Source organism: Coregonus lavaretus (assembly GCF_964263955.1).
Source record: "Coregonus lavaretus genome assembly, chromosome: 1".
NCBI classification, from domain to species: Eukaryota; Metazoa; Chordata; class Actinopteri; order Salmoniformes; family Salmonidae; genus Coregonus; species Coregonus lavaretus.
This window is the reverse complement of record NC_139988.1, coordinates 56,476,774-56,548,862: the sequence shown is the minus strand read 5'-3', so window position 1 is coordinate 56,548,862 and position 72,089 is coordinate 56,476,774. Positions and strand designations below refer to the sequence as shown.

At 41.7% G+C, this 72,089-nt stretch overlaps 1 protein-coding gene across 1 annotated transcript; it reads left to right on the top strand.

Annotated features, from left to right (window-relative positions):
• Positions 1-47,656: 47,656 nt before the first annotated feature.
• Positions 47,657-71,167, top strand: cyp1b1 (cytochrome P450, family 1, subfamily B, polypeptide 1; the record flags this gene model as incomplete). Its single annotated transcript, XM_084167020.1, has 2 exons — positions 47,657-48,639; positions 69,595-71,167. 2 exons carry the CDS (start codon positions 47,657-47,659, stop codon positions 70,190-70,192), a joined length of 1,581 nt encoding a protein of 526 aa, XP_084023146.1. The 3' UTR covers positions 70,193-71,167.
• Positions 71,168-72,089: the final 922 nt, after the last annotated feature.

Here is a 72,089-nt window from a genome sequence, read left to right as displayed (position 1 = left end):
CACTAAAACTTGTAAGGGGCTAAACCAATCAGAACTGGGAGTGGTGAGGTCATCCAATATGAGATGACTCCATTACATTACTGTAAAGCAAGATCTAGCCTGAGGTACCATAAGGTGTATGAGTGTTTGTTGAAATGGTTTTCGGCTTGGGTAAAATTTTCCATGAGTCAGGATGACAATGGTGACTAACCCTGTAATGATGTGTTGGATTCTGCTCACAGGTACAGTATGCAGGTGAGCTAATGATGATCCACATCTTAGAGGAAGATTTCCAGGATACAAATTATGTGAGTGACTCAATTAGGGTCATAGATGGAAACAGTGTGTTTGAGGCACAGGTAATTGCTGGGTCTACTCTAGTCACCCCCCGCTGCATATTCTTTATGAAATATTGACTCCTGGAAGACTTGCTGAGTCCTCCACATCAGTAAAGTACTCAGAAAGCCCTGAGTCCAAATAAATGAGAGTTTTGAATAGTGACTCACTGTAAGTATAATAAAAACAATATGCATGAATCTCAAGCCACTTCCTCTCAAATGAAAGCAAGAATTCCTATAGAGGAAGTTTGATAAATATCTCTTTTTTAATTATCCTATTTTTAGGGCCATGTCTACCAATGTCTGCTGTGCATATGTGCCCCAGAGAAGAGAGAACAATTAAATGAGGCAAGTGGGCAAATAGAAACGCAATGGATCTCCTTGTCTACTGTGAGTTTCACCTCATTGCTGCTCTTAATGACTAACAGTCAATAATAATCATAAATGTATTACATTTGTAAAGTGCTTTTCATTATAAAATAATAATCTCAAAGTGCATAGAATAAGATAGAAAATAGAAAAATACAAAACAAATCTATAACCATATCATAACAGCAACAGTCAGGTGTCTAGGAAGGGTAGGCCAGCCGATATGTCACAGTTCCCTTTTAGCAGATTAAGGGACAAATACTTTCTCTACAGAAACAACAACTGCCAGATTTCCTGTTTATGTCCTATTTGTGGACAATCGTCATGCTCTATGCTAGGGGTCCCCAATTACATTTAGTCGTGGGGCCGATTTGTCCATCAGTGAATGGTTGGGGGGCTGGAACATACTTATAAATAATTTGTACACTGCAAATTGAGTGCAATAATCTCAAACAGATATAGTATCTGACAAAAACAGAATCATTTCAAACCTTGATTACATTGGGATATGATCACATATGCCTCTCTATTTATGCGTGGGAATACTTGGAAATAGATTTTCTAAATTGAAATCACTTTGAGCTGATTTCCTGGTGAATTTACAGTCTATTTCCAACAACAAAAATACATTTAATCAGAAGACTTGGGGGGGGGGGCAAATAAAATCACTAATTTGGCCCGCAGGTCGCCTATTGGGGAACCATTCTCTACGCAGTAGCTCTGAAGAGGCATGCATTCTAGTCTATTAATAGGAAAACTGAAATCAGTCTTTTTAGTCAAGGTAAAATGTGTATTTGTTTATTTGGATCCCCATGAGTTTTTGCAGAAGCAGCAGCCACTTTACCTGGGGTCCACAAAAAACACAAAACATGACAAGTAACAAAACACTGATACACAAGGAAAGTCACAAATGTAAAATACAACGATATACAAACAATGCAACAAAAAAATTATACAAACGATACAACTAAAAAATAGTGTGTGTTTGTGTGTGTACCCATCACAGTCCCTGCGGTCAATTAGTTGTTTGTTAAACTGTTTAAGGTAATTTAGCTGTTTCCTTGAGTAATTGGAGATGGAAGGGAGTTCCATGTGAATTCATTTTGGACTTGGGGACTCTGAAGAGACCTCTGGTGGCATGTCTTGTGGGGTATGTATGGGTGTCTGAGCTGAATGTTATTTGATTATGCAGACAATCTGGAATTTTTGTCACAGTAATATTTCTCATAAAAACTAGAAGAGAAGCAATTAATCTCTCGTCAACCCTCAACCAGGAAACTGCCATGCATGTTGTTGATGTTAGTTCTGTATGTGCAGTTAAGGGCAAGGCGTGCTGCTCTGTTTTGAGCCAGCTGCAGCTTTGCTAGGTCTTTCTTTGCTGCACTTTACCATATTACCGGACTGTAATAAAGATGGGACAAGACCAGAGCATGAACAACTAGTTCAGTTAATGTGTCAAAAACGCAGAACATCTTTTTATAAAACAGACATACCCCATCTTCACAACAACTTTGTCAATATGACTTGACCATGATAATTGACCATCCAATGTTATACCTAGGAGTTTAGCTTCCTCAACTTGCTCAATGGTCACACCCTTTATGTACAACTCCAGTTGAAGTTTAGGTCTTAGAGAATGTTTTGAACCTAATAGAATGCTTTTAGTTTTAGATGTATTTAAGACCAGTTTATTATTAATCACCCATTCTGATACTGAGTGTAACAATTTCAGTGAGCTCACTGGCTTTGGGTGCTGACATGAAGAGTGTGGAATCATCCGCATACATACAGTGCATAGGAAATTATTCAGAACTCTTGACTTTTTCCACATTTTGTTACATTACAGCCTTATTCTAAAATGGATTTAAAAAATAAAAAATAACATAAATCTACACACAATACCCAATAATGACAAAGCAAAAACAGGTTATAATTATTTTCAAATGTATTCAAAATAAAAAACAGAAATATCACATTTACATAAGTATTCAGACCCTGTACCTTTGGCAGCGATTACAGCCTCAAGTCTTACATTGACATTTTAGTAGACGCTCTTATCCAGAGCGACTTACAGGAGCAATTAGGGTTAAGTGCCTTGCTCAAGGGCACATCGACAGATTATTCACCTAGTCTGCTCGGGGATTAGAACCAGCGACCTTTCGGTTACAGGCACAACGCTCTTAACCACTAAGCTACCTGCCGCCCCTCTTCTTGGGTATGACGCTACAAGCTTGGCACACCTGTATTTGGGGAGTTTCTCCCATTCTTCTCTGCAGATCCTCTCAAGCTCGGTCAGGATGGATGGGGAGCGAAGCTGCACAGCTATTTTCAGGTCTCTCCAGAGATGTTCGATCGGGTTCAAGTACGGGCTTTGGCTGGGCCACTCAAGGACATTCAAGCCACTCCTGCGCTGTCTTGGCTGTGTGCTTAGGGTCGTTGTCCTGTTGGAAGGTGAACCTTTGTCCCAGTCTGAGGTCCTGAGCACCCTGGAGTAGGTTTTCATCAAGGATCTCTGTACTTTGCTCCGTTCATCTTTCCTTCAATCCTGACTAGTGTCCCAGTCCCTGCCGCTGAAAAACATCCCCACAGCATGGTGGTGCCAGGTTTCCTCCAGACGTGACACTTGGCATTCAGGCCAAAGAGTTCAATCTTGGTTTCATCAGACCAGAGAATCTTGTTTCTCATTGTCCGAGAGTCCTTTAGGTGCCTTTTGGAAAACTCCAAGCGGGCTGTCATGTGCCTTTTACTGAGGAGTGGCTTCCGTCTGGCCACTCTACCATAAAGGCCTGATTGGTGGAGTGGTGCAGAGATGGTTGTCCTTCTGGAAGGTTCTCCCATCTCCACAGAGGAACTCTAGAGCTCTGTCAGAGTGACCATCGGGTCCTTGGTCACCTCCCTGACCAAGGCCCTTCTCCCCAGATTGCTCACTTTGGCCGGTGCGGCCAGCTCTGGGAAGAGTCTTTGTGGTTCCAAACTTCTTCCATTTAAGAATGATGGAGGCCACTGTGTTCTTGGGGAACTTCAATGCTTCAGAAATGTTTTGGTACCTTTCCCCAGATCTGTGCCTCGACACAATCCTGTCTTGGAGGTCTACGGACAATTCATTTGACCTCATGACTTTTTTTGCTCTAACATACACTGTCAACTGTGGAACCTTATAGAGCCAGGTGTGTGCCTTTCCAAATCATGTCCAATCAATTGAATTTACCACAGGTGGACTCCAATCAAGTTGTAGAAACATCTCAAGGATGATCAATGGAAACAGGATACACCTGAGCTCAATTTCGAGTCTTGGTCTGAATACTTACAGTACCAGTCAAAAGTTTGGACACACCTACTCATTCAAAGGTTTTTCTTTATTTTTACTATTTTCTACATTGTAGAATAATAGTGAAGACATCAAAACTATGAAATAACACATGGAATCATGCAGTAACCAAATAAGTGTTAAACAAATCAAAATATATTTTATATGATGACAGCTTTGCACACTCCTGGCATTCTTTCAACCAGCTTCATGAGGAATGCTTTTCCAACAGTCTTGAAGGAGTTCCCACATATGCGGAGCACTTGTTGGCTGCTTTTCCTTCACTCTGCGGTCCGACTCATCCCAAACCATCTCAATTGGTTTGAGGTCAGGTAATTGTGGAGGCCAGGTCATCTGATGCAGCACTCCATCACTCTACTTGGTCAAATAGCCCTTACACAGCCTGGAGGTGTGTTTTGGGTCATTGTCCTGTTGAAAAACAAATGATAGTCCCACTAAGCGCAAACCAGATGGGATGGTGTATCGTTGCAGAATGCTGTGGTAGCCATGCTGGTTAAGTGTGCCTTGAATTCTAAATAAATGACAGACAGTGTCACCAGCAAAGCACCCCCACACCATCACACCTCCTCGTTCATGCTTCACGGTGGGAAACATACCCGCGGAGATCATCCGTTCACCTACTCTGCATCTCACAAAGACACGGCGGTTGGAACCAAAAATCTCAAATTTGGACTCATCAGACCAAAGGACAGATTTCCACCGGTCTAATGTCCATTGCTCGTGTTTCTTGGCCCAAGGAAGTCTCTTCTTCTTATTGGTGTCCTTTAGTAGTGGTTTCTTTGCAGCAATTTGACCATGAGGGCCTGATTCACGCAGTCTCCTCTGAACAGTTGATGTTGAGATATGTCTGTTACTTGAACTCTGTGAAGCATTTATTTGGGCTGCAATCTGAGGTTCAGTTAACTCTAATGAACGTATCCTCTGCAGCAGAGGTAGCTCTGGGTCTTCCTTTCCTGTGGCGGTCCTCATGAGAGTCAGTTTCATCATTGCGCTTGATGGTTTTTGCGACTGCACTGTGGTCCTCTGTAGCTCAATTGGTAGAGCATGGCGCTTGTAACGCCAGGGTATTGGGTTCGATCCCTGGGACCACCCATACATAAAAATGTATGCACACATGACTGTAAGTCGCTTTGGATAAAAGCGTCTGCTAAATTGCATATTATTATTATAATAAACTTTCAAAGTTCTTGACATTTTCCGGATTGACTGACCTTCATGTCTTAAAGTAATGATGAACTGTCGTTTCTCTTTGCTTATTTCAGCTGTTCTTGCCATAATATGGACTTGGTCTTTTACCAAATACGGCTATCTTCTGTATACCTCCCCCCACCTTGTCACAATACAACTGATTGGCTGAAACTCATTAAGAAGGAAAGAAATTCCACAAATTAACTTTTAAGAAGGCACACCTGTTAATTGAAATGCATTCCCGGTGACTACCTCATGAAGCTGGTTGAGAGAATGCCAAGAGTGTGCAAAGCTGTCGTCAAGGCAAAGATTTGTTTAACACGTTTTTGGTTACTACATTATTTCATATGTGTTATTTCATAGTTTTTATGTTTTCACTATTATTCTACAATGTAGAAAATAGTAAAAATAACCTGGAATGAGTAGGTGTGTCCAAACTTTTGACTGGTACTGTATGTACATTTGGTATGTTTGTTATTTGTAATACATTTGCTAAAAATTTATAAAAACCTGTTTTCGCTTTGTCATTATGGGGTATTGTGTGTATTTTATTTAATCCATTTTAGAATAAGGCTGTAACGTAACAAAATGTGTAAAAAGGAAGGGGGTCGGAATACTTTCCGAATATACTGAAGTCACTCTAGCTTCATGTAAGACCAGTGGAAAATCATTTGTAAAAATAGAGAAGAGTAACGGCCCAAGGCAACTTCCCTGAGATACACTGCACTGTACATATCTGATTTTAGAGAAGCTTCCATTGAAGAACCCACTCTGGGTTTCTATTGGATGTGATTGCATGTGATGTAAAGCCATAGCCAGTTAGTTTTTTCAATAACAACTTATGATCAATAACAAAGGCTGCACTGAAATCTAACAATACAGCTCCAACTATCATTGTATTATCCATTTATTTTAACCAATCATCAGTCATCTGAGTCAGTGCAGTAAGGGTTGAGTGCCCTTTTCTATATGCATGCTGAAAGTCAGTAGTTAACTTGTTCTCTGAAAAATAGCATTATATTTGGACAAACACAATCCTCTCCATCAATTTACTAATAACAGGCAGCAGACTGATTAGGTGGCTGTTAGAGACAGAAAAGGGTGCTTTACTTTTTTGGGGTATTGGAATTACTTTATCTTCCTTCCATGTCCGTGGATACACACACTCTTTTAGGCTTTGGTTAAAGATATAGCAAATAGGGGTGGCAATACAGTCTGCTACCATTCTTAATAGTTTCCCATCAAGGTTGGTCTATACCTGGTGGTTGATCATTATTTATGGGTAACAATCGTTTTTCCACTTCTCCCACACTAACTTGACCAAATTAAAATCCTTCTCTTTCATTCAAATATGATGGTTCACTATTCAATGTTGTCATTTCACGTCTGAGTTTTTCCACTTTACTAGTGAAATAGTCATTGAAATGATTGGCCATATCGAAAGGTTTTGTTATAAATTACAATGAATAATGAAGATGAATTGGGTATTTTGCCAAAGATATCATTTAAGATACTCCAAAGTATTTTTCCATTGTGTTTTATGTCATTTATCTTTGTTTGGTAATATAATTAATTATTCTTTTTGTAAAAAAAATGTTTTACAGTATGTCAACCAATCAGCTGAGCAGCGTGACTGGTTTGCAACCTCCTTTGCATCATTTATTTGAATCATACAATTTTTCAATTCATCATCAATCCAGTGGGCTCTAACAGTTCTCACAGTTAGTTTCTTAATAATAATATGCCATTTAGCAGACGCTTTTATCCAAAGCCACTTACAGTCATGTGTGCATACATTTTTACATATGGGTGGTCCCGGGGATCGAACCCACTACCCTGGCGTTACAAGTGCCATGCTCTAGCAATTGAGCTACAGAGCACCACAAACATTTACATTTTAAGTCATTTAGCAGACGCTCTTATCCAGAGCGACTTACAGTTAGTGAGTGCATACATTATTTCCCCCTTTTTTTTTTTTCATACTGGTCCCCGGTGGGAATCAAACCCACAACCCTGGCATTGCAAGCACCATGCTCTACCAACTGAGCTACACGTTTAGCAGGTGCGTGCTTGTCAACAATTGTCATGAATCATTTTACAAATACTTAGAATGCTGCATCTGGATTCACTTCCGAATACACATCAGACCATCATACATTTTTTACATCTTCAACAAAAGAATCCTGAGAAAACATTTTGTATGATCTCTTATAAATTACTTTAGGCCCAACCTTTGGCACTTTGGCTTTCCTTGTTATTGCCAGAATGTTATGGTCACTACAGCCAATGGAAACTGATATTGGAGCAAAGCTATGCAGCATTAGTGAAGATATGATCAATACACGGGGGGCCAGTATGGAAAAAAAAAATTATAATTAAAAAATGATAATGTATGCACTCACTAATTGTAAGTCGCTCTGGATAAGAGCGTCTGTTAAATGACTAAAAATGTCAAATGTAAATGTAAGTAGATGTCACAGATCCAACACTATTGGTATGCACTCTAGTTGGTTAAGTGATAACCTGGGTCATTTTACAGGCATTAGTCACAGTTAGAAGCTTCCTCTTGAGAGGACAGCTAATTGCTAACCAGTTAGTGTTCAGGTCACCCAGAAAATAGACCTCTCTGTTAACATCACACATATTATCCAAAGACTGACTGTTAGCACTTGGTGTCCTATAGCAACACCCCAAAATAAGAGGCTTTAGATGAGGCAGGTGAACTTGCAACCACAACACTTCAACAACATTTGACATGAGATCCTCTCTAAGCTTTTTTTTCACACAGCTAAACCAAATACCAGGAAGTTGTAAATCATTTGATGAAAGGGACAGACAAAATGGCACCAGTGTTCTTTACCTGCCTAGATGGCTGGTCATGTTTTTTTAAAACTCTGTCCCAAACACTAAGGCAACAAAAACAAAACAAGCACTCCCAGCTCTCTCCCATTACAAAGGGCTCTATTCAATCTGTAAAGATTCCATGATAGAAATGTAAAGGTAATACAGTGTTGACCGTGAATGCAATCTCTGCTAAAGTGGGAACATTGCCTCTAAATTTCAATCATGCTGTAAAGCTAAACTTATGCTATGCGGATTGAATAGAGCCCTTAAAGCTTACTACAAGCTCTACGCAGACACAAGATTCGGAGTGTTGCAATGTCGTTTTTTGACACAAAAGGGGCGGCTCCTTGTAATACGCTCCGGCATTCAACATACTTTTTTACTACCTGAAAATGGAGACACGCCTTATCCTTATTCCTTCCGCAGCCATGGGGACAGTGTTGTCTCTTGGTTCCTTGATCTGATCTGTAGGCTACATAGGCTATTCATCAAAGTAGTATATTTTGCATTTATAACCAAATACAATCTCAGTGACTGTTCAAACAGTAAACTAAACAACAACAATCCAACCCCAAAATAATTTTGTTTAGAAGTAATAACTAATGATTAAAGGCTATTGAGAAATGGTAGAACCTGCTGTTGCCAACTAGCTAGCCATGGGCTTTCTTTCTCCGTGACCAAAACATTGACTTTTTTAAAGAGAAGGTTACAGACGAACAAATATCATACCCCAAGACATGCTAACCTCTCACCATTACAATAACAGGGGAGGTTAGCATTTTTTGGGGGGGGGTATGATATTTATGCCTCTAACTTTCTAATTTATCATTATTCACGATTCATTCAGGATTATCCGTAATCATGGTAGCATCCACATTAATGTAGAAGTGTTTTGAAACATATTTTCTATTTTTATTTACAATAAAAGTGACTCCATAATGACACAATACATTATTTACCATTCATTTTTATTGGGCACAAAATAATCTGAAACACAACCAAAACAAACAGCAAATGCATCCAACAAGTTTGTAGAGTCACAAGCTTGATGTAATCATTGCGTGCTAGGAATATGTGAACAAATACTAAACTTTTGACTACTTTAATACACATAAGTGAATTTGTCCCAATACTTTTGGTCCCCTAAAATGGGGGGACTATGTACAAAAGGTGCTGTAATTTTTAAATGGTTCACCCGATATGGATGAAAAGCCCCTCAAATTAAAGCTAAAGGTCTGCACTTTAACAGCATAGTCATTGTATCATTTCAAATCGAAAGTGCTGGTGTAGAGACAAAAAATTTATCACTGGTCCAATACCTTTGGAGCCCACTACATATCTGCAAAAATGTCAGATAGAAACTTATAGTCCCAAAGTCTTGATTTGTAGTTGAACAAGTCATTGAATGTATCCATTTTTTTTTTTACTTGACTTGAGACTTGAAAAAAACTTGACTCGACTCGACTTACTCTTAGAATGCATGACTTGGACTTGACTCAAGACTCGACCCGTTCTACTTGGGACTCGACTTGAGACTCGGACCATGTGACTTGAGACATGCTTGTGAGTCGAATAATCCCTCTCTCCCTCCTTTCCTCCTCTCTCCCTCTATATTCTCTAATCCCCCTCTCTCCATCTCTCTCTTCTCCCTCCCTCCCTCTATTTGCCTCACTCTCTCTCTCCCTCCTCTTTATCCCCCTTCTCTTCCCTCTCCCTCCCCCTTGTTTACCCCTCCCGCTATCTCTCTCTCTCTTCTATTGATTATTTCTCTCCCTCTCTCTCTTCTATTGATTATTTAGCTCTCTCTCTCTCTCTTCTATTGATTATCTCTCTCTTTCTCACCTCCACAGACTCAATACTTAGAACTCAATACATTGCTTTCAATGATCCCTTATTGATGTGAAGTCCAAATCCCTATCTCCATCCATGGCTAATTTAGGAAAGGGACGATTTTAGATTTTAGCTAGCTAGCTAGCTAGCCACCGGAGGACAACGACACAACAAGATGCAACAATTCAAGTTCTGTCAATGACGTTTGACTTTTAATGTGATGTGATTGATGTGAAGCCAAATCCAAACTGGCTTCCCTTGACACTTTTATTTGGTGCGCCAGGACCATTCACAGCTAAACTCACTCAGTTTAGCTCAACGCTGATTGGCTCTTTTTTAAAATTATGTTTTTATCAAGGGAGGCCAAATGCTCGCTGACTTCCCTTGCATTCAATGCTACAGGCTGCAACAATGTCATACTCTTTTTGACCAGACAGCATGGATGCGCTACACATACAGAGACAGAGGGGCGCTGTTTCGTTCGTTTGGATACTTTCTCCGGTGAGATACATTCAGCTTCTTGCGAATTTAAGAACATTTATGAAACACAGAGACAAAAGATTTAAAAAGAACGTGACGCTTGGCTTCTCTTGGCATCCATGAATACACACCACTGTGCAACACCTTGCCAGGGACTGGAAGCACTGCCGGAAAATGTTCAAAACACTTTTATGGTGTTTCAATTCCTGTCTAGTGCAGAATTAGATAACTTCTTCTGGAGTATTTTAATGTTTAACATTGATATATATACTAAACAAAAATATGAACTCAACATGCAACAATTTCGAAGAGTTACAGTTCATATAAGGAAATCAGTCAATTGAAATGAATTCATTTGGCCCTAATCTATGGATTTCACATGACTGGGAATACAGATATGCATCTGTTGGTCACAGATACACGAAATATACACACAAACGTATGTTGACACCCCTTCAAATTAGTGGATTCGGCTATTTCAGCCACACCCGTTGCTGACAGGTGTATAAAATCAAGCACACAGCTATGCAATCTCCATAGACAAACATTGACAGTAGAATGGCCTTACTGAAGAGCTCAGTGACTTTCAATGTGGCACCGTCATAGGATGCCACCTTTTCAACAAGTCAGTTGGTCAAATTTCTGCCTTGCTAGAGCTGCCCCAGTCAACTATAAGTGCTGATATTGTGAAGTGGAAACATCTAGGAGCAACGGCCGCGAGGTGGTAGAGCACACAAGCTCACAGAATGGGACCGGCGAGTGCTGAAGCGCGTAGCGCGTAAAAATAATCTGTCCTCGGTTGCAACACTCACTACAGAGTTCCAAACTGCCTCTGGAAGCAACGTCAGCACAATAACTGTTCGTCAGGAACTTCATGAAATGGGTTTCCATGGCCGAGCAGCCACACACAAGCCTAAGATCGCCATGCGCAATGCCAAGCGTTGGCTGGAGTGGTGTATGTGTTGATAATGGCACCGGAGAGGATGGCTGGCGTTTTACGGGCTCCTAACCAATTGTGCTATTTTGTGTGTTTTTTCACATTGTTTGTAACTCATTTTGTACATAATGGTTCTGCTACCGTCTCTTATGACCGAAAAGAGCTTCTGGATATCAGAACAGCGATTACTGACCTCGAACTGAATGAAGATTTTTTCTTGAATGAGTCTTACGCGAATGACATACTGTTTCTCCCGACACCAGGCCCAATTCCCCGTCATTCGCATGAAGAAAAGACAGAGATACAGGGGGTGCAGATCCGGGTGCCTTGTGAGAATTCATCGGCGAGTGGGTAACCCGCCTCTACCATCCGTTCTATTGGCCAACGTGCAATCACCGGAGAATAAACTGGATGAGTTCCATTCGAGACTATCCTACCAACGGGACATTAAAAACTGTAATATCTTATGTTTCACCGAGTCGTGGCTGAACGACGACATGGAGAATATACAGTTGGCTGAGTTTTTCGTGCATCGGCAGGACAGAACAGCTACGTCCGGTAAGACGAAGGGTGGTGGTGTGTGTCTATTTGTCAATAACAGCTGGTGCGCAATGTCTAATATTAAGGAAGTCTCAAGGTAGAGTACCTCAAGATAAGCTGTAGACCACACTATCTACCAAGAGAGTTTTCATCTATATTTTTTGTAGCAGTCTATTTACCACCACAAACCGATGCTGGCACTAAGACCGCACTCAACAAGCTGTATAAGGCCATAAGCAAACAAGAAAATGGTCATCCAAAAGCGGCGCTCCTAGTGGTCAGGGACTTTAATGCAGGCTAACTTAAATCAGTTTTTACTTAATTTCTACCAGCATGTCACATGTGCAACCAGAGGGAAAAAAAATTGACCACCTTTACTCCACACACAGAGATGCATACAAAGCTCTCCCTCGCCCTCCATTTGGCAAATCTGACCAAAATTCTATCCTCCTGATTCCTGCTTACAAGCAAAACCTAAAGCAGGAAGTACCAGTGACTCGCTCAATATGGAAGTGGTCAGATGACGCAGATGCTACGCTACAGGACGGTTTTGTCTAACAGTTTTGATCCGTTCATCATGATCCATTACACCTCATGGCACAAAAAGTTGCTTGATACTAATATGCATAGAACATTGTGTAAAATAAGAATAAAATCTAACAATGTTGAATTACCCACAATCCTCTAAAAACTGAGCCACATGGCAAGATAGGAAGTGCAAGGAGAGTAAAACCAAAGTACCAATGCGTTCAATCACTCAAATGTTCTTGATCTTTGGATATCCTCATAATTTTTTAAAAATAAAAACGACTTGCATTGAATTTGTATTAAGTATGTTTTTTTTTTTTCTTCAATTTCAATTCACCCCAGCATAAAAAAAATTACAGTGTGTCTGTGTGTTGACTGTGTAAAATTACAATTAAATGTACCATCTTACTGCCCCAGAAGTCGGGGGTTCAATTCCCGCTTCTGCCTGTACCACTTTCACTACTTCTCTGTCTCCTCCCTTTTCTAATCTGTCTAAATAAAGCATTCAAAAAATGAAGGTGGAATTCCACAAAAAATATTCTCCACAGGCCCTTATCAATCAATCAATATATAAACTATAAATGATTAGCATTTCGTAATCATTTGAATATATGAGAGATACAGTCTGCAAAAAATAATTGTGGGTGTTTTAATTCTGCCTTTTACATGCACTGTACCCCCAAAAAGTGTTTTGACAACACTTTCTTAAAAACACCAATATTCAGATTTAATAACAACTTTAGGTGTTTCAGAGTACTTCTATTCTATTTTAAAACACGTTCTGTGTATCATAACACTTACATTGGGTTTACATTCAATCAGCCTCCAAACACCAGATCTCAGGTTAGGTGCACTACTTTTCATGGTTTCATTACACAAATCATGGAGTCTTTCTATTTTTATGGTGTAGTATTTTCCCAGGGTGGGACACACAGTGCAGTGAATGCACCCAGTATGCATACATCTGTAAATAGAACCTGTTATTTTTTCTGTCCATGATGATTACATCACTCTCAGAGGCGCAGTCACACGATGTAGAGATTCACACAAACAAGCTGTTAGGTAATGTAGCGATTTTAGTGAAAAGGGGGTTAAATGCTTTTCAAAACAAAAGTTTTATTCAAATGTGTGCGGATCTGTAAAGCAGAGGTAAGATCCCATGCCTGTCCTATAAAAGTGAACCCTATACTGTATTTTGTTGTTGGTGGCCTCTGGTCATGGGTACTAAAATGTAATGAAACGCTCTCACAGTCATAAAAATAACAGTAAAATGGGGTGGAAATTCACAGATGAATGTAGGATATTGACATCAATTAGCAACGAACTAACAAATGAAAACAGTGGTCTGTCACCAAGTCCTGTTCGAAAGTGTTAAATTCAGCACACTCCTCCGAAAGTGAGGAAGGAATGGTCGGAGCTTACGCATCACAATGTGAAAGCTGTCAATGCCACTTTCAGCAAGCCAGTAATTAATGAATGCCTTAGTCAGACTTCCAACCCCGTTGGGAGGAGGATCTCTGAGTCTCAGTGAAAAAGCTAGATCCAAAAAGATTACAGATGATAAAACTCAATATAACAGCACAAACTAAGTTTTAGAGAAATGCCTTTGACAGGATTACGGTCAGCTGTGATCCAAACACAATGTGACATGGGAGAGTGAACAAAGTTTAGCACATGAAAAGCTCAGCTTGTAAGGGAAAGTATTGGAAGTGAATGGAATATTCTGCATAGCCTCTTTACAGTCAGGTGTTCCTGTCTTGTGTTGTGGTAACCAGCCACTGTTTGTACTGCTGCACAGTTATTTCTCCACACATTTCCATGAACGCACATCACAGGGAAGGAAGAAGATTCACTGACTCCTAATAGGTTCTAAACAATTTCCTCCATTAATCAGAGGGTTTGGTTTAGATGTTTTGGCTCTTATAACACTATTGTACTATGTATTTGTAAAGCAGGTCCCATACAGAAGTTATAGAACAGCCAACAGGCATCAATGTTGAAGTGACATATTAGTCAGACCTTCAGAATTTAGGACAATTTGGCCAGTAGGCAAGTGTCCTAGGAAGACGAGGGACAGGTAGGATACCCAGTGACCCAGCTGGCCATCTCAAAAACTGCTCAACTCTATGTCTATACAATTACAAAGCAATTACTAAACTAATTATTATTGTTTTTATGATGATAAAACAAATGTTCTTACTGTTGTAATGACAGTGTTATTACACAGGCATATGAGCAATTTAAGTCTTAACACTGTTCCTGTGCAGTACTTGCTGAACTAGTCACACCACTTGAAAAATATTTAAAGGTGAAAGCACTGCTTACATTCTGTCATCATAAAGATTAAGCCACAACTTTGCTTTATTTTATTTTATTTTATTTAAGCCTTATTTAACCAGGTTAAAGCTCAGACACACCGGTAGGATTGTCAAATGTTTTCCCACTGACATTACTTAGCACCTCTAAACAGTGTCGGCAGTCAATCTCTTTTGTGTTCACACAGCAAAGACCTTGAAGTCGTCAGCCACTCAGCCTTGTTAAAATAATCCAAACCAGAAGGTGGCAGTAGCGTTGTTTGGCAATGCATGTCCATGTGTGTTGCTTAGTTTATGGTCTAGATTCCAATGTTAACTAGCTGGCTGAACTAATGTTGTTATTTTGTAGAAAGCCCTTGTTGATACTAGCCAGATGGCCACAACTAGATAAGTGTCTAGCAAGATGACAAAGAAACAATTTAAATCACTCTCCATAATCCCATACTGCCAGTGCCAGCCCATAGCCAAATGTTTAGCTAGCTAGCTAACGCTAGCATATTCACTAACTAGTACAACATTGTATCAGTACCAATGGTATCTAAAGATGAGCACGTCCCTGCTTGGCTTCCAGCATGCCTGGAAATGACCCAGAGGATCTTTGACCAGTTTGATAGAAGTTTGGGGGAGACCATCGATAGGATCTTGGACCGGTCGAATTTTGATTTAATTTTTTTAGCAAAATCTGTTAAATCAAAAACATTCTATTGAGGCCTGTCTGTGCCTCTGCAACAACTACTCATCTATTTGTCCTTTGAACTCCTCTAGGGACACCAGGTCCTGGAGTTTTAGTTTGGCTTGGAGGGAATTCCAAGACCAGGGGGCTGAGTAATGAAAATACTTTTTTCCATGCGCTGTTCTAATATTCGGGACTGTTAGCATAAAACAGGATTAGGATCTGAGCCTGTATGTGTTTATGTCGTGCTAGAAAAGAGGATAGATACAATGGGAGTTTTCCTAAAATTGCCTTAGAAATAAAAAATGTACCAGTGTTTGAGTCTGTGTGTCGCTAGCAATGTCCACCTGACAGCACTGTAGAAATCACAGCGGTGAGTTAGACGTCTTTGGTTAGTGACAAAAAAAAGGGCTGCATGATATACAGAGTCAAGAGCCTTCAGTGTAGAGCTTAAGGCTTGCACATAAATAGTATCACCATAGTCTAACACAAAGAAAAATACAATGAATCAACTCCTTTCTGGCAGCAAAGGAAAAACAAGCTACAGTATCTGCCGGTAATAAAACTCAACATGCAGCTTGAGTGTCCTGACAAGATTCTCTACATGGTTGGTAAAGCTCTACTTCTCATCAACCTAAACTCCCAGATATTTGTATGCTTTGACTTGCTCTATGGAATGATCTCTAAGGTAGTAATGACATGGTTTTTAGTGTTTCATTTTGGAAAATACCATGCATTGGCATAGGACAGAAAAAAAGCTCTGAAGTCGACACTTGTGTGCTGCTTGTTTACAGCACAGCTACCTCCATGAGGGATGAACTATGAAAAGATATCCTGTCCTAGGTCTAACAAGAATTACTGCTGGTTAGTCTTCAGATTACATGCATTTGTTTTCATTTGTTTTTCATAATGAGCATACAGTCATTTAGCTGTGACAAAGGCCCCAGACATGGAGAAGAAGTCAACATTCAGGGACAATTGTTACATTAAAAATGTTTATCACAATCTAAACTGCAATTAGGAATATTACAGTTTGACTTGTTATACTTTTATGTGATATGCTGTCAGAGGCAATGAAATCTCGTCGCCAGCCCAAATTAAACTCATGCTCTGTCAAACTCAGTTCCCTATACAATGCAGAAATTCAGTATACACACACACACCGGTATCTTAATAAGAGTGAAATATTTCACTACATACAGTACAACAAATGATGTGTAATCATTGAAAGTGAAGAAAGAAAATACTGAATAGGCTATGATAGGACCCCATATACATAACAGTTTCCTTTACAGCTGTAATAAATGGATTCAGATCATATTTCTGTGGGACTGAACAAATAACTGTAGAGGTTGTGCGAGTTCTCCTTCTAGTAAAACTGTCTGACTTCCTTAAACTGTCCATGGCAGGCTGAAGAAAGTATCATGTTGATGAAGATGTCAGATTAGAGTTTGATGAGTTCTTAGAAAAGGACAAAAGAAAGTTATAACGTTATACATTCCATGTCATATTTCAGAGCATGAGAGATCCTTCTCTACACGTCCTGCTCAGCTTTTCCTTGAGCGCGTTGTCCCCTCCCTCTCTGTAGGTGTTCGTGAGAAGACGTTGCAACAGAAAGTTGTCAGGACAGAGCTGCCACACGTGATACCATTCTGTAACAATAACACTATGGCAGCTCCTCTTACCTCTGTAAACCATCATGTCTGACAGACAGAGAAACATGCAGCCAAGAGGCACACATTCAAACACAACAACATATCACAGTATTCTATGACATAGTGAACAGAGCATACAGACATTATAATTTGACACATTTACTTTAGCTTTTTCCCTAATGCTATTTCCCCCCCACTAAAATATGCAACACAAAAAATGCTTCATTTTGAATCACTTTATATGTTGATACATAAAGAGACGTAACATCAAATCAAATTGTATTTGTCACATGCGCCGAATACAACAGGTGTAGACCTTACAATGAAATGCTTACTTACAAGCCCTTAACCAACAATGCAGTTTTAAGAAAAATAAGTGTTAAGTAAAAAATAGATATCTAAAAAATAACAGTAGCGAGGCTATATACAGGGGGTACCCGTACAGGGTCAATGTGCGGGGGCACAGGTTAGTCGAGGTAATTGTGGTAATATGTACATGTAGGTGGAGTTAAGGTGACTATGCATAGATAATAAACAGAGTAGCAGCAGCGTAAAAGAGGGTGTGGGGGGAACAATAGTCCGGAAAGCCATTTGATTAGCTGTTCATGAGTCTTATGGCTTGGGTGTGCAAGCTGTTAAGACTTTTGGACCTAGACTTGGTGCTCTGGCACTTCTTGCCGTGCGGTAGCAGAGAGAACAGTCTATGACTAGGGTGGCTGGAGTCTGACAATTTGTAGGGCCTTCCTCTGACACCGCCTGGTATAGAGGTCCTGGATGATAGGAAGCTTGGCCCCAGTGATGTACTGGGCCGTACGCACTACCCTCTGTAGTGCGTTGCGGTCGGAGGCTGAGCAGTTGCCATACCAGGCTGTGATGAAACCAGTCAGGATGCTCTCGATGGTGCAGCTGTAGAACTTAGAGGATCTGAGGACCCATGCCAAATCTTTTCAGTCTCCTGAGGGGGAATAGGCTTTGTCGTGCCTTCTTCACGACTGTCTTGGTGTGTTTGGACCATGATAGTTTGTTGGTGATGTGGACACCAAGGAACTTGAAGCTCTCAACCAGCTCCGTCGATGAGAATGGGGGCGTGCTCTGTCCTCTTTTTCTTGTAGTCCACAATCATCTCCTTTGTCTTGATCACGTTGAGGGAGAGGTTGTTATCTTGGCACCACACGGCCAGGTCACTGACCTCCTGCCTATAGGCTGTCTCATCATTGTCAGTGATCAGGCCGACCACTGTTGTGTCGTCTGCAAATTTAATGATGGTGTTGGAGTCGTGCTCGGCCATGAAGTCATGGGTGAACAGGGAGTACAGGAAGGGACTAAGCACGCACCCCTTAGGGGCCCCCGTGTTGAGGATCAGCGTGATCGGCAGTGTGGAGTGTAATAGAGATTGCATCATCTGTGGATCTGTTGGGGCAGTATGCAAATTGGAGTGAGTCTAGGGTTTCTGGGATGATGGTGTTGATGCGAGCACTTAATGACTACAGACGTGAGTGCCATGGGTCGGTAGTCATTTAAGCAGGTTACCTTAGTGTTCTTGGAGACAGGGACTATGGTGGTCTGCTTGAAACGTTGGTATTACAGACTCAGTCAAGGACAGGTTGAAAATGTCAGTGAAGACACTTGCCAGTTGGTCAGCGCATGCTCGGAGTACACGCCCTGGTAATCCGTCTGGCACTGTGGCCTTGTGAATGTTGACCTGTTTAAAGGTCTTACTCACGTCGGCTACGGAGAGCGTGATCACACAGTCGTCCGGAACAGCTGATGCTCATGCGTGCTTCAGTGTTGCTTGCCGCAAGCATAGAAGTAATTTAGCTCGTCTGGTAGGCTCGTGTCACTGGGCAGCTCGCGGCTGTGCTTCCCTTTGTAGTCTGTAATAGTTTGCAAGCCCTGCCACATCCGACGAGAGTCAGAGCCAGTGTAGTACGATTCAATCTTAGTCCTGTATTGACGCTTTGCCTGTTGATGGTTCGTCAGAGGGCATAGCGGGATTTCTTATAAGCATCCGGGTTAGAGTCCCGCTCCTTGAAAGAGGCAGCTCTACCCTTTAGCTCAGAGCGGATGTTGCCTGTAATCCATGGCTTCTGGTTGGGGTATGTACGTACGGTCACTGTGGGGACGGCGTCATCAATGCACTTATTGATGAAGCCAGTGACTGAGGTGGTATACTCAATGCCATCGGAAGAATCCCGGAACATATTCCAGTCTGTGCTAGCAAAACAGTCCTGTAGCTTAGCATCTGCGTCATCTGACCACTTCTTTATTGACCGAGTCACTGGTGCTTCCTGCTTTAGTTTTTGCTTGTAAGCAGGAATCAGGAGGATAGAGTCATGGTCAGATTTGCCAAATGGAGGGCGAGGGAGAGCTTTTTATGCATCTCTGTGTGTGGAGTAAAGGTGGTCTAGAGTTTTTTTCCCCTCTGGTTGCACATTTAACATGCTGGTAGAAATTTGGTAAAACGGACTTAAGTTTCCCTGCATTAAACATATTATAAGCCTTATGAGACATTATAAAGGCTCATACAGTACATGCTTATAATAGGTTGCAATGCTTTCAAGAAAGTGATACCTATACTCCTAATGGCCAAGTATTTCTTAAGTCTATTCCTGTCTTTTGAACTGAACATAAGAGTGCAGGTCTGGTTCTGTTGTAAGGGGTGTGTTTGTAAATGTGTATGTGTTAGCGTGCGAGAGTCGGGAGATTACAGAGCCCTCGCGTGTATATCCCGCTGCAACCTTGCCAATCCAGTTTGCCAAGCTCTATTCAGCTTGACACATATTCCATTACCTGGTTACATAAACGAATGTAAACCACAAGGAATGTAATGAGCCCTCCTGTAAAAAAAGGCACTGTCATATTCTATAGAGCACAATACTTTTATCAATGGAAACACAAGGGGGTGAAAATGTCACACCATTCATAAATCCACCATATGTACACAACTTCTAGGTAATGTATTCCTGAGCAAACATAGGCCCCTTCAAAAGCTGGATATAGTGTGATGAAATCACTTAGCTCTCAGTCATAGTGCCAACATGTGCTGCTGCACAATCAATGATAGACTTATCAATAAACTTTTGCAATAAGTGCATATAGACCAAAATGTAATTGGAAAAAATTCACATACAAAAAAACAAGCTCACAAACACACACAGTTTTGTATTGCTATTCTTGTGGGGACCAAATAATTGATTCCCATCCAAAATCCACTAACCCTAACCTTAAAATAGCATTTTTCCATGTGGGGACCGGCAAAATGTCCCCACCAGTGGAGGCTCCTCAGAGGAGGAAGAAGAGGACCATCCTCCTCAGTGAACTTTATAAAAATATAAATAGTGAACCATTTAAAAAGTTATTATTTTTAGATCAAACTATACTAAATATATTCACATCACCAAATCATTTACAGGTCTACAGTAGTCTCAACAGCACTCTGTAGGGTAGCACCATGGTGTAGCCGGAGGACATCTAGCTTCTGTCCTCCTCTGGGTACATTGACTTCAATACAAAACCTAGGAGGCTCATGGTTCTCATCCCCCTTCCATAGACTTACACAGTAATTATGACAACTTCCAGAGGATGTCCTCCAACCTGACAGAGCTCTTGCAGCATGAACTGACATGTTGTCCACCCAATCAAAGGATCAGAGAATGAATCTAGTTCTGAAAGCATAAGCTACAGCTAGCTAGCACTGCAGTGCATAACATGTGTTGAGTAGTTGACTCAGAGAGAGAAAGACAATAGTTGAACAGTTTTGATCAAATTAATTTCTTAAAATTATGAAAGTGATCTGTGTTTACGTATGATCAGGGGTGTATTCAGTTCGTCGATTCTGTTGAAAAACTTTTCTTAAACAGAAGCAAACGTAACAAAACAGGGATAAACATTCCTGCATTTGTCCAATAGAAACTCTCGTTTGGAGTAACGATTACACCCTAGATGCAGGCAAGACTGTGCAAGGCGGTATTGAATGTGTGACCTCAATTTTCTCACGCCCTGTGTGTGCCTACGTTGTAAGCGTGCATTCATAGGCTAGGTTGTAGCAACCTCATGATGGGTATAGGGAAAATTTGAGTATCATGTAGTAGCCTAAATCTATCAATGTTATATTGAACTGGGTGAATGGAATATGTGTCACACCCTGGCTCTGGGACTCTATTTGTTGAGCCAGGGTGTGTTTATTCTATGTGTTATATTTCTATGTTGGGGGTTCTAGTTTGTCATTTTCTATGTTGGCCTGAGTGACTCCCAATCAGAGGCAACGAGTGTCAGCTGTTTGCTGGTTGTCTCTGATTGGGAGCCATATTTAAACTGTCGGTTTTCCTTTGTGTTTTGTGGGTTCTTGTTTCGAGTTGGTTGTGTTTTACCGTGTACTGTCACGTTACCGTCTTTTGTTGTTTTGATCACGTTTCGCTAATAAATGAGTATGTTTGCCTGCAACGCTGCGCCTTAGTCTACTCCTTACCCTGACGATCGTGACAATATGAATAGAAATAATAATAATAATCGTCCTTCCTCATCTTAAACTGCACCGACCGCCACTGGTCCCCACTTTTCATTGTTTTACTATCCTTGTGACACACACAGCTATGTCTTACTATACTTGAGGACTTTTTGTGGACCAACAATTAATAAATAATAAAATTAGCTAAAGTAAGAAAAAAAAAATATATAACAACAGCGAGACTATATACAGGGGGTACCGGTACCGAGTCAATGTGCGGGGGTACAGGTTAGTCGAGGTAATATGTACATGTAGGTAGGGAATAAGTGACTATGCATAGATAATAAACAGCGAGTAGCAGCAGCGTAGAAAACTGTTTAGCAGTCTTATGGCTTGGGGATAGAAGCTGTGAAGGAGCCTTTTGGAACTAGATGTACTGGGCCGTACGCACTACCCTCTGTAGCGCCTTGCAGTCGGATGCCGAGCAGTTGCCATACCAAGTGGTGATGCAACAAGTCAGGATGCTCTCGATGGTGCAGCTGTATAACTTTTTGAGGATCTGAGGACCTGTGCTCGGCCCTCCTTCTCCTATAGTCCATGATCAGCTCGTCTTGGTCACGTTGAGGGAGAGGTTGTTGTACTGGCACAACACTGCCAGGTCTCTGACCTCCTCCCGATAGGCTGTCTCATCATTGTCAGTGATCAGGCCTACCCCCATTGTGTCATCGGCAAACTTAATGGTTTTGGAGTCGTGCGTGGCCACGCAGTCGTGGGTGAACAGGGAGTACAGGAGGGGACTAAGCACGCACCCCTGAGGGGCCCCCATGTTGAGGATCAGCGTGGCAGATGTGTTGTTGCCTACCCTTACCACCTGGGGGCGGCCCGTCAGGAAGTCCAGGATCCAGTTGCAGAGGAAGGTGTTTATTCCCAGGGTCCTTGGCTTAGTGATGAGCTTTGAAGGCACTGTGGTGTTGAATGCTGAGCTGTAGTCAACGAACAGCATTCTCACATAGGTGTTCCTTTTGTCCAGGTGGGAAAGGGCAGTGTGGAGTACAATATAGATTGTGTCATCTGTGGATCTGTTGGGGTGGTATGCGAATTGTAGTGAGTCTAGGGTTTCTGGGATGATGGTGTTGATGTGAGCTATGACCAGCCTTTCAAAGCACTTCATGGCTACAGATGAGTGCTACAGGGCGGTAGTCATTTAGGCAGTTTACCTTGGCGTTCTTGGGCACAGGGACTATGGTGGTCTGCTTGAAACATGTAGGTATTACAGACTCAGTCAGGGAGAGGTTGAAAATGTCAGTGAAGACAGTTGGTCAGCGCATGCTCTGAGTACGAGTCCTGGTAATCCGTCTGGCCCTGCGGCCTTGTGAATGTTTACCTGTTTAAAAGGTCTTACTCACATCGGCTACGGAGAGCGTGATCACAGTCATAAGTATATGAACTGGAAGGATTGCCATGCCAAATTTGACTTGGTATACGCCCGTTTTCTTGTCATGAGAGTATTTAAGATTTCCTTTGACGTATACTATTACATCTTAACAGCACAACTGGGCTGAACGTTGCACACAACAAATTACATCACGGCTACGGATGAAAGCTTGCTGTGGCCTTCCTGAAATTGTTTAACATATGCACCCTAATTACCTCAAGTCGTGACATATTCATCAGGAGTCAGCTTGGACAACATACAGGTAACTGACAAAATAATGGAAACACCAACATAAAGTGTCTTAATTGGGTAGACCACGAACTGCCAGAACAGCTTCAATGCACCTTGGCATAGATACTACAAGTGTCTGGAACTCTATTGGAGGGATACGACACCATTCTTACACGAGAAATTCCATAATTTGGTGTTTTGTTGATGGTGGTGGAAAACACTGTCTCAGGCACCACTCCAGTATGTCCCATAAGTGTTCAATTGGGGTTTCACCATAGGGTGACGGTGATCACTCAGAATGGCTGTGTATTTATTGCCATTTACCTTGCCGTCTTAGGGGTTGAGTGGATCTAAACCATGCCAGGAAAATGCACCCTACACCATAACAGAGCCGCCAGAACCCTCATTTACTCAATTGTTTCCATTATTTCGGCAGTTGGCTGTATATTGGGATGTGATAAAACATTTCAGATAGAGAAAATGGTATTTTAGTAAATGTTTGTTCCTGGAAAATGTATTATTCAAATAAACTTAGAGTTTTGCATTGTAAATCTGTTACCAGCTTATATACACCTCCAGTAATATTTATATTGGCAGAGCACAAATGGCCTGTATGATAAACTTGTATTTGTTGTCTTCATGGATCTTTTGCTTATAGCTACAATGTGTCAACTAACTCATTTAGAAAAAACGGAGGGAACTACAGGCCTAGAGCTTGTATTATGTTCTAACATTTTACAAATTTAGCATTTCTGAATTTCAACTTAAAATGAAAAGTCCCCTCCTATTAGGTTAGAAAAGTTTCCCAAGTTTCCTTTGTACACACTGGAAAGGTGACCAAAACAGCTAATCAATAGACATTTAGAGAAGGTTCATCTTCCCACCACCTCCCACTCGTGCCCTTTATCCATGTACCTCATTTTAAGGAACTGTGACATTCTACTGATGTTGTGGCAGCATTGTGAGAATGTTACACTTGAGGAGTCACTCAGTGTCTCACTGTCCTTTTGGCTTTTCTGTGTGTAAGATTGACAGTTGAATGAGTTCAAACGTAACACCATAAGAAACTTTACAGATAAGTTCTCGCCATTTTCCTCTCCTCTTTGGTTGAACATTAACACAAACTGTTTGATGTTCACATGGACACTTTTACCCGTTTTTTTGCATTGGCTGTAGCGCAATCCACCGCTTTAAGTCATTCGCCTATTCGGTGGACAGGTGCTCCACAAAGTCGGTTGTCAGACATGAGAGAATGCCAAAATGTAAATTCATGAAAGAGTCTTTAAAGTCTAAACAGTTTGAGCTAGAAACTATTTGGACTCCAGTATCGAAAGCTGAAACTCTCACGAACACAAAAGTTTTCGCCGTTCTGCTCCCGTGTCTAGGTGCTAATAGCAGTAATGCCCCAAAAATGTTCATACCTACAGTGGTCCTAAAATTCAAAATCAAGGCTTTCTCTCCCTTCTTCCTGGGGTCCAAAGGCATGCAAGTTGACTTCACATACAACCACCAAACTCATGTGAGCAATGAATGATTCTGAAAGTCAGGGATCAGACTAGAACATTAATAAGCGCTGTTCTTTTCCCTTTTGCTTCTGGTCCTTTGGACACTAAGGATGTATTTTGGCAATGATGACATCAAGGTTGAATGCAAAAGCAGTACTGTTCGCCTCCCGAGTGGCGCAGCGGTCTAAGGCACCGCATCGCAGTGCTTGAGGCGTCACTACAGCCCCGGGTTTGATCCCAATTGGATATCATGAAATTGGGGTGGAAAAAGGGGTAAAAAGTACAACAAAAAACAGCATTGTTATCTCTGACTTAACTGATGCCAAAGATTAGAAAATATCAGAACAATCCATGCAACCATAAATAGCCTACATATTGGAAACCTTCCTGCCAAAACCTTTACAATGCAAAAACTATTTGGACTTAAACATTTCACACAGGATTCAAAACAATAATTCCAAAACATGTTTAAGCAGGAAGAGTCCGAATATTAGTAATGACAAAGTCAGTGGTCTAAGGCACTGCATCGCAGTGCTAGCTGTGCCACTAGAGATCCTGGTTCGAATCCAGGCTCTGTCGTAGCCGGCCGCGACCGGGAGACCCACGGGGCGGCGCACAATTGGCCTAGCGTCGTCCAGGGTAGGGGAGGGAATGGCCGGCAGGGATGTAGCTCAGTTGGTAGAGCATGGCGTTTGCAAAAAATTATGTATGCACTCACTAACTGTAAATCGCTCTGGATAAGAGCGTCTGCTAAATGACTAAAATGTAAATGTAAAATGTAAAGTCCTGATTGTCAAAGGTCCTCAGTCAGTTGATGCATTCTCCGCAACCAGTATGACCAGAGGATTAACAATGAAAGTCAACTCTGATCTTTCATTTAATATGGACCGAAATTCTCCAATCCCAAAAAAGTCAGTTAACAGCTGAGACAGATATCAGATCATGTATTTTTCCAGGGTCGTCACCTGTATTTTTTCTGAGAAGTTGGATAAAGTTCTCTTAAATGTTCTGAGAACATGACTTTAAATAGAACCATTAAACCTGCAGAAAACATTATGCTGAAGTACTGAAATTCCCACAGAAGAACGTTGTTTTTTAACGCTCTCGGAACAATGAGACCATTACTTTAAATAGAACCATGAGCAAACGTTATTACATTTACATTTTAGTCATTTAGCAGACGCTCTTATCCAGAGCGACTTACAGGAGCAATTAGGGTTAAGTGCCTTGCTTAAGGGCACATCGACAGATTTTTCACCTAGTCGGCTCGGGGATTAGAACCAGCGACCTTTCGGTTACTGGCACAACGCTCTTACCCACTAAGCTACCTGCCGCCCTATGCTAAAGTACTGAAATTCCCACCTCAGAAACATATGGTTCTCAGAACGTTGTGGGAAGGTTGTTTGCAAAATAACCATAGGACCCTCAAACACAACTCAGTTTTTTCTATTGTTCCCCTCTAATCAGGGACTGATTTAGACCCGGGACACTAGATGGGTGCAATTAATTATCAGGTAGAACAGAAAACCAGCAGGCTCCGGACCTCGTAGGGTAAGAGTTGAATACCCCTGCCATAGGACAACCACGATCTCACTAAGCTCTAAGAAGCATATGGTTCTCAGAACTTTATGTGCTAGCTGGGATACGACTCATCTCGAGAACACTGCAGATTGTACCACAATACCTTGCATGTCTGTGGCCAATCGGCCAATTGTGCGTGACTCTGTCATCATTACCTGCTTGTAAAAACACCAAAGATGGGCCCAGGTAGAGGGGAGGCTTCCCTTTGTAGTGATTCTTCACCTCTGACCTCTCACATGGGGGAGACAGATAAACAGAAGGGGGAGACAGCTAAGCTACAATGACAGACTCTGTTATGGTTAGAATAGCATCACCGTCTCCATGCAGAGGCTAGATAAGATTAGGGCTCATCAGGCATGGTAACAAGCCTCTGTTGCTGCATAACTATTTTCTCTGTGTGCAGAAATGTTAACATTTTACTGCAGTGGGCTAAATCAGGGCCACACAGAGTGATTCTTAGTAGCCTTAAATCAACTTCGAAACAAAAGTATACACCTCACACACGGTTATGGGTTTAAAAAAAGAAGACACCTGTACCATGTCAAATATAGAGTTGAAATGTATTCCATTTTGAGTTTGCATCCCAATATTACACTTCATATACACATCACAGAAGACTGAAATATAACATAACCGTTTGACATAGAAATACCAGATTTTCAGATTTTTCATAATTAATAAATTGGCCAAAGAGGGTGCTCATGGTCATTGACTGCAGGAAAGGCCTACAGAGTAACCTGCTATCAGATAGAAAGTCTGAGATTCCACTTCAAATGGAGGCAGGGGATAAACTTTCAGAACAGATCTACTGAAAACAGCCAAGGGCCAAACTAAGATACATTTGGCTTGTAAGTGCTTTGTGGTGTATTAACATTATGACTGTTTCATGAAGAAATGGAATGTTGTTTATGTTAGTATCAAAAGGGAATGTTTTAGGTGTAACGCCACATACAACCGACAGGAAGTGTGTTGTAGACAGGGGAGACTGGTGATTGGCCAGAAGAGGGAGCATCATTGTTTATAAATAGGGGGGAAAACAAAGGAGAGGGCAGAACGAGCAGCCATTCTGAGGCGTCGCTCTCCGGGTGTCATGTCACCTGTAACTTATGCTGTAACCTCGTGATTTTAATAAAAGCCTCTAACACGATGCAGCATAAACGGACTCTTTGTTGACAGCAATAATATGCCACCATTCACCCGATACGACATAATGGCGCCCAACGTGGGGCTGGTCTGCGCCTCTTCTTTGTTTCAGTCAACCGCCAGGCTAACTCGCTTTGAAGCATGGCCAAACAAGGGTGAGTTTTCCTTACCGCTTTGGAGTTTGTTAGATTGGATACGACTTGTGTACACTGGAGAGATGTACCATTACGACCTTGCCTCGGGTGGCGTTATTGCTGATGACTAGAGTCTGCTAAAATGTTATTCCATTGAAACGGCAGATAATTGGAATGTAGAGCATAAAACGGTAGGAATTAAGTATTGAAGGTGTACAATTAAGGCAGATATGCGCATTCATTAGGGCACTGTACCGCTTTAAGACCCCGGGGGGGCCATTTTAGATAATGGGCCGGCAAATCCGCGTGCACGATAGAATGTGCATTCGGTGAGTTTTTGAAGAGAACTCGGTTTGATGGGCTTTATCTGATTGTAATTATGACTCGACTCTCGTCCGACGGGATGTCTGATTGGGTTTGATTTCTCGGTGTAATGGTCATTAAGTCACGGCAACAAAAACGGTAGGAGAAATAGGTTCAAAATAACTAGGGCAGTGCAGGATATTTATTTGTATGGTAGGCCGCAGTTAGCTAAAGGCTAAGGCTAATTCTAAATGCTTGATTATGTGTCAGGCCACGTGGTACATCGTGGCTAAGGCTAATTCTAAATGCTGAAGTGTGGGTTATGCTACATTCTACATAGCTGCTAAGGCTAAATGCTAATGCTAAATGCTAATTGTGTTGCGTGCTACATGCTAATGGATATCCTTAGAGACCCCATTGCGATGGATTAAAGTCTCTTAAACTTGTCTCTGTGTGTAAGTCAGGTTATATGTTTTGTGAGCGCTGTTAAATGTTGTTTGACTATAAGGGGGAAACGGGAGGTACAGCTGGACTGTTATTCTGTCTGTTTGGGGAGGGAGTAGAAAATCTTCCTTCCACGGTGAAAAGGTATTTTTGAATGGCTGTGCGCATGTGCATGATTTTGCGACACTACACTACAGAAAGGGGGAGTTTATGACACGAGATTAGGACACGTTTTGGTTTACGGCACTAAAACTACGACATGCGGTTGTGCTAAGCCTACAAAACACTGCATTATGGGTAAAGGTCATAGGTCCCATCTGGGGGCTGCAGGGGGAGACAGAGAAATGGACACAGACAAAGAGGAGAGATTTTAACACGAGTATTCTAGTTTAAACTGCGGATGGTTAAAGATGAAACTTGTTTTGTGACCTATTGAATTTATAAATTAAATATATGTTGGCGAAGTATAATGAATTTAATTAAATGACGGATTAAAATTAAATAAAAATGTTTTTGAGCGATCGATAATTATTCCTAAGTTAATTCTTAGAGCGAATGTAGAACGAACGAATATTGAATATGGTTGAAATAACTCAGTGATTGCATTAACTACTAAAAGCTGTTTCTGTGTCTTTGTTTCCTTGTCATGAGAGACAGGAGAGAGAGAGAGGAGATACAGGAAGTGCTGACGTGACAAGGTGTGACGCGGCAGAGGATCAGATATCAGGCTAGTTCACAAAATCATCCCTAACAAAATATGTGATGTTATGACAATTTTACATAGGCTTGGCAAATGATTCATTAAAAATTGCATTTTGGAGGCTCTGTGCATCACTGGGGTTTGATTGGAGTTGTGTTGGGAATCAAGGACTGACATTATTCTGTAAATTTAAGATACTTGGGTGCATATTAAACAATGGAGTTTATGGTTACATTTACTTTCCTGATGGATTGTGGTAAGATAGCCATTAAATTGATAAATGGGTAAGTTAGGATATAGAAATAAAGAATTGGTTTTAAATTATTCATAATTTTTAATTGCTTTTTTGATTGATTTTTTATTTTAATTAGAATTGGTTTTTGAATAAAACATTTAATTGAATTTTTTTATATTCATATTTTAATTGATTTATTTAAAAAAAATAAAGTTGTTAGGGTTATATTAATAATTACAGGGGGGAAGCCATAGGCTATACAGTCTAAAATAAAATAATTCACGATAAAGGAATATAAAAGGGTTGTTACAATGGGGAGAAAGGACAGCAAGGCTAGATGAAGGTGATTACACCGATTGATATAGGGAAAAAATAGTAATCCTTTAACTAAAGTAGTGTTAGAAAGTAGTGTTAGAAAAATTAATGGCAGAAGTTAGTACACCTTTCTCACATACGGATTCAGCAAAAAGACACCCACCTTACGAGAAGGGAGTACAGCTTAGGGATGTTTATCCTCAGCTTCCGGTGATCATCCAGGAGGGTGATTGTTGCATCAGAGATGAAGATGAATAATAGATAGAGGGCAAGCAGAAACGACGATGAAGATGAATCAAAACTCCAGAAGGAAGAAAATGAGATGTCTGGAAGAGAAGATTGAGGTCAAGGAAAGGCCACTAGTAAGAAGATGATGGAAGATGATATTTCGAGGACAGAACTTAGAGTATAAGCTGTTGAAGAATACTGATATGTCAACGGCGAGAAGGAACAGGACCAAGAAACTCTCTGAAAACTCAATCAAATACAACTTACAACTGGAGAAGAAGGAGAAGAGAAGCTTTGGTTATGAAGAATCAGAGTGAACCAAATCAACAATCACTGTTACAGCTTCAACTGAACAATATCAAATGCAATTGTACCAGCCAAGGGGGTACCAGATGTTCCATATCCACAGCCAGTTTCTGGACAGACACAGAATTGGAGAGGAAGAGGACGAGAAGACTTAGAAGAAGGAGGAAGATTTCAGCTACACTTCCAGCAACTTTCAGAAGACTGTTATAATTGTGGACAGATTGGGTACGTTACCTGTGAGTGCAACAAGTCAGGAGGGAAAACAGAGAACATTTTTAAGGAAGATACAGGGGCAATTCAAGATCACCTGTTCTCCAGGTGAACCCTAAAGATTCTAGAGTGCCTAGAAGATCCGGAAGGGGGGTGCCAGTTGATAGCATCGATTAGAGAAGAAGAGAAAATAGCTAACAATTGAAGTAAAACCGACCATTAGAAGTGATAGTGAATAGTGTAAAAACTTATCTGTGTTCAGCCTAAAGAGGTTAAACATCTCACTATGTAAACTTGACTAATTAGGATAGGGATTTGAGGTAGTAAAACAGTTAATTACTCTTAAGATACTAATATTAGAAGATACTGTTATTGCAGTGTTGGGAAAAGATGCATTGTTAAACGGCTGTCTGGTAGAAGATTTTAAAACGTAGGGTTTTTTGGGAATCATATTTGCTTAAAAAGATCATATCATAGGAAGGATGATAATCTATTAGACAATCTGTCTGGAAAATAAAGTTAAAAAGGGGTGACTGTTATTCTGGGTTACATTCTTACACCAAGGGATTTCAGGCTAGGCTAAAAGGTGTTTAGTTTGCCAAGTCTGTGTGTGAAGAAGTCAAAGGCAGGTGGGGACTTTCCCAATCACATCTTCTAAAATTTGGTGGTAAAGGGATTTTGTGAATAAATCAGTGGAAAAAGTTTTAAAGGTTATGAGAGAAAAGATTAGATTAAAATAAGTTAGGAGAACTAGGGTTGAAGGAACTCTAAGACAGTAAGCTAAGTTTCAAAGTTAGTAGTAAGAGAGAGAACAATGGTGAAGGACACTTTAGAGCAGGGAGATCAAGGTAATTATGGGTGTATTTTTTATAATCAAAAGTTTGAAAGTCAGGGATTAGAGATAGGACTGAGAGTGGGAAAAAGTGACACTAGTGGTGATAGATGTAAGTACAAGCAAAGACAACTTTTCTTTGGGGAAAACTAGAAGTAACTAAGGACATTAACACTTCAGTCTATTATAACAACAGTGAGAAGCAATTTAACTCTTTCAACATTGATAGTTATTAAAGTCATAAATATATCGCATTTGATTATAAGGGAACCAATACAGCACCAATTTTAGGGAAAAAATACTTATTAGGGTTAGGATGGGGACGTTCCTCCCATATGGAGAGATAATTATGGAGAATAAGTATTGTTATCAGGACCAGATGTAGAAGCGGTGTCCCCTAGTCAAAGGAGGGATAGTTTGTACAGCGATATGAAGTGGAAGAGGTTAGGAGTGACTGTTCACTTATTTGGCGTAATGTTACAGAGAAAGGTCAGGGAGAATATATGTGTACTTATCTAGTGCAAGCATTAGAATTTGTTCCGGTTAAGAATTATTGGTTAAAAGGATATGTAATTCGTAAAGTGACGCTTATAATGGAAGATTGGAAATCTGTTGAAGTTCCACAGTCACCAAAGGAGTTCAGGAGGAGTAGATTACAGTAGCCACTCCAACAGTGAATAATACACATAGGATATCGGTAGCTTTCCTACTAGAAAGAATTAAGGTTAATACATCAACTACTTTAATGGTAACTTTGGAAGGGATTAATGATACGATGGCAATAGCAAATGTAGGAGTATGACACCGACAACAACTTTTCTGAAATTAAAGGGGTAGTAAGAAGGACTCATGGGTTATGTTACGGATGGAGAGTGCTGTCAATTATAGTACCAATAGGGTTAAAATAGGAGAACAGATAGTAGTAGAGAGAATATAGATTCATCATGGAGGTACAGGATGAGGTCTTTGATTTTAATGACAGACAAGGAGAGGTATCTGATCAGTACCGCTCGTTAGGGAAGAGAGAAACTAAAGGGAGTGGTTTGATTCTTCTGTTGTGAAAATTAGAGATAGATGGGCAGGTTCCAGCAGCTCATTCTGTAAGATCAGGGAGGAATCTTGAGGGTCCATGTCTGTTGAGAATTTAGAGACGGTCGCTCGACCTCTATCAAGTATGTGTCAATCTTATGCGTTGTCATGACTGTGGTATCAGCAACAGTCAGTAACAGATAAAATAATGTCGTTGTCAAAACATTTGTTTAAGCCTAGGGTTAGGTGTTATTGGATTAAGTGAATTAACTTGTGTGAATTTGTTAGATGTAAAGAAAAATCAGGTAACAGCGTAACTGATGCATTTGAGGTGTAACCATGGAGGGCTAAAAGTTGTTTTTGTTCTAATAAAACATATGAGGTAAGGGGTATGTTTATGGGAATATCAGATTGTGATGATTATATGATGACTTTGGATAAGCATGAACATAAGGTTAGAGAGGACAAATATAATGTAATTTTTATGTACCAGGTAGTAAGAACAGCAGGACTTTGATGGTTAAAATATTAGCTTTTGCCTGACAATGTGACTATGGGGAATTTTAGAGATATTTAGAGGGTTTGTGGTGATAAAGCATATATATTCTTACACTATGGATAGACATGTCAATGTTGAAGCTTCCATATGAGGTTTTTACCATTATAAGAGGGATAGCACCGGACACAGCTAAATCTAGGGTTAAAAGGGTGACATGGCTACATGTCATAGTCTTCAAGCCTATCATTGAAGGATAAATCTAAGGGAGAAGGGGGGATTTTTTTCCATGGTATGGTGTAACATTTGGGAAGATCCTATTGATGATAATAGTTATACTTTGAGTCCAGATAGTTCAGATAGTTATATATGCATTGAAGAATATAAGGGATGTGTTTGGGAGATCTGAGAAGATATGGTTGCAAGATCAGTTAGGCCCAGTAGGGGCAGTGATGGGTCAGATTTTAGTTTCAGCTTTGATAACACTGTGTGATGTTTGTAATTTGTTACTGATCTTTGAGAAAGCTATGATATTGAGATAGGTTGGAGAGTGATGCCTGGAGACAACACTCAGATGCCGGTGATGACTGTTCCTGATCTGGATAAAGATGGACAAGTGGAACTGATGGATAAATATCATTTTTGATTATTTGATCATTTTTCAAAAATTTTTCAATATTAGGGTGATGTTGGTATGATTTATGAATCAAAGGGGGGAATGGGTTTATGTGATTCATACATCATTTATATATCATTTCTATATTCTTAGTTGATATTGATGTTCAATTTGAAAGTGTTTGTTTTGCAAAAGATACTGTTTGGTTTTTTCTTTTCTTCCAGAAGCATTTGGGGGAACATGTGGAGATTGAAATACTCAAAACAGGGACAATATGAAGGGACAATATGACTGGAGGAGATGAAACAAGGAGGGTGTGGCCGATTCCATCATCAACAGTCCATTGGAAGATGAGACTACGGGGAGATGAAGTGTAGTGGACTACATTCCAGTGTCTGCAATGAAATATAGACATGTGTAATACATAATTGTGTCATATTCTTAGGGATTAATTTTTGTAGAATGATGTTTGATGTTATTGAATACATGTGAGGATCTTAGATGTTTTTGTTTATTTCGGTGATGTTTAGGGACAGGAAAGTCTAGGCAGGGAGAGGTTCACTGTACGGTCCAATGGGTTGACCAGCCTTACAAGTGGATGTTTTTGGATAGGATTTTGTTTGCAGGGGCTTACATGTGTATTTAATTGCATCATAGTTTCAAATGCATTTACATGGTTAATGAATTTATCTGGAGTACCGAAGGTGGTTGCCTGGGGCAGAGGGACCGTGAGAGAATTTTACTGTCTTGATTGATGGATGGAAGGTTGCCGGACAGTTTTTCGCTCTTACACTCCATAGAGATTTGTTCATATTTCATAGTAATGTATTCACACTTCATAAACAGTTATTGCATAGAAAGGTATTTACACTCTAGAGAAGAATGTTTTTGGTTTAATGTTAAAGATACTCAATAAGATAAATTGTTACTAGTCATAATCCTATTCTGTTTGTTTTCGAGACGTTTAGTTCGTCTCGAAGGGGGGAAATGTGGTGTATTAACATTATGACTGTTTCATGAAGAAATGGATTGTTGTTTATGTTAGTATCAAAAGGGAATGTTTTAGGTGTAACGCCACATACAACCGACAGGAAGTGTGTTGTAGACAGGGGAGACTGGTGATTGGCCAGAAGAGGGAGCATCATTGTTTATAAATAGGGGGGAAAACGAAGGAGAGGGCAGAACGAGCAGCCATTCTGAGGCGTCGCTCTCCGGGTGTCATGTCACCTGTAACTTATGCTGTAACCTCGTGATTTTAATAAAAGCCTCTAACACGATGCAGCATAAACGGACTCTTTGTTGACAGCAATAATATGCCACCATTCACCCGATACGACAGCTTCCTGAAGGAAGCAACCATTTGAAAAACAAAAAACTTTCCTTACTGATTGTTTTGTGCAAATAAAGTAGTGCCAATCCTCCATTCTTCATTCAAATGTCATTTTTCTGACTTGGCAACCGGTATACAAGTCAAGCTTCAGTCTAGAGGGATTGCTCAAAACAGAAACAATCTACAGTAATTTACCTTTATATAACCTGTATGATAAGCACTAAATTTGTGACTGAGACCAGGCTAAAATGATCAATCTTGCTAAATTGTCTCAGACTGTTTTATACTTAGCCTAAATATTTATTTTCGTAGTCAGTTCACAACGTACATTTCCAAAACAAAGTAGTTCTGGCCTCATTATGAGCCTCTTCCATTAATTTCTCTACATAGGTCTTGTCAGTGTTTTCTATTAGGACAATGACCAGTGGCCACAGCGAAAGAAGGACAAGCGATGACAGTTTTCTTAGCTGACTTGGTTTCGAAAGTGCAGTCACGCGGTAGAACACGTCTATATGGCTGGTCTCCCATTCTTCCAAAAGTACTATGTGTTCAGCCGGCTTCCACAGACTTGTGATAATGTTTCTGCTAGTAAAAAAAAAAAAAAAGACATACACGCCGATTCATAATTCAGTGGGAAAATGCCCTTTTAGTGTGAGGATGGAGGGAGAGCCCTTCACGGGCTGCTGACTACACTTTGGCAAGGGCCTCAAGAACAGTTGACCAGACAAAAAAAGACCACGCAGATAGAAGTACCTCAATGAGCACTCAGTTAGTATGCAAGGCCATTAGGATACTTCAAACACTCATTAGCATAGTTCTCTTTTCATGAACTTTAGCATTTTTTTCAGCCTTGGGTAAAACAGGATTTTTAGTCTTCTGGGAAGCTTTGAGGCCGGGCAGGGGTGTTGTGGGGAAGTTTGACATTTGGAGTCACAGGCGTCATTCAAACAGTCAGCCAATGAGAATTCAGAATCAATCATTCAATTGGCAATGGAAGAAGCATGCATGATCAGTAATTGAGGCTCTTGTCACACCTGTCTGACACATTCACCAAGGAGGACATCAGTTGGGGAGAGCCTCAGGGGCATCCATAGCCTATTATTCAGGAGCCATGACATGGTCTAGCAAGACTAATGTATCCAGTCAGCATTATGTACATTAAAATCATTATTACACATCTAGGCTATAACATCATACGCACACCAACACCAACTACATACATTTGTAGCCATACATATGTTTCCCTTATGGTATATACAGTATTTTTTTATGTTTCACCACTAAATATTGATTGTATGACATAAGGCTATGTACCCCATGCGCATATTTCAACTTGTCTACAGTGCGGGATTTTTCAATTGCTGAGTGTCGGGCCTACACTATATTTTATCATAACCAATCTATTCAACGTAAGCACTCAAAATGATACAATGACATTGTATTAACCCCTGACAACCACATAAAAGTGTGTTTAGGGAGGTTGTCAGGGGCTTTTCCCTTTCATAAGTCACCCCCATGATGAAGTGCATGATCAGCTCCGCACATTTAGAATGGCCCGAGGCTATCCCCTATGTTCTTCAGTTTCCCCCAGAAGTTCACTGCATCAATTGGGAGGTGAAAATAAGCCTGCTTTTTTATTTAACTAGGCAAGTCAGTTAAGAACAAATTCTTATTTACAATGACGGCCTACACCGGCCAAACCCAGACGACGCTGGGCCAATTGTGCACCGCCCTATGATACTCCCAATCACAGCCTGGAATCGAACCAGGGGGTCTGTAGTGACGCCTCAAGCACTGAGATGCAGTGCCTTAGACCGCTGCGCCACTCGAGAGCCCTTTAAGCACGGTGAAAGTGCACACCTCTATTCCTATAGGGTGTGTGTACACGTCCACCAATTACTCACATAATTCAATGTAATGGCCCTTTTATGTCTTTGATCATGTACAGTATCTCTTGCTCTCTGACGCAAGATATATAGGTTAGATCAACAGCAAAACAGATTTTTTTCACATAAGTGACATAAGCCTATAATTAACAAAAGCCATAACTATATACACTACCGTTCAAAAGTTTGGGGTCACTTAGAAATGTCCTTGTTTTCGAAAGAAAAACAATTTTTTTGTCCATTAAAATAACATCAAATTGATCAGAAACACAGTGTAGACATTGTTAATGTTGTAAATGGCTATTGTAGCTGGAAACGGCTGATTTTTTATGGAATATTTACATAGGCGTACAGAGGCCCATTATCAGCAACCATCAGTCCTGTGTTCCAATGGCACGTTGTGTTTGCTAATCCAAGTTTATCATTATAAAAGGCTAATTGATCATTAGAAAACCCTTTTGCAATTATGTTAGCACAGCTGAAAAATGTTGTGCTGATTAAAGAAGAAATAAAACTGGCCTTCTTGAGACTAGTTGAGTATCTGGAGCATCAGCAATTGTGGGTTCGATTACAGGCTCAAAATGGCCAGAAACAAATAACTTTCTTCTGAAACTTGTCAGTCTATTCTTGTTCTGAGAAATGAAGGCTATTCCATGCGAGACATTGCCAAGAAACTGAAGATCTCATACAACGCTGTATACTACTCCCTTCACAGAACAGCGCAAACTGGCTCTAACCAGAATAGAAAGAGGAGTGGGAGGCCCCGGTGCACAACTGAGCAAGAGGACAAATACATTAGAGTGTCAAGTTTGAGAAACAGACGCCTCACAGGTCCTCAACTGGCAGCTTCATTAAATAGTACCCACAAAACACCAGTCTCAACGTCAACAGTGAAGAGGCGACTCCGGGATGCTGACCTTCTAGGCAGAGTTGCAAAGAAAAAGCCATATCTCAGACTGCCCCTTAATCTTTTCTTTTTATTGGCCTATTTGTTGAGTTTATTGAGTTTTAGTCATCGAGTTTATTCAGTTAAAGGTCAATAAGATCAGGATTCTGGGTTGTTGTATTGTGCCTTGTGTATAGATTCCACTTCATCTCATGCAGCCCTCTCATAAGCTCCAGTTTTGTACCCCTCTCACCAATTACACAGAATAACCCCAAATATACCAACCCTGTTAGAACACTCATACTGTTTGTCATGACCAGGGAAGTTCAGGATCACCAGTTTGACCGTTGACTGGGAATTGATTGACCATTGAAAGTCAATTTAATATGGAAAATTATGTTTCATATTATTTTATCATAATTTAATAACGAATGTTGGCATTCTGGTAGGGAGCCAATTTTGAGAGTAAAAGGATGTAGGCTTGTTAAATAGAATAATATTTTCTTGACAGAATAGTGAATTCATACTTTTGCATTGTATTACAACTGAAAGGGGTGGTATTTCGAAAACACTGGCTCATTGGGTTCTGACTAACAATTATGAGAATTAAATGAAATTACCCACTTCCGTTTTCGATTCCAAACTTAAAAGCATTATATAATTTAAACATTAGCTGTATGATAAATTGTGGATGTTGTTATTCTAAGTCAGTTTCGATAAAAAAATGTTTATAGTTATAGACCTTAGTTGTTACCCATCGGGTTGAGCAAACATTCAATAACTTCAATCCAGGTCACTGACTGTGATATCTATTAGTCCATGTTGGTCTTCTGCAGGATAGATGAGAAATATATGTAATATGCAAACAAAAATCAAGCACAGTTGTTGGCTGCAAATAACCTATGGCAAAGGGATAAGATATGTTGCAAATGAACACGAGGTTATCTGCTATAGGCGCTGTCCATGTGACTGAAATCTTAAAACTAGCCATGTAAAGGGACCGCAGGTCCAGCATCGATTCATCGACAGCATGAAGCAACAGACAAGGCCAGCAACTTCATGTCAACAACATGTTTTCCTCCAACACAAACAAATAAATAAAACGAATAAACAAACGCATAAATAAACAAACAGATAGGACAATGAGTGACAAATTTCCCCGCTCAGACTAACACATTTTCCACATTCTTGTGCTGTGTTAATGGTGCTGTGAGATGCTCAACAGTGAGTAGAACAGACATATTTACATCCACAGATGCAGTGATCAGTCTCATGCACCTAAGGTGATAAAAAACAACAATAGTCATAGCCTCTGTGCCTTTAGCTCAATCATGCTTATTTCGATTTTTGTGAGGACCAACTTGTAAACTATTATTCCAATGACTTGTATTCCAAGATATTCATTAAAGGTCCAATGCAGCTACTTTTATCTCAATATCAAATCGTTTCTGGGTAACAATTAAGTACCTTACTGTGATTGTTTTAAATTAAAATGGTAAAAAAATTAACAAAAATAGCTTCTTAGCAAAGAGCAGTTTCTCAAGCACCAATTTGTTAGGACTGTCTGGGAGTGGTCTGAGTGGGGAGGGTGAAACCCAAAACGAGCTGTTTTTTGGTCTATTAACTAATGTACCGACTGGTGATGTCACCAAAACTCCATCCCACCAAAACAGGCTGACATTTCAGGTGGTCTTTTCAAACAGCTCTTACACTATATTATCATAATTTTCACAATTTCACAGTATTATTCCAACCAATGTACAAAACATTAATGTGGATGCTACCGTGATTATGGGTAATCCTGAATTAATCCTGAATAATGATGAGTGAGAGAGTCATTATTCACAATTCATTCAGGATTAACAGTAATCATGATAGCGTCGACATGAATGTAGAACCGTTTAGAAACATATTCTATTCTTATTTACAATAAAAGTGACTCCAAAATGACACAATACATTATTTACCATTCATTTCTATTGGGCACAAAATAATCTGAAACACAACCAAAATAAACAGCAAATGCATCCAACAAGGAAATAAGTATTTGACCCCTCTGCAAAACATGACTTAGTACTTGGTGGCAAAACCCTTGTTGGCAATCACAGAGGTCAGACGTTTCTTGTAGTTGGCCACCAGGTTTGCACACATCTCAGGAGGGATTTTGTCCCACTCCTCTTTGCAGATCTTCTCCAAGTCATTAAGGTTTCGAGGCTGACATTTGGCAACTCAAACCTTGAGCTTCCTCCACAGATTTTCTATGGGATTAAGGTCTGGAGACTGGCTAGGCCACTCCAGGACCTTAATGTGCTTCTTCTTGAGCCACTCCTTTGTTGCCTTGGCCGTGTGTTTTGGGTCATTGTCATGCTGGAATACCCATCCACGACCCATTTTCAATGCCCTGGCTGAGGGAATGAGGTTCTGACCCAAGATTTGACGGTACATGGCCCGTCCATCGTCCCTTTGATACGGTGAAGTTGTCCTGTCCCCTTAGCAGAAAAATACCCCCAAAGCATAATGTTTCCACCTCCATGTTTGACGGTGGGGATGGTGTTCTTGGGGTCATAGGCAGCATTCCTCCTCCTCCAAATACGGCGAGTTACTTTCGGTTACTGGCACAACGCTCTTAACCACTAAGCTGCCTGCCGCCCCAGTTGATGCCAAAGAGCTCCATTTTGGTCTCATCTGACCACAACACTTTCACCCAGTTCTCCTCTGAATCATTCAGATGTTCATTGGCAAACTTCAGACGGGCCTGTATATGTGCTTTCTTGAGCAGGGGGACCTTGCGGGTGCTGCAGGATTTCAGGCCTTCACGGCGTAGTGTATTACCAATTGTTTTCTTGGTGACTATGATCCCAGCTGCCTTGAGATCATTGACAAGATCCTCCCGTGTAGTTCTGGGCTGATTCCTCACCATTCTCATGATCACGAGGTGAGATCTTGCATGGAGCCCCAGGCCGAGGGAGATTGACAGTCTTTTGTGTTTCTTTCATTTGCGAATAATCGCAGCAACTGTTGTCACCTTCTCACCAAGCTGCTTGGCGATGGTCTTGTAGCCCATTCCAGCCTTGTGTAGGTCTACAATCTTGTCCCTGACATCCTTGGAGAGCTCTTTGGTCTTGGCCATGGTGGAAAGTTTGGAATCTGATTGATTGATTGCTTCTGTGGACAGGTGTCTTTTATACAGGTAACAAACTGAGATTAGGAGCACTCCCTTTAAGAGTGTGCTCCTAATCTCAGCTTGTTACCTGTATAAAAGACAACTGGGAGCCAGAAATCTTTCTGATTGAGAGGGGGTCAAATACTTATTTCCCTCATTAAAATGCAAATCAATGTATAACATTTTTTTGTTGTTATTCTGTCTCTCACTGTTCAAATAAACCTACCATTAAAATTATAGACTCATCATTTTTTTGTCAGTGGGCAAACGTACAAAATCAGCAAGGGATCAAATACTTTTTTCCCTCACTGTAAGTGAATTTGTCCCAAAACATTTGGTCCCCTAAAATGGGAGGACTATGTACAGAAAGTGCTGTAATTTCTAAACGGTTCACCCGATATGGATGAAGATACCCTCAAATTAAATCTGACAGTCTGCACTTTAACCTCATAGTCATTGTATCATTTCAAATCCAAAGTGCTGGAGTACAGAACCAAAACAACAAAAGATGTGTCACTGTCCCAATACTTTTGGAACTCAGTGTATTTTCCTGTATTTACCCCCCCCCCCCCCCCCCAAAAAAAAAAAAAATGAAATTCTAATTAGCTGCTAATGTGGCTATCATATAGAACTAGAAATGCCTGTCTCAAGCTTCACATCACTTACCAGGGTCATGATGATCTGGACGAGACTGGAATCGAGGCAACGGTAAGAATCTCTGGATTAACTATCTAATGATAGCTAAATTTAGCAATGAATACATTTCCAAAAGTTGTTTAAATGGACAATTCTGTGAACTGTCTTTGGCAAAAAAAATGTTTACACAATAACTGTTGTCTAGCTAGTTAGCAGCATTAGCCTGGCTAGATGGCTACACAATTTATCTATCCATTTAAATGCATGAGAAATTAATACACTGCTCAAAAAAGAAAGGGAACACTTAAACAACACAATGTAACTCCAAGTCAATCACACTTCTGTGAAATCAAACTGTCCACTTAGGAAGCAACACTGATTGACAATACATTTCACATGCTGTTGTGCAAATGGAATAGACAACAGGTGGAAATTATAGGCAATTAGCAAGACACCCCCAATAAAGGACTGGTTTTGCAGGTGGTGACCACAGACCACTTCTCAGTTCCTATGCTTCCTGGCTGATGTTTTGGTCACTTTTGAATGCTGGCGGTGCTTTCACTCTAGTAGTAGCATGAGACGGAGTCTACAACCCACACAAGTGGCTCAGGTAGTGCAGCTCATCCAGGATGGCACATCAATGCGAGCTGTGGCAAGAAGGTTTGCTGTGTCTGTCAGCGTAGTGTCCAGAGCATGGAGGCGCTACCAGGAGACAGGCCAGTACATCCGGAGATGTGGAGGAGGCCGTAGGAGGGCAACAACCCAGCAGCAGGACTGCTACCTCCGCCTTTGTGCAAGGAGGAGCAGGAGGAGCACTGCCAGAGCCCTGCAAAATGACCTCCAGCAGGCCACAAATGTGCATGTGTCTGCTCAAACGGTCAGAAACAGACTCCATGAGGGTGGTATGAGGGCCCGACGTCCACAGGTGGGGGTTGTGCTTACAGCCCAACACCGTGCAGGACGTTTGGCATTTGCCAGAGAACACCAAGATTGGCAAATTCGCCACTGGCGCCCTGTGCTCTTCACAGATGAAAGCAGGTTCACACTGAGCACGTGACAGACGTGACAGAGTCTGGAGACGCCGTGGAGAACATTCTGCTGCCTGCAACATCCTCCAGCATGACCGGTTTGGCGGTGGGTCAGTCATGGTGTGGGGTGCCATTTCTTTGGGGGGCCCCACAGCCCTCCATGTGCTCGCCAGAGGTAGCCTGACTGCCATTAGGTACCGAGATGAGATCCTCAGACTCCTTGTGAGACCATATGCTGGTGCGGTTGGCTCTGGGTTCCTCCTAATGCAAGACAATGCTAGACCTCATGTGGCTGGAGTGTGTCAGCAGTTCCTGCAAGAGGAAGGCATTGATGCTATGGACTGGCCCGCCCGTTCCCCAGACCTGAATCCAATTGAGCACATCTGGGACATCATGTCTCGCTCCATCCACCAACGCCACGTTGCACCACAGTTGGCGGATGCTTTAGTCCAGGAGTTGGCGGATGCTTTAGTCCAGGTCTGGGAGGAGATCCCTCAGGAGACCATCCGCCACCTCATCAGGAGCATGCCCAGGCATTGTAGAGAGGTCATACAGGCACGTGGAGGCCACACACACTACTGAGCCTCATTTTGACTTGTTTTAAGGACATTACATCAAAGTTGGATCAGCCTGTAGTGTGGTTTTCCACTTTAATTTTGAGGGTGACTCCAAATCCAGACCTCCATGGGTTGATACATTTGATTTCCATTGAACATTTGTGTGTGATTTTGTTGTCAGCACATTCAACTATGTAAAGAAAAAAGTATTTAATAAGATTATTTCATTCATTCAGATCTAGGATGTGTTATTTTAGTGTTCCCTTTATTTTTTTGAGCAGTGTAAAAATTGATTTTATAAACCAACAGTCTAGCTTACTAGTTAACTATCTATTAGTGCTGCGCGATTAGTGCTTTTGAGGTCGGTTCGGTTTCTGTTAGATTATTAAAAAATATTCATGTTTTTTTATTTCGGTTTCAACAATTTTTTGGACATTAAATGCACTATGTATTACGTGGGATGAATCATGTAACAACACAGAATAAAACAATTAATAAAAAATCCATGATGGTAGTGACTGCCCATTACTGCTTATCACTTATTAACCGGACATCATTTATTCACATGACTTTACTTTAATAAAATAGTTCAGTTGTTGTGTATATTGCATTTGTTTTATTTGATGACGTTATTATTGCATTCCAAGTCATCATCTAATCTCTATAGAGCTGCTGCCTATCCTGTCTGACAAAATCACAATTGTAGTAGTTCTTCAAAGTCAATAAGGCATACTTTTATGACTGCTGAATACCAACTATGACTTAGATCATGCAGTATTATTTCACTTTCCATCTCCTTTGTCTTTCCACTTTCATCAAGCTGTAATCATAGACATTTTAGAAAATTCAACATCTACTATCTTCACAGCTTCCCAGGCAACCACTGCAGCAGGAATGCTGTGATACAAGGCAAAGACAGACCCAACATACTGTATGTCATAGTTATTTATTTTAAATCTGCATCAATTGAGAATTTCAGGCACACAAAATTCAAAATACAAACACTGAAAAGTTTCACAAAAAAGTGCACAACCAAATGTTGCATATTTCAAATTGAGTGTTTAAAAAACTTCAGAAAACACAATGTAGAATGAGTATATCACTACATCAATGAATTGATAGCATCATAACTTAGAACAGTAAATAAAAGGAAAGTAAATTCACTAACCCTTTAGAACATCTTTCATTTTTCAAAAACATTACAGGCTACATAGACAGGCGGCTCCTGTGTCTCCTCTTCAACGAGGTCACCCTTGATCCAGCGCCGTATGTGGGGAAGCTGTACGAGCTGTCCATCCCAGGACCCCTGTCTGCCAAGTGTGAGAGGCTTGACAAGGAGGAGGCCATAGCTGGATTTTTCTCCCGCTTCAATCTTGGGGGTGACTGAAGCCAAGTGGTTGACTGAAGCCTGCTTGATTGAAGCGAGGTATATGGGTCCCCCTCCTCTCCCGCTCCCGCTCCCGCTCCCCTCCACATCAATCTCTGTAGTTGGTTGCATTTCCTAAAGCCTAAGTAAAGCACTTTTACGTGATATGATATCACATTCGGACGGGAGATTAGTGTTACAAATTGAGCGAATCAAATCAAATCTTATTCGCCACATGCTTCGTAAACAACAGGTGTAGACTAACAGTGAAATACTTATTTACGGGCCCTTCCCTACAATGCAGAGAGAAAGAAAATAGAGAAATAATAGAAAAGTAATAACACGTAATAATAAAAGTCATAATAAATACACAATGAGTAATAATAACTTGGCTATATACACGGGGTACCAGTACTGAGCCGATGTGCAGGGGTACGAGGTAATTGAGGTAGATATGTACATATAGGTAGGGATAAAGTGACTAGGCAACAGGATAGATAATAAACAGTAGCAGCAGCGTATGTGATGAGTCAAAAAATGTTAGTACAAAAAGTGTCAATGCAGATAGTTTGGGTAGCTATTGGTTAACTATTTAACTAACTATTTAGTAGTCTTATGGCTTGGGGGTAGAAGCTGTTCAGGGTCCTGTTGGTTCCAGCATCGGTACCGCTTGCCGTGCGGTAGCAAAGAGAACAATCTATGACTTGAGTGGCTGGAGTCTTTGACATTTGTTTGGGCCTTCCTCTGACACTGCCAGGTATAGAGTTCCTGGATGGCAGGGAGCTCGGCCCCAGTGATGTACTGGGCCATACGCACTACCCTCCTCTGTAGCGCCTTGCTCCTGTAAGTCGCTCTGGTTAAGAGCGTCTGCTAAATGACTAAAATGTAAAATGTAAAATGTAGATGCCAAGCAATTGCCATACCAGGCGGTGATGCAGCCAGTCAAGATGCTCTCAATGGTGCAGCTGTATAACTTTTTGAGGATCTGAGTGCCCATGCCAAATCTTTTCAGCCTCCTTAAAGTGACTCTTTAATCAATGAGCAGAAATATGGGATTGGCGACCTCATGTATTGCCTTACCTCCATAACTTACTACATTTGCAAACACTGTATATAGATTTTCTATTGTGTTATTAACTGTATGTTTTTGTTTATCCCATGTTTAACTCTGTGTTGTTGTTTTTATCACATTGCTTTGCTTTATCTTGGCCAGATCGCAGTTGTAAATGAGAACTTGTTCTCAACTGGCCTAGCTCTGTTGACCATGAGAGCATTTTGCAGAGCAAATGGGTTGAGGCATACTTTTAGGCTCTGAATGACATGTGGCCCATTGTTTACCTTGTTACCTGGCAATGACCACAAGGGCGTTTCAAAGAGCTGTCAGTCAAGGCGAGCTCATGAATATAAGCTCCCCACCCACTCAGCCCATTCTTTCAGGCTCCCTGATAGTTAGTGATGAGAGAAAATGTACAATTTCCTTCAAATCTGAGCATTTTAATAGCATAGAAATATTGTGTGATGTTTTGGTCATTCAAAGGATATTTTTCCATGGAAATAAGATGACTGTGCGGGATCAACAGTTACAAAGTTATTGCATGGATGCTTGAAATCCGGTTCTGTTGAAACCCGGTCTCTGTCATGTAGGCCTATATCATCAGGCCTCAATAAGGGAATAAAACAATAGACTTATAATGATTCATAATAATGTCTGGTTATTATTAATAATTATTACCATTATAATTGTTGTATAGCCTAATTAATAATAAAATATAATAATAATAATAAATGAATACTGACATATTTTACTTGTTGAAAATTGTAGGCTATTTGCCTGTATAATAAGAAAGAAAACTACAAGAAAAACCCAGTCAGTCTACAAAAATGTTGATTTCTATTAATGTGTATGATCCGCTGTAGCCTATGTAGGCTAAACACATTAGGACCCTTTTTTATTTATAGCACATGAAAAATACTTGTTAGATCCATTTGTAATTTGTCCCCTGAATTTAGCTCAACTGCAAATTACAGAAATTCGTATAACATCCTTAAGAAATTAAAATATCAGATCATTTGAAAGAATGGATGAGTAGGCCCCTACACCCAAGCATTATTTGCGTAAATTGAACACCGTTCAAATTAAATAAGTCCTCTCTCCATTGCTGCATGATAAGATATTGAATGCTATTGAATTTGAATAAACAATAGATTTCATCAGACACTAATCATCACTTTTACAAATAATTTGTAGACTGCAATTTCACCGCAATAATCCCAAAGAGATATCACATTTGACTAAAACATAATAGTTTCAAACCTTGCTTACATTTGTATATGATCACATATTTCTCTCTAGTTTGTGTGGGAATACTTGAGAACAGATTTCCTAAATTAAAATCACTTGGAGCTGAGACAAAATGAGGTGGACAAAATGAGGTGGAAACTGAGCTGCACTTCCTAACCTCCTAACTTCCTATGACCATATTAGAGACACATATTTCCCTCAGATTACAGCGATCCACAAAGAATTCGAAAACAAACCCAATTTTGATAAACTCCCTTATCTACTGGGTGAAAAACCACAGTGTGCCATCACAGCTGCAAGATTTGTGACCTGTTGCCACAAGAAAAGGGCAACCAGTGAAGAACAAACACCATTGTAAATACAACCCAAATTTATGTTAATTTATTTTCCCATTTGTACTTTAACTATTTGCACATTGTTACAACACTGTATATATACATAATATGACATTTGAAATATCTTTATTCTTTTGGAACTTCTGAGTGTAATGTTTACTGTTAATATTTATTGTTTATTTCACTTTTGTTTATTATCTACTTCACTTGCTTTGGCAATGTTAACATACGTTTCCCAGCCAATAAAGCCCTTAAATTGAATGTAATTGGAGAGAGAGAGAGAGAGAGAGAGAGAGAGAGAGAGAGAGAGAGAGAGAGAGAGAGAGAGAGAGAGAGAGAGAGAGAGAGAGAGAGAGGGGGGGAGGGGAGCAGACACCCCTACAACAAACCACGACTCAGACGCTGACGAGCTATGATGCTATTTGACACTTCTGTTTATGATAAATCATAACTTGGGACAACAGAAGGCTATTCACATGTGGAGAGTGGAAGGTCTGGAACTGCACGATAATAGAAATGAAGTTACTGGACATAATAACTGCATTTATTTTATGTCTATTGCGCAGGTTATGAGGATTTCATTCTTCAATAATTCTTACTTTCAAGCTGGATCCGCTATATAAATAAGTGAGCCCTAATTAGCGCGCTTCTTGCGTTTACATTAAAACGTAGCCTTACAATCGGCATCGACGGGACAGGAGCTTATTCATCAAAATATTAGTAACAGACAGACTACAATTAACATCAGGCTGTTCTTTCCTTAGAAGAAGCAACAAATTAACTGCAAGGTGGTGCTTATTCATTCACAGTATTTGACTCATTACATTTTGTGCCATATTTTGTTCTGTAATAATATTTCCACTAGCCTATATTTCTGTCTCAAAATAATGATTATTGAATTTACTTGTATTTTGCCCTATAATCAATTAATTATTTTTATAGAACTAACTTATTGCTTTCTCTAGGCTCCATAATGGACTTGCCAACGCCACCGAGTGGCCTATTATTGGCGTCTTTGACTTTTCTCTTTGCCATGCTTCTGTGGCGCAGGATCAGGCGGAACTGGGACGTGCACAGCCCGCCTGGACCGTTCGCTTGGCCGGTCATTGGGAACGCAGTAGAGCTTGGCAACACTCCTCACCTCTATTTTTCTCGCATGTCACGGAAATATGGGGATGTCTTTCAAATCAAACTCGGCTGCCGGGACGTTGTGGTACTGAATGGTGACGCAATTAGGCAGGCGCTCATCAAAAAGGGATTTGATTTCGCAGGCAGACCGGACTTTGCCTCGTTTCAATACGTTTCCAATGGCGATGGCATTGCTTTTGGTACATTTAGCGAATGGTGGAAAGTGCACCGAAAAGTGGCCCAATCTACTGTTCGGATGTTTTCCACCCGCAACATGCACACCAAAAAGGCCTTCGAAAACCACGTTGTCTGCGAAGTTAGGGAGCTGCTCCATCTTTTCCTGGTAAAAACTAAAGAGCACCAATATTTCCAGCCGATGACATACTTGGTGGTATCAACCGCTAACGTAATGACAGCCGTGTGCTTTGGAAAGAGGTATTCATACGACGACGCTGAGTTTGCGCAAGTGGTGGGACGAAATTATCAATTCACCCAAACAGTGGGGGCTGGAAGCATCGTGGATGTGATGCCTTGGCTCCAGTATTTCCCCAACCCAATAAAAAACATATTTGAAAACTTTAAAGCGCTCAATCAGGAGTTCAGTAAATTTATCGTTAGTAAAGTTGTCGAGCATCGAAAGACCATTCAGTCAAGCACCATCCGGGACATGACAGATGCTTTCATCATGGCATTAGACCATTCTCAGGACAGCTCGCCAAGGGTCTCACCAGGCAAAGATTATGTACCACCCACCATCGGTGATATTTTTGGAGCAAGCCAAGACACACTGTCTACTGCACTCCAGTGGATCATTCTGATACTTGTGAGGTAATACATATTAATTTTGAATCAGCTAAAGTGAAATTAAAGTAGTATTTTTCCCATATGATATGTTCTGTTAACAATTGCCTATGCGTAAAATTGAGAAAGCCTGTGCGTAAAGTTAATCAATTATATGCGGAAAGTGGAGAAAACCTATGCCTAAAGTGGGGAAAGCTATTCTCTTTTTGGAAAATTACCTAATCTCCTAGTATGCAACCATCTCACAATCAACATTAAAAAAACGAAAGAGCACGTATGCTCTGCTCTTTCATTGTTGGTAGGGTACTGTACTTGATCTTGTGTTCGGCACTTCAGTAGCAGAACTATGATGTTGCGTAATAGTATTAAATAGCAGAAGCGCCCAGGCAGGTATTGGCAGCCTAATATGAGGGCTCCGCTGTTTTTTCCTAAAATATCGCTTCAGGAAAATGACGTCATCTGAGCAGTAGAACATGCTGTGTGTTGCCAGTAGGATAACAGTAGGCATACTGTAGCTTGTTCGCGCAGGAAAAATAAAATAGTTTAGATACCTAGTAATGAATGCAATTTTTCTAAAACTGATTGAGGACCTTATTAGTGATGAATGTGTTTTGTTTTATTTATATTTTGATGTGTGTATTTTCTGTAATTTCTGTAATTCAGGGCTCATCTGTAAAAGAGACCTTGGTCTCAGTATGACTCCCATATAAAGTAAAGGATAAATACAAAATAAATAAAAGTGATAATGCCCTCGAAGCCGGTGTTTGGAGGATACACCAGCTTTTCGGGCATTATCACTTAATTATACAAGGGGTGGGTCTAATCCTGAATGCTGATTTGTTAAAAGCGCATTCCAGCCGGTGTCTATTCCACAAGTTAACACCAGCTAAATCTATGATGTTAAAATGCCTATTTACTCAGTTCCATCTGACTGCGCTGTCTCATCAGCTCAGACAAGCAATTTATGAACTTGATCTCCACTAAAAAAAGCATCTGGATATCATCTCACATTTCTTTTAGACTAACATTTTCAACAGCCGAGGTTTGTATAAACCTTGCTGTCTGTCTCTCCGACATTTGCAACATTGTTTCAATATTCAAATTCGATCTCCAGTTTACCCATAGTAATGAATGTGTTCGGAGTCGGGAGGAGACAGACAGGCAGGCAGCATTTCTCAACCAGTCGAAACCATGAATAATTTTTATGGATATATACAAAGAAATGTAATTTGAAAAAAGGTAAAATGAAACGAAGTGCAGCTAGTTTGCAGTCTTTCCAGCTTCAGTCTGAAGTGATTGTGTTAGCTGTGTTGTTGGCTAGCTCCTCTGAACAACAGTGTCCTGATGAGAGAGCACATTTTCTATGCCAGGCGAAATCGCGCCTCATTAGCTCATTGTTATGGGTGTATCCAAATAAATGTCTCTAGAAAACAGTTTAAACAAAAGCAAATGCTGCTACTTTGCTGTTATTCTGGCTGCACTTTTTGACTTGACTGTAAATTAGCCGTAGTTGGCTAGCTAGCAAGCAAGGGATAAGAACGTTGCCAGCCATTATGGTAATGACATTTAGTAAGAACAACTGATACAGAACAAAAAGACTGAACAACTGGGTCGCTTCTCTGGCAATCGAACCAATACAACAAATGACCTGCCGGCTTGGGTAGCAACCCTAGATTTGTGTTGGGACTATATATCATGGAAGGATGAAATAGTATGAATAAATTCACCAAAATAACGTTTTTAATGGAAATATGTAAATCATTATTTGAATATCACATTTCTTTTAGAGTAACCTCTTGTTTAAAAGTGATAATGCCCTCGAAGGCGGTCTTTGGAGGATATATTGGCACAGTTTGCCAGCTCTCGACTTCGTCTTGGGCCTAACAACAGTCTTGCCAATATATCCTCAAAACACAGGCTTCTCTGGAATTACAGTGCATTCTGAAAGTATTCAAACCCCTTGACTTTTCCCACATTTTGTTACGTTACAGCCTTATTCTAAAATTGCTTAAATAGTTTTTTTTCTCTCTCTCATCAATCTACACACAATACCCCATAATGTCAAAGACCAACAAAAAAAAACACGGAAATATGACATTTACATAATTATTCAGACCCTTTACTCAGTACTTTGTGAATCAGGCCTTGGTCGAGAGAATGCCAAGAGTGTGCAAAGATGTCATCAAGGCAAAGGTATATATATATATACATTTTTAAAATATATTTTCCTTTATTATTTTCCCCTAACCCTACCACCACTCTGCTAATTGGAGTAAACTAATGGATAACAATACTTAGGCTTCTACTTCCATCTTATACATACTATATACATGTTACGGACACAATGTATTTGACAATAGTTATCTTTTGTTTGTTTTTAATCCCATCCTTCAGCTACCATCAACCCCTCCCATCTATCTCTGAAGCCCATCCAGTTTGATTTCTATTTTGCCATATATTTTTAACTGTGATGTTTCAAAAAAGTTCTGAACCTATATATATTTTACGGACACAGTATATTTTACATTAGTTACATCTTGTTGTTTTTAATTCCACCCTTCAGCTCCACTCAACCCCTCCCATCTATCTCTTAACACCATCCATTTTTATTTGTTTTTGACATATATTTTTCAACTGTGCTATGATGTTTCACAAAAGTTCTGAACCTTTCTATTCTCGTAGTTTGTACAGATTATAAATTAAAGATAAACATTTTTGCTAAAGTATTATTATTTTATTGATAGATTGACTATGACTTTTCAAATCACCCAGTAGTGCTATCTGCAGAGTTAGCTCCAGGTATATGTTGCACTTTTTCAACCATTCCTGGACCTGCGACCAAAAACAAGCTACATACGGACAGTACAAAACAAATGATCTAATGATTCTGTCTCTTCGCAGCAAAATCTGCAGAGCTGGGATGGTTGTATCCCCCATATATAAATTATATAACAAGAATTTAGTATAATAATTTACATTGAAAAATTCAAAGTTTTGAATCCGCCGTTGTTTTGCGTATCAGTTCATCAACCATGTGCCATGGAATCGGTACATCGAAAATCTCTTCCCAACTATTTTGCAATCTATGTGGCACCTCTGTCAATTTTTTATTTATCACAATTTTCTTTAATCAAATTTGTTATTTAATGCAGGACCAACAGACAAGTTCCTTACTTTTTCCCCCTTCCACTTGCCTCTTCCATTTTTGCAGTACTGCTGCAATTAGTTGGTTGTAATTTTGGGTAGAGCAGACATTTACATATATTTTTGTTAGCTGCATGTGTGACATAACTCCACCAGTCCTATTTGTGATATAATTTACAAAGATTATACCTTTTTGAAATATGTTTTCGAAAAAGGTTTTTTAATTAATTAGTTTAACCTCTACGGGATCGGTGTCCCATATACGGGACGGTTGAGCTAACGTGCGCCCAATGTGATTAGCATGACTATTGTAAGTAGCAGCAAACTTTCCAGGACATAGACATGTCTTATATGGGCAGAAAGCTTAAATTAGTAGCTATTACAGTGAAAAAATACCATGCTATTGTTTGAGGAGAGTGCACAACAACAAAAAACGTATCACGGCAACTGGTTTGATACATTCACCTCTGAAGGTAAGAATGTACTTTCATTCAGTAATCTTGCTCTGATTTGTCATCCTGAGAGTCCCAGAGATAAAATATAGCATAGTTTTGTTTGATAAAATCAATTTTTTAATTCAAATGTAGGAACTGGATTCTACAGTTTGAGCCCTTGCTGTCTCTGGCTCCACACCCACCCCACCCGGCCATCTAGATGTGTGAAAGTTAGTGTATAAGCTAATGATCCATCATGTATGACATTCCTGGGAGTGTGTAAACTTACATTTTGTATTACCATATCATTTTTGTATGTTCTCTATAGTTATGTACTTGAAAATATATAAATTGACCAATTCGGCACATTTGGGCAGACTTGATACAAAATAGTCCAGTATTGCAATGCTTCACTGGATCAATCTGAAACTTTGCACAAACACTGCTGCCATCTAGTGGTTAAAAAATCTAAATTGCAATATTATATTGTGGCCTTTCTATTGCATTTCAAAGTTGATGAAAGAAACAACTAAAAGAAAACTGCATGTTTTTTTGTTTGTATTATCTTTTACCAGATCTAATGTGTTATATTCTCCTACATTAAGGAGAACATTCTCCTACATCCACAAACTTCAAAGCGTTTCCTTTCAAATGGTATCAATAATATGCATATCCTTGCTTCAAGTCCTGAGCTACAGGCAGTTAGATTTGGGTATGTCATTTTCGGCAAAAATTGTTTAATCCTTAAGAGGTTAACCGCAATATTTGTTGTTCTGTCTTTTCTGGTGGATTAAACTGAAATTGCAACCAACTTTCTATGGCTTGTTTTAAAAATAGCAATATTTTGGAGATGATTTCATTTTCAAATAACCGAAAGTGAGAGGTTGTAATCTGAATAAAGTGAAAAAGGCCATTCTTGAACATGGGGTGTGTAACGTAGATGCAGGGAGTCAGGAAGCAAGTGCAGTTAGTGAGTTTAATAATGAAGAACATGAACGATACAAAACAAGAAACAAGTTTAACATGTTGCCTGGTGGGTGATATAAAGGGGAGGTAATCAGGGAGGTGATGAAGTCCAGGTGTGCCTAATGAGGCTCAGGTGTACGTAATGAAGGTTGCAAGGTGTGCGTAATGATGGGTTTCCAGGACCGGTGGTTAATAGACCGGGGAGAGGGGTAGCCGGAGGGGACGTTACAGTACCGACCCCCAAGACATCTGGAGTGCAGGAGGGACCTGACAGCATAGGCGGGACTACCCTCGATGTCCAGGGGAGGCAGAGGGGTGTCGTGGGGGACGGCATCAGCCAGGGGACCAGGAACCACCAGCCTGAGGAGGGAAATGTGAAAAGAGGGTGAGATCTGGTAGTCATTGGGAAGCTGTAATCGATAAGTTACCTCATTGACCCTCGGGAGGACTTTGAATGGCCCCACAAACCGGGGGCTCAGCTTCCGGCAGGGCAGGCGAAGCAGGAGGTTCCTTAAGGAGAGCCAGACGCGATCACCAGGATGGAAAACGGGTGCCTAACTGCAGTGGCGGTCCGACTGCTCCTTCTGGCACTGGACGGCGCATTGGAGCCTCACGTGGGCAGCTTCCCAAACCTCCCCTGCGTGCCGGAACCACTCATCCACCGCAGGGGCTTCGATCTGGCTCATGGTCCACAGAGCCAGGGCCGGTTGGTACCCCAGGATGCACTGGAAGGGAGACAACCCGGTGGAGGAATGACGAAGTGAGTTCAGGCCATACTTCGCCCAGGGAAGATACCGGGCCCACTACCTCTGCCGGTCCTGACTCCTCAGGAACCTCCCCATCTCCTGGATGGTCCTTTCCACCTGCCTGTTGGACTGAGGCCGGTACCCAGATGTGAGGCTGACCATGACCTCCAGCTTCTCAATGAAGGCTCTCCATACACGTGACGTGAATTGGGGACCATGGTCGAAGACGATATCCTCTGGAAGGCCATAGTGCCGGAAGACCTGCTGAAACAGTGCCTCAGCGACCTGGAGAGCAGTAGGGAGACCAGAGAGAGGGATAAAACGGCAGGATTTTGAGAATCTGTCCACAACAACCATAACAGTGGTGAAACCATCAGACAGGGGAAGATCAGTGACAAACTGTATCGACAGATGGGTCCAAGGCCGCTGAGGCACGGGGAGGGGAAGGAGTTTCCCTGCTGGTGCGTTCTGGGGAGACTTGGTTTGGGCACATACGGAGCAGGAGTTGATGTAGCGGGAGACGTCCTGCGCCAAGGTGGGCCACCAGTACTTAATGGAGATGGATTGAGTGGTGCGGGTGATACCTGGGTGTCCAGCGGCAACGGATGTGTGCGCCCAGGTCAAAAGCCGATCCCTTACCTCCGTGGGAACGTAGGTGTGCTCCGGAGGACAGGTAGCTGGTACGGGTTCCCTCTCCATAGCCTGCCGGATGTCCACGTCTATGGCCCAGAGCATGGGGGCAACGATTCGAGAGGGCAGTATGATGGGACCACTCAGGATAGGAACCTCTCCTGAATCGTGGAGTCGGGACAGGGCATCGGCTTTGATGTTCTTTGAACCTGTGCGGTATGACAAGGTGAAGTTGAATCTACAGTGAGGGAAAAAAGTATTTGATCCCCTGCTGATTTTGTACGTTTGCCCACTGACAAAGAAATGATCAGTCTGTAATTTTAATGGTAGGTTTATTTGAACAGTGAGAGCCAGAATAAAATAAATCCAGAAAAACGCATGTCAAAAATGTTATAAATTGATTTGCATTTTAATGAGGGAAATAAGTATTTGACCCCCTCTCAATCAGAAAGATTTCTGGCTCCCAGGTGTCTTTTATACAGGTAACGAGCTGAGATTAGGAGCACACTCTTAAAGTGAGTGCTCCTAATCTCAGCTTGTTACTTGTATAAAAGACACCTGTCCACAGAAGCAGATTCCAAACTCTCCACCATGGCCAAGACCAAAGAGCTCTCCAAGGATGTCAGGGACAAGATTGTAGACCTACACAAGGCTGGAATGGGCTACAAGACCATCGCCAAGCAGCTTGGTGAGAAGGTGACAACAGTTGGTGCGATTATTCGCAAATGGAAGAAACACAAAAGACTGTCAATCTCCCTCGGCCTGGGGCTCCATGCAAGATCTCACCTCGTGGAGTTGCAATGATCATGAGAACGGTGAGGAATCAGCCCAGAACTAAACGGGAGGACCTTGTCAATGATCTCAAGGCAGCTGGGATCATAGTCACCAAGAAAACAATTGGTAACACACTACGCCGCGAAGGACTGAAATCCTGCAGCGCCCGCAAGGTCCCCCTGCTCAAAAAAGCACATATACATGCCCGTTTGAAGTTTGCCAATGAACATCTGAATGATTCAGAGGAGAACTGGGTGAAAGTGTTGTGGTCAGATGAGACCAAAATGGAGCTCTTTGGCATTCTCTCAACTCGCCGTGTTTGGAGGAGGAAGAATGCTGCCTATGACCCCAAGAACACCATCCCCACCGTCAAACATGGAGGTGGAAACATTATGCTTTGGGGGTGTTTTTCTGCTAAGGGGACAGGACAACTTCACCGCATCAAAGGGACGATGGACGGGGCCATGTACCGTCAAATCTTGGGTGAGAACCTCCTTCCCTCAGCCAGGGCATTGAAAATGGGTCGTGGATGGGTATTCCAGTATGACAATGACCCAAAACACACAGCCAAGGCAACAAAGGAGTGGCTCAAGAAGAGGCACATTAAGGTCCTGGAGTGGCCTAGCCAGACTCCAGACCTTAATCCCATAGAAAATCTGTGGAGGGAGCTGAAGGTTCGAGTTGCCAAACGTCAGCCTCGAAACCTTAATGACTTGGAGAAGATCTGCAAAGAGGAGTGGAACAAAATCCCTCCTGAGATGTGTGCAAACCTGGTGGCCAACTACAAGAAACGTCTGACCTCTGTGATTGCCAACAAGGGTTTTTCCACCAAGTACTAAGTCATGTTTTGCAGAGGGGTCAAATACTTATTTCCCTAATTAAAATGCAAATCAATTTATAACATTTTTGACATGTGTTTTTCTGGATTTTGTTGTTGTTATTCTATCTCTCACTGTTCAAATAAACCTACCATTAAAATTATAGACTGATCATTTCTTTGTCAGTAAGGCAAACGTACAAAATCAGCAGGGGATCAAATACTTTTTTCCCTCACTGTAGTAAAGAAAAGGGCCCACCTTGCTTGGCGGGGGTTCAGCCGCCTCGCTGTCCATATGTATTCCAAGTTCCGATGGTCGGTGAGGATGAGAAACGGGTCCGTGGCGCCCTCCAGCCAGTGTCTCCACTCCTGTAATGCCAACTTCACTGCTAGGAGCTCCTGATCACCGACGTCATAGTTCCTTGCTGCAGGGGACAGTTTTTTTAGAGGTATGCACATGGATACAGTTTTTGTGGATTACCTTGACGTTGTGACAGAAAGGCCCCCACGCCCACTTCTGAGGCGTCCACCTCCACCATGAAGGGCAGCGTAGGGTCTGGGTGTTTCAGCAACGTGGCAGAGGTGAAACTCCCCTTCAGCAGGCGGAAGGCCTCATCAGCTGCAGGATTCCACGCCAAACTTACAGAGACCACCTTTGAGGAGCGAGGTGAGGCGATGGAGCTGAAGTTCCTGATGAAGTGGCAGTAAAAGTTGGCAAACCCCAAAAACCGTTGCGAGCCCTTTATGGGGTTTGGGACTGGCCATGACCTGACCACATCTACCTTCCTTTCCTCCACAACCACTCCCTGCGGGCTGATCCGATATCCCTAGAAGGAGACCTGATGGAACTGGCAGTTCTCCGCTTTCACGTACAGATGGTTCTCCAGGAGGCGTCCCAGGACTATCCGGACGTGGGCGATGTGCTCCTCCAAGGTGGCCGAGTAGATCAGGAAGTTGTCAATATACACAACCACCTGGTGCCCAAGCATGTCCCGAAACATCTCGTTCACGAATGCCTGGAACACCGACGGCTCTATGGTTAAACCATAAGGCATCACCAAGTACTCATAGTGGCCAGACACTGTGCAGAAGGCCATCTTCCATTCTCCCATGGGAGACCGAGGACGACTTTGTGTACGGGTGCCTGGATCATGAGGTAGGGGAGGCTTTCTTGGTGCAGGGGTCCCACGGTGATGGTGAGTGGTGCTGTGATGTGTTTGACTGTGCCAGATCCCAGTGGTCGGTTATCCAGTGCGGAAACGGAGAGGAGAGCGGGTATGATGTTATGTTCAGGGAGGAGGCAAGGGCCTGGTCAATAAAATTCCCTGTGACTCCGGAGTCCACTAGAGCTGTGGAAACAACACATGAGGGAGAGCCAGCTAGTGAAATCGGTACTAAGAAGGGTTTGGTGGAGAGTGAAGATGATGGAATGCTCACACCTACACCAGGAGACTGGACCGTCCCTCTGCTCTAGTGACTCTCGGGTTAGGACGTAGCGGACACCATTGAAGCTGGTGTCCCTCCTGGCCACAATAGGGACAGAGCCCCAGTTGTCTCCGATGGTGTTGTTCAGCCGCGGGGAGGCGTGTGACCCCTACCTCCATGGGTTCAGGCTCTGACTCAGATCGGTCAATGAAGGAGGGAGAAAGGCGATGGGAGTGCCAACGCTCCCGAAGGAGGTTATCCAGATGGATGGCCATCGCGATGAGTGCATCCAATGAGAGGGTTTCATCTCGGCATGCCAGCTCCGTCTGGACCTCCTCACGCAATCCTCTTCTGAATAAGTTGCGGAGCGCTCATTCCATCTGCTGGATGCTGCCACTGTACGAAAGGTGAGGGCATACTCCACAGTGGTCTGGTCCTCCTGCCGTGGTTGGAGTAGGCGCTCACCCCCCTCTCTGCCCTCTGGTGGATGATCGAAAACTCTCCTGAACAGAGCCATGAACCTCCCATAGGAACACAGCTCCTCCTCTCATCTCTCCCAGATGGCCGTAGCCCATTCCAACGCCCGCCCGGGCAACAAGGAAATAACCTTGGCAACCTTGGACCTCTCCTGGTGGGGGCTTCCGCTTGATGAGCAAAATAGAGGGAGCACTCGAGGAGGAAGCCACGGCATTTGGATGGTATCCTGTCGTATTTCTCTGGAAGAGACAAACGGGCATCGCTGACCTGGGCAGACTTCTGAATGGGCTGGGGTGCTGGCTTGCTGGGTCGACTCATGGTAGAGGATCCTCCGCTCATTGGGGGTGAAGCCCCTTGGGGAAGATCTAGACGTTGAAGAACGCAGAGGACCTCATCCATCGCCATCCCCAGTTGCGCCAGCTGATCGTGGTGTTGGCGCAGTAGGTCTCCCTGTTCGCCGACCATCTGGGAGATGTCTCGGTTGGCTGCTGCTTCCATTCTGTGAGACAATATTCTGTAACGTAGATGTAAGGAATCAGGAAGCAAGTGCAGTTAGTGAGTTTAAATAATGAAAAACATGAACAATACAAAACAAGAAAAGCATCTAAACATGAACAATATTGCCTGGTGAGTGATAACAACGGAGTGCTATATAAAGGGGAAGTAATCAGGGAGGTGATGAAGTCCAGGTGTGCCTAATGAGGCGCAGGTGTGCGTAATGAAGGTTGCCAGGTGTGCATAAGGATGGGTTGCCAGGACCGGTAGTTAGTAGACCGGCGACGTCAAGCGCCGGAGAGGGGTAGCGGGAGTGGACGTGACAGGGTGAGACATTCTTACTAATCTGCTAGAGAACCAGTTCGGATTTAAATATAACTTTTGTATGACTGACGCCTTTAGTGAGAGGTCTAATGTTTTAATATTTAATAATTTCTGCCCTCCGAATTCATATTCATTAAATAAATAGGCCAGTTTAATTTTGTCTGGCTTGCCGTTCCAAATCAAATTGAATATTTTTTAGCATATAATTTAAAAAACAGGTCGCTAGGTGTAGGCAAGACCAAAAGCAAATAGGTAAACTGGGATATGACTAAAGAGTTAATCAGGGTGATTTTTCCACAATTTTCCATTCCATGGTAGCAAAATCGTATCTATTTTTTGCTAACTTTCTAATAAAATATATTGTAGTAAGACCATTTATTTATTTTGGGATATGTATACCGAGTATGTCCACATCACCATCAGACCATTCTATTGGTAAACTACACGGTAATGTACACGTTTTTTTGTGATCCAATACGTAATATAGTACACTTATCATAATTTGGTTGTAATCCAGAGAGGTTAGAAAAAGTATCTAGATCCTCTATGAGGCTGTGGAGGGATCCAAATTGTGGATTTAAAAGAAAGCATGAATCATCAGTGTACAATGACACCTTTGTTTTTAAGCCCTTGATTTCTAACCTCTTGATATTATTGTTGGATCTGATTTTAATAGCTAACATATCGATGGCCATAATAAATAGATATGCCGATAGTGGACAACCTTGTTTTACTCCTCTTGACAGTTTAATACTTTCAGGGAAGTAGTCATTATTTACTATTTTACACCTAGGGTTACTATACATACAGTGGGGAAAAAAAATATTTAGTCAGCCACCAATTGTGCAAGTTCTCCCACTTAAAAAGATGAGAGAGGCCTGTAATTTTCATCATAGGTACACGTCAACTATGACAGACAAAATGAGAAAAAAAATTCCAGAAAATCACATTGTAGGATTTTTAATGAATTTATTAGCAAATTATGGTGGAAAATAAGTATTTGGTCAATAACAAAAGTTTCTCAATACTTTGTTATATACCCTTTGTTGGCAATGACACAGGTCAAACGTTTTCTGTACCAAAAAGTTATATTTTGGTTTAATCTGACCATATGACATTCTCCCAATCCTCTTCTGGATCATCCAAATGCACTCTAGCAAACTTCAGACGGGCCTGGACATGTACTGGCTTGAGCAGGGGGACACGTCTTGCACTGCAGGATTTGAGTCCCTGGCGGCGTAGTGTGTTACTGATGGTAGGCTTTGTTACTTTGGTCCCAGCTCTCTGCAGGTCATTCACTAGGTCCCCCCGTGTGGTTCTGGGATTTTTGCTCACCGTTCTTGTGATCATTTTGACCCCACGGGGTGAGATCTTGCGTGGAGCCCCAGATCGAGGGAGATTATCAGTGGTCTTGTATGTCTTCCATTTCCTAATAATTGCTCCCACAGTTGATTTCTTCAAACCAAGCTGCTTACATATTGCAGATTCAGTCTTCCCAGCCTGGTGCAGGTCTACCATTTTGTTTCTGGTGTCCTTTGACAGCTTTTTGGTCTTGGCCATAGTGGAGTTTGGAGTGTGACTGTTTGAGGTTGTGGACAGGTGTCTTTTATACTGATAACAAGTTCAAACAGGTGCCATTAATACAGGTAACGAGTGGAGGACAGAGGAGCCTCTTAAAGAAGAAGTTACAGGTCTGTGAGAGCCAGAAATCTTGCTTGTTTGTAGGTGACCAAATACTTATTTTCCACCATAATTTGCAAATAAATTCATTCAAAATCCTACAATGTGATTTTCTGGATTTGTTTTCTCAATTTGTCTGTCATAGTTGACGTGTACCTATGATGAAAATTACAGGCCTCTCTCATCTTTTTAAGTGGGAGCTTGCACAATTGGTGGTGAATATTTGCATCACAACACTGAAGTGTAAGGGGCCTCCAATTTTCTTAATTGACCGGATCTTTATATTTACCACTTGGATCCTGTTTCAGTAATAATGAAATCAGACGTTCTTGTTGAGTATCTGACAATCTACAATTTTTTTAGGCTTTGATAAAATTTCCAATATCTTCGCCAACATGGAAATTCTGTAGGAGTAATATATATGCCAATTATTTGATGGTCCGACTGCATTCTGTCCCCTATCAACACTTTTTAATCTTTAGGTGCCAGCGAGAATGACATAAGAAAGTAGTCAAGACGACAAGCTTTATTGAGCCTCCGCCATGTATATCTCACTAGGTCAAGATATTTAAGCCTCCATATATCCACTAGTTCCAATATATCCATGACATTTGTGATTTCCTTAAGTGCATGAGGGTGATTGTAGTTTGTAGTGTGATTTCCTTTATGGTCCATTGAGGTATTTAAAAACGTATTATAATCTCCCACCATAATAATAGAGTCTTGTATTGCTTGTAGGTTTTTAAAAATTATTTTTTAATTTCACCTTTATTTAACCAGGTAAGCCAGTTGAGAACAAGTTCTCATTTACAACTGCGACCTGGCCAAGATAAAGCAAAGCAGTGCGATAAAAAACAACAACACAGAGTTACATATGGGGTAAACAATACAATAGAAAATATATATACAGTGTGTGCAAATGTAGCAAGTTATGGAGGTAAGGCAATAAATAGGCCATAGTGCAAAATAATTACAATTTAATATTAACACTGGAATGATAGATGTGCAAGAGATGATGTGCAAATAGAGATACTGGGGTGCAAATGAGCAAAATACATAACAATATGGGGATGAGGTAGTTGGGTGGGCTAATTTAAGATGGGCTGTGTACAGGTGCAGTGATCGGTAAGGTGCTCTGACAACTGATGCTTAAAGTTAGTGAGGGAGATAAGAGTCTCCAGCTTCAGAGATTTTTGCAGTTCGTTCCAGTCATTGGCAGCAGAGAACTGGAAGGAATAGCGGCCAAAGGAGGTGTTGGCTTTGGGGATGACCAGTGAGATATACCTGCTGGAGCGCATACTACGGGTGGGTGTTGCTATGGTGACCAATGAGCTAAGATAAGGCGAGGATTTGCCTAGCACTGATTTATAGATGACCTGGAGCCAGTGGGTTTGGCGATGAATATGTAGTGAGGACCAGCCAACAAGAGCGTACAGGTCACAGTGGTGGGTAGTATATGGGGCTTTGGTGACAAAACGGATGGCACTGTGATAGACTACATCCAATTTGCTGAGTAGAGTGTTGGAGGCTATTTTGTAAATGACATCGCCAAAGTCAAGGATCGGTAGGATAGTCCGTTTAACGAGGGCATGTTTGGTAGCATGAGTGAAGGAGGCTTTGTTTGCGAAATAGGAAGCCGATTCTAGATTTAACTTTGGATTGGAGATGCTTAATGTGAGTCTGGAAGGAGAGTTACAGTCTAACCAGACACCTAGGTATTTGTAGTTGTCCACATACTCTAGGTCAGACCCGCTGAGAGTAGTGATTCTAGTCGGGTGGGCGGGTGCCAGCAGCATTCGATTGAAGAGCATGCATTTAGTTTTACTAGTGTTTAAGAGCAGTTGGAGGCTACGGAAGGAGTGTTGTATGGTATTGAGGCTTGTTTGGAGGTTTGTTAACACAGTGTCCAATGAAGGGCCAGATGTATACAAAATGGTTTCGTCTGCGTAGAGGTGGATCTGAGAGTCACCAGCAGCAAGAGCGACATCATTGATATACACAGAGAAAAGAGTCGGCCTGAGAATTGAACCCTGTGGCACCCCCATAGAGACTGCCATAGGTTCAGACAACAGGCCCTCCGATTTGACACATTGAACTCTATCTGAGAAGTAGTTGGTGAACCAGGCGAGGCAGTCATTTGAGAAACCAAGGCTATTTAGTCTGCCAATAAGAATGCGGTGGTTGACAGAGTCGAAAGCCTTGGCCAGGTCGATGAAGACGGCTGCACAGTACTGTCTATTATCGATCGCGGTTATAATATCGTTTAGGACCTTGAGCGTGGCTGAGATGCACCCATGACCAGCTCGGAAATCGGATTGCATAGCGGAGAAGGTACGGTGGGATTCAAAATGGTCAGTGATCTGTTTGTTAACTTGGCTTTCAAAAACCTTCGAAAGGCAGGGCAGGATGGATATAGGGCTGTAACAGTTTGGATCTAGAGTGTCACCCCCTTTGAAGAGGGGGATGACCGCGGCAGCGTTCCAATCTCTGGGGATCTCAGACGTTACAAAAGAGAGTTTGAACAGGCTAGTAATAGGGTTGCGACAATTTCGGCTGCTAATTTGAGAAAGAAAGGGTCCAGATTGTATAGCCCAGATGATTTGTAGGGGTCCAGATTTTGCAGCTCTTTCAGAACATCAGCTGTCTGAATTTGTGTGAAGGAGAAGCGGAGGGGGCATGGGCAAGTTGCAGCGGAGGGTGCAGAGCTGGTGGCCGGGGTAGTGGTAGCCAGGTGGAAAGCATGGCCAGCCGTAGCAAAATGCTTGTTGAAATTCTCGATTATTGCAGATTTATCGGTGGTGATAGTGTTTCCTAGCCTCAGTGCAGTGGGCACACTTTACAGTGTCCCAAAACCTTTTGGAGTTAGTGCTACAGGATGCAAATTTCCGTTTGAAAAAGCTAGCCTTTGCTTTCCTAACTGCTTGTGTATATTGGTTCCTAACTTCCCTGAAAAGTTGCATATCGCAGGGGCTAATGCAGTACGCCACAGATGTTTTTGTGCTGGTCAAGTCTGAGGAGAACCAGGGGCTATATCTGTTCTTAGTTCTGAATTCTTTGAACGGGGCATGCTTATTTAAGATTGAGAGGAAAGCACTTTTAAAGAACAACCAGGCATCCTCTACTGAAGGAATGAGATCGATATCCATCCAGGATACCTGGACCAGGTCAATTAGGAAGGCCTGCTCGCCAAAGTGTTTTAGGGAGAGTTTGACAGTGATGAGGGGTGGTCGTTTGACCGCGGACCCGTTACGGACGCAGGCAATAAGGCAGTGATCGCTGAGATCCTGGTTGAAGATAGCAGAGGTGAATTTAGAGGGTAAGTTAGTCAGGATGATATCTATGAGGGTGCCCATGTTTACGGATTTAGGGTTGTACCTGGTAGGTTCCTTGATAATTTGTGTGAGATTGAGGGCATCTAGTTTGGATTGTAGGATGGCCGGGGTGTTAAGCATATCCCAATTTAGGTCACCAAGCAGTACGAACTCTGAGGATAGATGGGGGCAATCAATTCACATATGGTGTCCAGGGCACAGCTGGGGGCTGAGGGGGGTCTGTAGCAAGCGGCAACAGTGAGAGACTTATTTCTGGAAAGGTGGATTTTTAGTAGTAGGAGCTCAAACTGTTTGGCCACAGACCTGGATAGTATGATAGAGCTCTGCAGGCTATCTCTACAGTAGATTGCAACTCCACCCCCTTTGGCAGTTCTATCCAGACGGAAAATGTTGTAGCTGGGGATGGACATTTCTGAATTTTTGTGGCCTTCCTAAGCCAGGATTCAGACACTGCTAGAACATCAGGGTTGGTGGAGTGTGCTAATGCAGTGAGTAACTCAAACTTAGGAAGGAGGCTTCTGATGTTAACATGCAAAAAGCCAAGGCTTTTACGGTTACAGAAGTCAACAAATGATAGCGCCTGGGGAGTAGGAGTGATACTGGGGGCTGCAGGGCCTGGGTTAACCTCTACATCACAAGAGGAACAGAGGAGGACTAGAATAAGGATACGGCTTAAGGATTTAAGAACTGGTCTTCTAGTGCGTTGGGTACAGAGAATAAAGGGGGCAGATTTCCGGGCGTTGTAGAATAGATTCAGGCCATTATGTACAGACAAGGATATGGAAGGATATGAGTACAGTGGAGGTAAACCTAAGCGTTGGGTAACAATGAAAGAGATAGCATCACTGGAGGCACCGATTGAGCCGGTCTCCGCGTGTATGGGGGGTGGAACAAGGAGCTATTTGAGGCAGTTTGAGAGGGACTTGGGGCTCTACAGTGAAATTGTATAATAAGAACAAACTGGAACAGCAATAGGCAAGGCATATTGACATGGGAGAGAGGTATAAAGCAATCACAGGTGTTATTCGAGAGAGCTAAGACAACTGGTTAATTGGTGATGAAAGTTTGGGCTGAGGCTAAACAGATAAAACAGGACAGGGTACCGTGTAAAGGAACAGTCCAGCAGGCATCAGCTGTGCAGCTGAGTGATCATAAGGTCCAGTGAACAGCAATGTGAGTCCGAGAGCAGTTCGAATTGGGGCTACAGCACAGGCGATCAGGAAGCACGGCTGTTGTTTGCGTGTGCTAGCGGGCCGGGGCTAGCAGATGGATCTTCGTGGTCGTCGCAACGGGAAGCCTGTTGAAACCACAGACGATTACGTCGGCAGACCAGTCATGATGGATCGGCGGGGCTCCGTGTCAACACTAGGAGGTCCCGTCCGGTTGACAAAGAGGTAGATAGCCGGGAGATGGGCCTGACTCGAGGCTAGCTCAAGGCTGATTAGCCAACCACAACATCCATTTGGTTGCAGCTAGCTAGTTGCGATGATCCGGTGTTAAAGGTCCAGTGATTCAGTGATTCCGGCAGAAAATCCGATATGTTCTGTGTCGATAACGCGCTGTGCAGACTGGCCGATAATAGTCCAGGCTAGAGCTGGCTGGTAGGTAGTGCAGGCCACGGACAATGGTGAAAAATCCCCGCTAACGGTGGCTAATAGCAAGTAGCTAGTTAGCTGGCTACTCCCGACCGGTAGACAGAGAGGTAGATAGCCGGGATATGGGCCTGGCTTGAGGCTAGCTCAAGGCTAACTGGTGCTTGCTTCAGGGGCAGTGGTGATTAGCCAACAGCAACATCCATTCGGTTGCGGCTAGCTGGTAGCGATCCGGTGTTAAGGTCCAGTGATTCAGTTATTCCGGCAGAAAATCCGATGTTCTGGGTGAAAACCGCTAACGGTGGCTAATAGCAAGTAGCTAGTTAGCTGGCTAGCTAGTTTCAACTGGAGATTCTAGATAAAAGGTAAGTAAATAATAGAATCCGTTCCACATTGAGTGAGGCGAGTTGCAGGAAAGTATATTTAGTAGAAGGATGAAAAGTGTGATAGGGGAATATATACAACAAAAGACAAAAAAAGAAAGAACAGGCTATTTACACGGACACACAACAGAGTACACGACCGCACTGCTACGCCATCTTGGACTGCTACGCCATCTTTGATCAATTATTATATATATTTTCAAAGAAGCATGGATCATCATATCTGTTTATGGTCCACATTCGGATCAAAATTATTGTTAATTAATATCATCACCCCTTTTGAGTTTCTTTGCCCATGGGAGAAGTATATTTGCCACCCCCCCCCCCCCCCCCCCCAGTCCTGTTCCCACAGAACTTCATCTAAAATTGTTGAATGAGTTTCCTGTAAACAGTAGATCATATATTCCTTGTCTTTTAGCCAGGTAAATACTGATCGTCTTTTCTTATTATCTGCTAAGCCATTAGAATTATAGCTGGCTATACTTATTTCACTATTTACCATAATGAGATACAAGTTTCAATTCTATTTATCATTATATACAGTGCATTCGTAAAGTATTCAGACCCTTTGACTTTTTCCGCATTGTGTTACGTTACAGCCTTATTCTAAAATGGATTAAATTGCTGTTTTTTTGTCATCAATCTACACACAATACCCCATAATGACAAAGCAAAAACAGGTTTTTAGAAATTTTTGCAAATGTATTAAAAATCCAAAACTTTAATATCAAATTTACATGAGTATTCAGACCCTTTACTGAGTACTTTGTTGAAGCACCTTTGGCAGCGATTACAGCCTCGAGTCATCTTGGGTATGAAACTACAAGCTTGGCACACCTGTATTTGCGGAGTTTCTCACATTCTTCTCTGCAGATCCTCTCAAGCTCTGTCAGGTTGGATGGGGAGCGTCGCTGCACAGCTATTTTCAGGTCTCTCCAGAGATGTTAGATTGGGTTCAAGTCCGGGCTGGGCCACTCAAGGACATTCAGAGACTTGTCCTGAAGCCACTCCTGCGTTGTCTTGGCTGTGTGCTTAGGGTCGCTGTCCTTTGCCCCAGTCTGAGGTCCTGAGTGCTCTGATGCAGGTTTTCATCAACGGTCTCTCTGTACTTTGCTCTGTTCATCTTTCCCTCGATCCTGACTCGTCTTCCGGTCCCTGCCGCTAAAAAACATCCCCACAGCATGATGCTGCCACCACCATGCTTCACCATAGGGATAGTGCCAGGTCTCCTCCAGACGTGACGCTTGGCATTCAGGCCAAAGAGTTCAATCTTGGTTTTATCAGGCCAGAGAATCTTGTTTCTGATTGTCTGAGTCCTTTAGGTGCCTTTTGGCAAACTCCAAGCGGGCTGTCATGTGCCTTTTACTGAGGAGTGGCTTCCGTCTGGCCACTCTACCATAAAGACCTGATTGGTGATGTGCTCCTCAGAGAAACTCTGGAGCTTTGTCAGACTGACCACCGGGTTCTTGGTCACCTCCCTGACCAAGGCCCTCCTCCCTCGATTGCTCAGTTTGGCCGGGCGGCCAGCTCTAGGAAGAGTCTTGGTGGTTCCAAACTTCTTCCATTTATGAATGATGGAGGCCACTGTGTTCTTGGGGACCTTTAATCCTGCCAACATTTTTTGGTACCCTTCCCCAGATCTGTGCCTCGACACAATCTTGTCTCGGAGCTCTACAGACAATTCCTTCAACCTCATGGCTTGGTTTTTGCTCTGACATGCACTGTCAACTGTGGGATCTTATATAGACAGGTGTGTGCCTTTCCAAATCATGTCCAATCAATTGAATTTACCACAGGTGTACTCCAATCAAGTTGTAGAAACATCTCAAGGATGATCAATGGAAACAGGATGCACTTGAGCTCAATTTCGAGTCTAATAGCAAAGGGTCTGAATACTTATGTAAACACGGTAAATAAGGTATTTCTGTTTTTTATTTTTATAAATGTGAAAAAAATAAACGTTTTTTTCTCCCACTTTGTCATTATGGGGTATTGTGTGTAGATTGCTGCATTTTTATTTATTTATTTAATCCATTGTAGAATAAGGCTGTAACGTAACAAAATGTGAAAAGAGTCCAGGGGTCTGAATACTTTCCGAAGGCACTGTATATATAAAAAATGTTGAGTATCTTAATTTCTACAATTCACAAATAATATGCATGATCATGTAGGCAGTTAATGCGAAATATTGTTACCTATAAACAGTATTGCCATTACAAAGATTACATTTTTGCCAATCAATTATTATTTTAGCAAACATTTATTGTGATTCATCCTATATTGTCCCTAACACCATAACCCCATAGCAACAGATGTGGGATACACACACACATACTCATACACCCTCGACCCCTCTCCCCCACAAAACAAACACAAGCTCAGATGTTCAACAGTTGTTCCATCCCCGAGCCCAACTCAAGAAAGGACTTGATGTGCGAATGCATATACAGTTGCAGCTGTTCGAGAAGGCATGCAAAATGTATCAGAAAAATGGGCACAAATTTGGAAATTTGATTAACCAATGTCAAGTCCTAGCTGTTGGAGATCAGGTACACCCCCTTCCCCTGAAACACACACACACTGGTCCCCCGTTGTGACCAATTTCCCAAGCATCTCTGTGCAGTCAGACCTTTGATCATTCCGTGACACCAGGGCCACAGTAATTTGCCTCCTCTCTGATTGTCTGAGTGTGACCCCCTCCCCATGGGTTACTGTAGCTAGTGTTGCCAGCACTGCCACTACCTGTGTAGGGGCACCCCACCGGAATCCCCACCGGCTAGGTACAAGGTCATCAAGGTTCTCATTAGCAGCAGAAATTCTTTGTATATTATGCTCACCTATCAGGGGGCTTTGGCTTTGTAGGACCAACCCTGCCAGGCAGGCTCAGAATCTTGGGGGGGGGGGGGCGGTGCTACTTTAGTGGGTCTCTGACCGCATTTATGTTTCTGTTTTGGCTGCGTGTAGGCTACTTACAGTAGGCCCATAAAACAGATAAGGCCTTCTCCTTAGTGTATGGGTCGCTCAGATGGGTGTCTAGGGTATAGGGTTGGGGACCTTTCCATCATGATAGCACAATAAATAACCAAACCAGATTTATAATTTATTTTAAAATGTATATCCCATATCTGCACAAAAAAAGCTCTCTCTCACAACCCCTGCTCGCAGACACACATGGGCTCTGGTATTCACAACCATTTCAATTTTCACCCATTTTCACTCACTTTTACAAACACAAAAACACACACCCCACCTTCCATCACAATACACCCACACATACCCACATACTGTGCTTTCTATGTCCTCTGTTTGCTGTGTTTTTATCCCTACCTTGTTGATTCTGAGTCCTTTTTTTTTATTTGCAAAAAATTCAAAAAACCTGTTTTCGCTTTATCATTATGGGGTATTGTGTGTAGATTAATGACAACATTTATTTATTTAATCAATTTTAGAATAAGGCTGTAATGTAACAAAATGTTGAAAAATGGAAGGGGTCTGAATATTTTCTGAATGCACTGTATCACTTAACTAATTACTACTAATTCCGAATACTTATCGCAATAAGCATGTTGGCAACTGTAACCATGCTACCAAATAACAAATTGTGCAAAGAACCCATAGTTACCCACCAAAAATGATTTATCACTACTGTATTGAGAATGCCCTCAGCGTTGAAATAGAGGTTAGCTTCTCAATAGGAAATAATTTAGGAAATGATTTAGATACCTGTGATCTGAGCATTCACCTTTGACCTTTTCCTATATAGGTTTCCTCATATCCAGCTGCGTCTCCAGGAGGAAGTGGACAAAGTGGTCGACCGGAGCCATCTGCCCATCATCGAGGACCAGTCGCAGTTGCCTTACGTGATGGCCTTCCTCTACGAGGTGATGCGCTTCACCAGCTTCGTGCCGCTCACCATCCCCCACAGCACCATCACCGACACCACCATCATGGGCTACACCATCCCCAAGGACACAGTGATCTTCATCAACCAGTGGTCCAGCAACCACGACTCCACCAAGTGGACGCACCCGGAGACCTTTGACCCCCTGCGCTTCCTGGACCAGGACGGCTCGCTGAACAAAGACATGGCCAGCAGCGTGCTCATCTTCTCCTTGGGAAAGCGGCGGTGCATCGGAGAGGAACTGTCAAAGATGCAGCTGTTCCTATTTACAGCATTGCTGGTGCACCAGGCCCACTTTAGTCCCGACCCGGACAAGCCGCCCACCATTGACTACACCTACGGACTGACCCTGAAGCCCAATAACTTCTCCATAGCAGTGAGTCTACGGGACAGCATGGAAGTCCTGGAGAAGGCTAGTCACAAGCCCCTCTATGGGGCAACTCCAGATCAATCAGACTGAGAATAGAGTCACTAAATGAAGCTTGAAAGAAAAAAAACACTGAAGTAGATTTATGAGCTGCAGTTCATCCGCATGTGCCATCAGGTATTAGATACTATATAGTTATTATAAATGTATTTATGAACTGAATGTAACGGATGTCACGCTGCTTGCTAAGCGAGTACCCCTTCCTTCTGATGCGCCTCACACCTTTGAACCCAGGACCTCTGCCTTGCTAGCACATTTGAGCGCCCTTCCGAAGCGTCTTACCAGTCGGCACCACCGAAAAACTATCTATTCGTGGGAACACTTCAGGCTGAGGAGTGAGTTTCACATATCCCCATGTGCTACATGAACAGTCTTTTCATACATCTATATTTTCTTTGTTTTACAGGTAATCACGCAAATGACTATGGCTCACATTTTTTTATTTTCAATCAAGTATTGCACAAATAATGGCATATATTTTACTGGAACATGACAGAACATACAGTAGCTTGCAGTGGGCATCTGAGGGCAATGGTCTGTTCTTTCACACAGCCTGTTGGCCACTTCGTTTACTGTATTTCCTGACATACTGACTGACTGGAGTTGATTCAGTCTTTTCACTTGCATCCACCATCTCAGCGAGTACCCTGTGTACCTTTTATGTCCCAAATATATCTCTAAACAAGGTCAACATGATATAGAGTGAACCTTGTGTAGCCTACTTATTTAAGTACATTTAGGTAAGATAGTAATACCAACCATATTACTATGAAATACAAAAACTACATTTTAATTTACATAGTTGGCAATAGCCAAAAAAGACAGGAAATTCAAATGAGCAGCCCTTTCCTAAATTTGATATATGCATTATGCACTAACGTTTTACAGCAAACTCAGCTTATTATACCTGCTACTGCTATTGATGTGCATACAGTGTAAAACATTTGAAGTTGAATCAACTTTAAAAAACAAGGCAACCAGCTGCAAACCCGATTATAATATGGTATTAAACAAAAAACAAATTTTGGTAGTAATAACTTTTGTAGCAATATTAACAAAAATATGTGATTTTGTCCAATGAACACAATAGATGATCATCGACCAAGGAGAGTTCAATTCCGTTCCTCAACTGTGCCATAACTACACTGATTGGTTGGACCAAATAAGTGGTCAGACTTTACTTTGCTTAGGCCTTATACCTGAGTAACTAATTACCAATGTAACTATCTTGTAACACGCTAGTAAGTACTAGTAGTTACATGTAGGTATGCAGTACTACATTATTCTGTTTCCTTTTGAAAAACAGAATCAGCAATAGTAAGTAGGCTACTTGCATACCTGTACTTACATACATATTTAAACTTAAATCCATCACAGCTACACTGGAATAAGGCCATAATTGTTAAGTTTTGCACAAGTGCTTCTGAATGTTGATGAACTTATATTTTGTTCCAGATCCATACTCTGTTCCAATAGGCAAGGCAAGGGTGCACTGTAACAGAAAACTGTAAATTATACGGAAATACTCTGAAACTTTTTACTGCAGCATACTGTAAATTATGGTGCATTGTGGGAAAATGTTGTGGGCGGGGAAAGAATTGCTGTATTTCGAATGGTACAGTAATTCTACCCCACAGAATACAGTACTGTACCGTATCTTTGGAGCGCCAAAAATCTTTTGACCACTAGTGGGTGCATGGTATTGTTGTTGTTCATAGACTGGGATGCTGTTGTTCATAGACTGGGATGCTGGGATGCTGACGGGAGAGGTTGTGTTTTCTCTAGCAGGAGGTAAGCTTGGCTTCTTATATGGTGTTGAGTAAAGCTTAAACCATGTATTTAGATTGTAGGTAGGTATTGTAGTTAGGTATTATAGGTAGTTTACTCAGGTAGTTATTGAAGGTTATTGTAGGTAATTATTGTAGGTAAG